The sequence below is a fragment of the Paramisgurnus dabryanus genome, chromosome 6, assembly GCF_030506205.2.
Source record: "Paramisgurnus dabryanus chromosome 6, PD_genome_1.1, whole genome shotgun sequence".
NCBI lineage: Eukaryota > Metazoa > Chordata > Actinopteri > Cypriniformes > Cobitidae > Paramisgurnus > Paramisgurnus dabryanus.
In genome coordinates this window covers 48,338,431-48,399,378 of record NC_133342.1, presented here as the reverse complement: position 1 = coordinate 48,399,378, position 60,948 = coordinate 48,338,431, and the positions used below count along the sequence as shown (strand labels likewise).

The 60,948-nt window shown below is 41.8% G+C and overlaps 1 protein-coding gene across 2 annotated transcripts; it reads right to left on the bottom strand.

Annotated features, from left to right (window-relative positions):
* Positions 1-760: 760 nt before the first annotated feature.
* On the bottom strand, positions 761-54,646 carry LOC135758081 (dynamin-3). 2 transcript variants are annotated; one of them, XM_065272928.2, is made up of 21 exons: positions 54,513-54,646; positions 53,712-53,927; positions 52,119-52,192; positions 50,421-50,570; positions 49,975-50,178; positions 49,658-49,756; positions 48,925-49,085; positions 31,929-32,071; positions 27,037-27,172; positions 26,890-26,957; positions 16,455-16,593; positions 15,884-15,970; positions 15,564-15,634; positions 15,394-15,445; positions 6,582-6,695; positions 3,505-3,614; positions 2,966-3,077; positions 2,370-2,534; positions 1,848-2,086; positions 1,489-1,662; positions 761-1,144 (listed from the first exon to the last, which is right to left on the bottom strand). In XM_065272928.2, the coding sequence occupies exons 2-21, from the start codon at positions 53,870-53,872 to the stop codon at positions 1,102-1,104; spliced, it is 2,502 nt and encodes an 833-aa protein (XP_065129000.1). In that variant the 5' UTR covers positions 53,873-53,927; positions 54,513-54,646; the 3' UTR covers positions 761-1,101. The 2 variants fall into 2 exon arrangements, with proteins under 2 accessions (XP_065129000.1, XP_065128999.1); XM_065272927.2 differs by lacking the exon at positions 54,513-54,646 and adding an exon at positions 54,280-54,490.
* Positions 54,647-60,948: the final 6,302 nt, after the last annotated feature.

Below are 60,948 nucleotides of genomic sequence, written 5' to 3'. Positions count from 1 at the left end.
ACTTACAGATGTTACACCACCTAATGCAAACTCACTCACACACACTTAACTTACTATTTAACATACCAGACATCTGGTTTAAGATGTGGATTAACTGTCATGAACTAGTATTACTAGGCAGTTAGCACATTTACATGTCCTGTAGTGTTTACAGATAACAGCAGCTAAAGGTTTACGGTATATTCATGTTTACTGAATGAGAAGTGTTTATATCCTGTGTTTACTGTAAATCACACATGCAAAACAACGCTTATTATTTAATATTCACAACAAGTCAAATAAATAAAGAACTGTAAAAGAATACAAACATTATTTACCTCGCATTAAAAACACTGAGTGCTATAAGAGAAACACTTACCACATAATAATATTCATCTTTTTTAATTACATTTACCTTTTATTTTAGCCATACGCACGCACGCACGCACGCACGCACGCACGCACGCACGCACACACACACACACACACACACACACACACACACACCCACACACACACACACACACACACACACACACACACACACACATTCTGGTTTCCATGTTTTGTGGGGACATTCCATAGACGTAATGCATTTTATACCATACAAACTGTATATTCTATTCCCCTTACCTGCCCCATTCCCTAACCTCAACCATCACAAAAAACTTTCTTGTACCTTAGATTTTCAATAAACATCATCTTGTTTGATTTATAAGCTTGTTTCCTCATGGGGACATCAAAATTGGTCCCCACAACGTGATAATTACCAGGTACACACACACACACACACACACACACACACACACACACACACACACACACACACACACACACACACACACACACACACACACAGCACTATAGTATCATGTGGACACACAAGTATAAAGACTCAGTAAACACATGCATCACTGCAGTACTGCCACACAAAGCACAACATCAGCACGGCCTGCAGACTGTGACACAGACAAAAGCAACACAAAACAAACACACAACACAATAAAGTAAGAATACATCATCTAACAAATACAGAAGATATGAGTAGGACAGGTGAGGACATGCAGGAGCTTAACTTTGAACTTTGGTACAGGACAGATGTTTAGTTTATTAGAGAAGAGTTTAGGGAGGGACTTGTCTGGTTGGAGAAGGTGGAGGTCGACGGCTACATTTAAAAAATACAAGTGTGGTTAATGACATCAGATGTGTTGAAGAGAAAGAGTTGGAACGGGGTAAGAGACAAAAAAGACAAAATTAGTAATTAGCTAACAGTAAAATACATTTGTGAGCTTTATCTTCGTTTGTTCATGCACATCTTAGTGACACATTATTTCTACATCATTTAGAATAAATAAATGAATGATTTGACTTCATCATCTTCATCATCATCATATTAGAGTCTGTTACAGCACATGCACATGCAACCGGACTGAATGATTCATGCATGTGTGAACCTGTCTTAAAAACCATAGAGTATATAAAAGACAATAGTGTTAGGTAAGAGCTCACCTGGGTATGTTAGGAGGCGCCCTGTTGGGTCGATTGGGTATCTGTGGACTGTCAGCGGTGTTATTTAAGGGTCCTAACGGTCCAGGACGAGATGGAGGTGGAGGAGCTCCTCTTCCGGCCGGCCTTTGGCCTGCAGACATCCTTCGAGGGGCAGTGGGACTGGGTGGAGGAGATCTGGCAGGACAAGAAGAAATGAGGAATAGAGAGAGAGAGGACAGATCATCTATGGTTTTTAACCTTAAACAATCTGCTTGATGTCAATAAATCACAGACCATCCTGTCATCTGTTCCAGAAATCCCACAGCCAGTATCAATGAACCCAGTGTTTCTGTCCTATTGTCGGTTGAAGTGTGAGTTACCTGCGAGATCCACCCTGTCCAGCCTGAAGCCACGAGCTATCTACAGGAGGTGGAAGTGGAGTGGAGATGGTAGTGGTGGAGATATCTCCAATGATAGCCAGAGCTTCCTTCAGGGCGTGATGCGTACGTAACACTTCTTCTCTGCGCTGGACCTGCTCCTGAGATTCATCCATCAGAGCGTTCTGATCTCCAGCCGAATACAACTGAGCCAGAAGCTCTGCGTTAATGAAGTCCTTCACCTTTAAAAGAGATCATCCACACGTCATCAGGTATCGTACAACGCTGAGCTGAACATGAGAACCTATTGAAACGTTTGGCTGGACACTAAAGAAAAGCAATTCACCAACGTTCACTGCCGTCGCTGAAGACAAAGTAAAGTCTCCACACACAGGACAGGGATTGCATGTCATTACAATATTATAAATATAATATGAACAGCCTGTACATTTACTGAATTAATGCCTAATCGCTGTCCATGCAATTCTTAACCAACTAACATAGACATGTCTTTAAAAAACTTACATTATTAATCATGAGGTGCATAATGGTTTTGGGCATGAGGTCACGGATGCATTTGCTGACAATGGCCATGTAGGAGTCCACCAGGTTACGGATGGTCTCCACTTTTCTCTCCAGCTGAGGATCCATTGAGAAGTTCTCAGATGGACCTGAACTTTCACTCTCCACCTGACCAAACACAGAGATGAACAGATCAGAAGTGTGACGACGAGTATAATGTAAATGGAAGAAAAACTCTTATCATGTCAATTAACTTAACAGTTTAACTCTCTACACTAGTGTTCACATCTGTTGCTAAGTAACTAGGTGCTCACGTCACGTGAGCTTTAAACTACAGGTTCAGAAACATTAAGAAAGCATTGTCATTGCTGTATCCCTTCTAGACACAATCCCAGAACCTGCGGCGTTCATTCACACAGCCCAAACCAACAGCGCTCTGATGATCTGAGGAGAATTGGGTGTAAAACATCCTCAATAACCTGCTGCTTTATAACTAGAGTTGACTCATATACAGTAACATCACACACCTGTACGTATAATATTGGTTTGTCATATAAATTTCTTCTAAATGATATTTAGGAACAGTGTCATTTACTCACAGCGGCCCTTTCTGGATAGACGCCTGCACGTAAGAGTGATGCTCTCCAGCTCTCCACCTCCTCCAGACTGTCACACGCCAGCTCCAAAAAACGATTGTCCTTAAAAACATTTCTGGAAGGAAGATAAAACATTAAAGGCGGGGTGCATGATTTTTGAAAAACGCTTCGGGAAAGGGAGTCGGGCTGAGTACCAAAACACACTTGTAGCCAATCGGGGCGTGTCTACTAAACAACATCGTTTCCTGGGCTTGTGTATGTGTGATGCGGGTCTATCAAAAGAAGGTCCAGATTCTATTGGGGTAGGGGCGTGTTTGTTTAAGTGATTTCAAATGTCAACATTGCCTTTCAGAGAGTACATTGGCACCCTGCCTTTAACAATAACATCTCATCTGTGTGTACACCAACCTGTAACACTCTAGTTAATAAACATTTGAAATACTGACGATTGAATAAATCCATTTTTATGTATGTGTGTATTTATTTATGAACTATAACATAGTTATAATAGTGCGTCACATATATTACATCTCCATGCTTACCGCTGCTCTGTGTTGAAAATGGCAAACATGTGTTTGCTGGACATAAAGCTTTTCTCCACATCTCTCACTTTTAGGTTGTCCAACGGCAACATGTACTTCTTCTCTTTCTCCTGTATGATTCAGAAGACAAACAAGACTACAGTAAATAATTGAGGTGAATAATTCAATTTCAGTGCAGCATTTTGAGGAATGCAAGATACATTTGTGAGGTTGAGGGAAATTAGAAATTAGAAAACAAAATGCATATTACGAAAAAAGAAAACATGTAAGAATAGGCAGAAGAGAGTTGGGCTGAGCCAGCAGCTGCTTCTGGACATGACGTAATGCTCAGATCTCATTGGTCGAGCTGTTTATTCATTGGCCGAAAGAGGGTAAATTCGACAAAGTGGTTAAAAAAAACCCTTCGCTTCATTTGTAGCACAAATAACCGGCGACAATGTAAAAATTTGAGCGTGTTAAAATGTGAAACCTTTGTAATAAACATATGCCGTCATTGTGAAAAGAGCTAAAGGAAACAAGATGAGGTTAAATGAACATTTTTGAAATGAAGGGACACATTTTTAACTCATTCCCCGCCAGCCATTTTTTGGAAAAGTAACAAAAGTTTCAAAAAATGCCTTCCAGGAAAATTTTCTTCTAAAAATAAATAAACAAACAAATATATAAAATGAAAGAACAGATCCTCTGCTTTCAAACAAACAACAACCAACCAACAAAAAAAAAAAACGTTTCATCCGATCTATATTTTTCTCTGCTTATAAACTCTTAAATATGGGTATTTTTCTTCAAAAAATGAAGGAATTTGTTAGAGATCAGATTCAGAATGATTAAAAATTAGTAATTAATGTTTTTTAATAAATTGGGTATCTAGTGGATAATTGCGGTATTGCAGATTAACATAAAAATTCATCAGGAACACTTTTTTATGCAATGTTTTCTCTTAAATGTCCCATTCTTTCTGTGTTTTTGAAGCTTTGATTGTGTTTAAAGAGCACAATATAATGTGTTCACACAAAAACTCGGTATTTTTCACACAATTTACTTATCTCTATAGCACTGTTTTCACTGTCGTCAAAATGGGCTGATGTCTTCCTTAAGATGCTGGTGGCTTTGCTAAAGGATGGGACATTGATGAGAAAATATCACTTAAAACTTGTCTTTACCTTCTATCCTAATCAAACTATTTATCCTAGTTATATAAATAGATTGTTTAGCTTGCTCAACCCAAAAAAAATACAGCTGATTTTCATCCTCTGATTCATACTATACTTAGAACCAAGAATAAATGTTTCAGAAGAAAAAATCTCCCCAAAATGTACACAAAGAAAACTCAAACCTTACACAAAAAAGGTCTCTTATTTTACAAAAAAGGCACTCCTTAAAGGCGCTCTAAGCGAATTCACACGTTTTAGGCCATAAAACATTTTTTGTTACATAGAACAAACATCTCCTCACTATCTGCTAGCTGCCTGTCCACTGAACACACTGCTTTTTATTTTTTAGGGTTAATGACATTTACAAAGGCAGTAAATATCACCTGAATGTTTCATCAGTAGACTTGGAAAGGGATCCATGTTGTTAGGTTTGGCTTTGCCACTGTAATAATTATTCAATAAATGATTCTCTTCTTCAGTTAATCTTTGTTTTTAAAAACCAAGCACTCTTTCAAGCTGCTGTACAGACTAAAATGTTAGCCCATTGACTGAGCATCATTTAAACCAGAAACAGCAACTTTCAACATATTATGCAGCTTCGATGTTTTAGTGAAAAACAGACACTGAAACAAACACAGTCAGGTCAAACCTTGCTCCATGAACAAGGGGCTCCTCTAGGAGTCACTATAATGAAGATGTCAACAAGGAGAAGCCACCTGGTAATTTGGAAAAGCTTATGGAAAAATAACTTTCTATAAGCTATAGCCTTACTTTAACCAGTTAACCTTGACAGAGAACAGGGGCTAAAATGATCAATAGTGTCTTTTAAAACATCAACATATTTTTGCATAACTCTTTCCCGTTATGAGAAAACATTTTTCTGCTAATGACTCTTTCCGGATGAGTTTTTATGGTAATCTGTAATTGTGGTGTTATCCACCGGTGTTACCAAATTTATAAAAAACTAAAGCAAAAACTAATTTTACCAATTTTAAACTCCTTGTATGTTTTGATTATCGTTCTGAATCTGATATGTAACAAAATTATTTTACAAAAATGCAATTATTTCAGCTTTTTTCTCAAAATATGGTATTTTTGAAGAAACCGACCCATATTTAGAAAGAAAAAGTTTATATGGCTTAATAAACAAAAGAACTACAAGGAACTACAAACATGAAAGACTACATGCTACAGTGTTTGTATTCTGATATTCTGGTCTTTAGACATACTGCATAGCAATAACAGTTTTTTTAATAAATGTCTGAATATCTTCCCTAACCAGTGGTGATACAGAGATCATGTTTTACACATATGAGTTCCTATTTCGTTAGACATATATCTACAAAAGTGAAATGGGTTGTGAAAATGAAGTTAAATTGGCAAAAAGGTGCACTGAACAAACTAAGGTCTTTCAGGCAGGGCCGGCGCTACCTTTAGGCAGAGTAGGCAAATGCCTAGGGCCTCATGCTTGGAAGAGGGGCTTCCATAACTGCTAAGTCCATGTGCGCTGGTTTGACAATCACTACTGACAGCAATAAATAAAGTTTTAAGGTGAGCTCAACTTTATGTGGCGTTAACTGTTTTTAATAAATTTGACTGCCTTAAAATATTTAACACATGTGGTTTTACATAATTTCTAATTAAATTTTAGCATAAAGTTAATCAATTTGTTGATCAAACTTAATAAAATGGAAAAGTAATGGGGAAAAACATGTTTAATAACTGTAGTGCTTATATGATTTCTTACGCAGTAGAACAACACGTTCTAACATTCTGAAAATTAGAGGGCTGTGAGGGGCCTCCAACATAAATTTTGCCTAGGGCCTCCAAATATCTAGAACCGGCCTTGCTTTCAGGTTTTGTAAAGGTTATTTTTAAAGGATTGTCTTTTCCAGAACAAACATCTCTGTCAAACAGTCTCACCTCATCATCTTTGAACCAGGACAAGCTCTCAGCGCTCAGCACAAACCAGTACTCCTTTGCTCCACCTTTCATGATACTGATGTTGTTGATGGTTAACCAGCCCTTTCGAATCACCTAAAGAACCAAAATACAACACATCACATGACCAAAACAAACAGAGACCTGATCTGCTTGAATTTGATTATAAATTATTGGATTAGCTAAAGTTAAGTCTGGTGATTACCAATTCTTAATTTATAATGATACGGTATAAAGTTTAGTGTGAAGAATGATAGACTTCATGCTTTAAGCTTTTAAATATAAAAACATGCCAATTTTACAGAAACACTCCTAATTACATTCTTATTTACATTTATTACACTGCCCTCAAAATGCTTGATTCTGATTGGCCAGTTATGACATTTGCAGATTTGTTATTCCCAGATAACAACCACTGAAAATTAATAACACACGGCTGCAAACCGGTACAGTTTAATTTTTCAAAAAATGAAATATTAATATGTGTTTCAATAACATATATGACCAAATAGTGTGTTCATGACATTTGAATGTCTCGTCTTATATTTAAACCAAAAGTAAACAAGTTTTCCTTGCAGAAGGTCTGTATTATTTTTTAAAGTGACAATTTGTAGTTCCCTTTCAGTCGGTCACTACGACGTCACGTCAGTTTCTGCTACTGAGAAGCTACTTTATGCTATGGTTTGACCGCAACACCCGAGGGTGGGGCCCCTCTTTCCGAGAGTTTGACCCGGAGATGGTGGCCATGCTCGCTCGAGCGGCGGAGACCGTAGGGTTAGAGTGGGTTAACCCCCCTCAGCCAGAGCCGTCCCGCCTGGATGATTGGTTCTTCGGAGCTGCCCGGGCTTCACAGCCCTCTCCACCAGTACCTTTCTTCCCCGAGGTGCACGAGGAGCTGTCACGGACTTGGAAGTCGCCGTACTCTACCCAGTTACGGCCGATTCAGCCCTCCCCCCTCACCTCCCTCACCAACGGAGCCGCTAAGGGTTACACGGGGATCCTTCCTGTGGAACGGGGGGTCGCGATGTAGCTGTGTTCGGCCACCGCTGCCTCTTGGAAGGACCGCCCAACCCTTCCCTCTCGGGCTTGTAGACAGTCGTCCGGTTTAACGGGCGCTGCCCATCAGGCTTGTGGAGAGGCGGCTTCGGCTCTGCATGCAATGGCTTTTCTGCAGGTCCATCAAGCGAAGGCCTTACGGGATCTGCACGAGGGAGGACACGACTCACCCGTCCTCTCGGAGCTCCGGGCTGCCACTGATTTGGCTCTCCGCGCAACGAAGGTGACGGCGCAGGCGATTGGTTGTGCGATGTCTACACTCGTGGTCCAAGAACGCCACCTATGGTTGTGTCTGGCTGACATGGCGGAAGCGGACAAGAAGTTCCTGGACGCTCCAGTGTCACAGACCGGCCTATTCGGCGAGTCGGTGGAGTCATTTGCTCAGCAGTTCACCGCCGCTCAGAAGCAGACTGAAGCGATCTCCAAGATCATGCCCCGGCGCAAGAGGCCTGCCTCTCGTCCACCAGCACCGGCTTCCCAGTCTTCTCCTCGCCGTGGGCGCCCTGCGGCAGCTGCCTCTGCCCCCCCCAGGACGTCATCAAGGCATCGGAGGGGGAACAGCCGTCTGGGCAGCCTGCCCGCTCGACCCGCTTCCCGTGGCAAACGGGGATCTAAGCGGCCCTGAGACGGGCGACCTGGAATCGGATGGGATCACTCTTCGGGAGACGGTGAACGCACCGCTCCTTTCCCCGGAGGAGGGCTGGGTGGAAAATCTTTGGTTTCGTTTTGTTTCTGTTCCGCCGGCTTCTCAGCCGGCAACCACAAAACCACAAAGAGGCTACATCCTTCGCGCCCTCCCTCTATTCCTCCTTGGGACCTGTCCATGGTGCTGCAAGCCCTGCAGGGACCTCTGTTCGAGCGTTTGCAGTCTGTGAGTCTGAAGTTTTTATCAATGAAAACTCTGACCCCTGCTAGCATTGGCCTCTGTTAAGAGGGTAGGTGACCTTCATGCATTCTCCATCGACGATTCGTGCCTTCAGTTTGGTCCTGATGTCTCGAGCGTAACACTGAGACCCAGACCAGGCTACGTGCCCAAAGTTCCTTCAGAGAGGAAGACCCAACCATGGCTTTATTATGTCCCGTACGCGCACTGCGCCTCTACGTGGATCGCACGCAAAGCCTTAGGACCTCAGATCAGCTCTTTGTTTGTTTCGGTGGTCAGCAGAGAGGGAAAGCTGTCACTAAGCAGGGGATGTCTCATTGGATAGTTGATACTATCGCCCTTGCTTATAATCTGCAGGGCATTCCTTGTCCATTTAAATTGAGAGCTCACTCTACTAGAAGTGTTGCCTCATCTTGGGCACTCGCTCGTGGTTTCTCGCTAACAGACATCTGCAGAGCTGCTGGTTGGGCGACACCTAATATGTTCATTAGATTTTAGTGTTCGTGTCGAGCCTGTCTCCTCTAGTGCCCTTTCCTCGTTAGGGGAAGCACAGAGAACAGGCTCGCAGGTCGGCTTGCAGCCTCCTACTGACGCTACACAATAACTGTCAGTATGGAAGGCCATCAGGACAAAAATGTGTAATGATTTGATTTGTTTTCCTCCGCTGCCTTGGCAGCCTGATGTTGCGGAGCATCCGCTGCCAGCCTTTCACCAGCTGCATCCTCGCGAACCTATGTGTTTGGCTCGGGCTTCCACAATGCGTCCCACCGGGTTCCTTTGTGAGTATTTTTCCGTGGGGTTAATCCTACTAGCCCACGTTTCCCTCAGCAGAGCACTGCTTTGCTTACACAGCCACGGCTGTCATTTATACCTCAACTACCGTTGACTTTCGCCCACCAATAGCCCTTAACGGAGCGGTGGCTTCCGCAGCATTCCTATACCGCTCAAATAGGGCACTTCCCAGTCACTGGCACTACTGTGGGGTTAAAGGAACATCTAGTGCCCGGCCTTCTGCCTTAAAACCTAATTCTCCTTATCCTTAAGTGGAACCGGAGGGCTTTACGCAGACACTGGAAGAGGTCAGCCCTCAGTGGCGTTTTGGTAGGGACGTCGTAGTGACAGACTGAAAGGGAATGTCTCGGTTACGTATGTAACCCTCGTTCCCTGAAGGAAGGGAACGGAGACGTCACGTGCCCGTCGCCACAGGGCTGCTCCCTGCTGTTTATCGGCCGGTCACACTTTCCGGCTTTCTCAGCGAAAAAGAAGCTAATTTCCATATTTGCACCTGCTGCTTATATACGCACCTGGCGGGGCGGCGCCAGCATTATGCAAATATCAATGCCAAGTTCATTGATGTTTTAGTAGTATTCGAAGCAGATTGGTCCCTCTAAGCGAGTTCCCAATTCGTCGGTCACGACGTGACGTCTCCGTTCCCTTCCTTCAGGGAACGAGGGTTACATACGTAACAGAGACGTTTTTCAACCTTCATAATATATTTTCAAGACCCTTGTGATGGTACATCAACTTAAAATAGGTTGAATGACATGTCCACCATAGCCTGACAGGGTCTGTATCGCTTTTACTCGTACTTTTAAACTTGGGGATTCGGGTAGTAACCCAAGCACAAAACAAAAAACTACAAAAATCTGCTTTACGGCATACGTCACTTCCTCCACTTCCTCAAATTCAGACGTGAGAGCGCAACTATTTATTTTCCTGATGTTTTTATCATGGCCGAAGCAGCAACTAAGAAAAAGAAACCCAAAGTTTTGTTGGAGGAGACCAGAAAGAGAAAATGGGAGAGTGACAGAATAAAAGAGAAGCCCCTGTCTGCAGCCTGCAGATTTGCGCGGGTATGCACCTGGGACGGGGCTGCACCTGGGACGGGGCTGCACGTGCAGGCCCTTCCACACTGTCATGGCGTCGATTTTAGCAAGTTTTAATTTCCAATGTTTATCGCTGCATGGTGAGTACAAGCTACTTTAGTTTAGTCTGATGTTAAAATGAAGTGGCGTACAAATAAGATCGTGTCACATGATATCACACAAATAACTAGGACTGCGTGCACGTGTGTGCAATTTGGTGGGATTATGGTTAAAACAAGGCAAAACTGAACCAAAAGAAGAAATATAGGATTTAAGAGTTAATAGTAACATAAAACAAAGTTATATTCTAGGACTTTTTTCTATGAATACATTTTAAAATGTAAACTATTTTGTAAACTTATTATGTTATTGATAAGTATACATTTATTTATTGATCAGGAAACCATTTCAGTGTTCATTGAGCTTTCTGACAGCAGGGGCCTTTGATTTTACAGAGGTAAGTGAAATAGCATATGCAATAGAAACCCCTCATATTATTAAAAGTAAACTAACTCGGTATTCATTTTTTACTTCATGCCTTCCATCAGTGTCTGCTGCTTTTGGAGAATTCCCCCTTTGATGTTTGTTTGTTTGTTTGTTTTCTTCTTTTTCTTAATACATACTGTTCATTGAAGCTTCAATTACCAAATGCTTAAATGTAGCATTTTAAAAAATAAATGTTTTTAACTATAGATAAATTCATTACATGTATCAATCTAAACAAGTGGATTTCAATTATGGTCCTAAGGGATGTCATTAAGAACAAACTGTCTTTATGAGACTTTATATTTTTAACTTTTGAAGGTCAGAGATGCTGAAAGAGCAACTCCAGTAAAAGAGGAGCGTAGAGAGCAGGTATTGGTTCCCATTTCAAATCTTGAACCTAAATAACAGGGGTTTAAAAATGATGCTACTCTTGTTCTTAGTCTCCAATTTAGAGGTGATGAAAACCCCCGGCCTGTTGATTATTTGACCAAGGTAAGTGCATTATGAACTCCTTTCAATCTATCAGTTACACTTTTAATAAGTTGTATGTAAAGTTACATTTTAGACTGACTGTTTGCTACTTTAAACAGATGCCACCTGACCTTACATCCTCTGGCAGATCCTGATGGGATTCGTTACAGAGACGACGATGTGGCTTTATGGTGACTTTCACAAGAATACAAGTGGTACATTTGGGTTTATTAATATGACAACAGGATTCAATGTTAATCTGTGACAATAAATAAGTAAACTTAACCTAATGTTGGGAGACACCTCCCTTAGAGATGTTGACCAATCACCCACTGTATGTATATTAGGTTACACCCCTGGGCTTACAAGAACCAATCAGTATATCATATCACAATGCTTTGTTCTCTGAATATTTAAGAAAAATGTGGCACAGCATCATGTATTTTTATTTTATGTTGAGGAATCTGTAAATAGATCTTCATCTCCTTACCAGGTATGCAATGGATTTTCATTTGATTTTCGTATTTGAATTGGAATGTAAATTGGCTTCTGAATTATGTTTTACCTACCTGGTTAATAAATTGTTACGTTTGCATTCATTCTAATTTGCTCTGTATTATTGACTCTTCTAAGTTACTATTAAGTATTACGATATCCTTTTTTACCATAAATCTTTGATCTGGGTTAATTCATGTTAATTAGATTCTGCCTCTTAACTATGTTGGTGGGCAGTCGCATGGACTATCAGAGTGGTAGTTTTATTATCCATTTTATAATTACTTTATTCTATAGTCGTATGATTTAACTATAGGCAGCTAGAAGGAGCTAAGCTAAACCTTTGGTTATAATTCATTAAGTGGTGTAAGTGACTGTGGGAGCTATATGGATACTATTAAATGAGAGCATGTAAACATGAAGCGGTATCGTTAAATTTCTTTAGCCATAACCTCTAGTTTTTGTATGGTCATAATAATTATTTAACCTTAACTAACTTGTTTTGTAATCGCATTTGGTAATCATAATACATTTTGTTATAATCACGTTGTTAGGTAGTCCTATGATTTAACTATATGCATCTAGAAGGAGCTAGACTGAACCTCGGATTATGGTTTAAGTTTCATATTTAATTGGTGATTTTTGAGAGCTACATGGGGACCTTTTAACAAGAAATTGACTTTGTTAAATTGCTTTAGCTACAACCTCTAGTACGGTCGAGTCTGTGTTCAGTACCCACACAACGGCCGGTGTGGACTGATATGACATTGGTAATCGAATGAATGAGTTCAATGTAAACATGAGTAAATAGAATGATCAAACGTTTATCCAAATTCCATAATTACATCAATTTGATTCATATTACAATATGTCTTTATCTTCTTGGAGTCAGATGAAGCTACCCAAGTTGCGTAACGTTAAAACGTCATTGATAAGCACCGGAAAAGACGATCCTTCTGCCATGATGTTTGGATTCCTCCGTTGGGCCAAACGGATGGATATATATTTTATTTTTCCCCTTACAAGCATGCATACTATGGGATACAGAGATTGACAATGTACTGTATGTAGTTTAACTTCAAACTACTTTATAGGCATAAATGTTTAGTAATAGCCTATATAAAGCACAAAAATAAACAACAACTATTAGAGGAGTGATTAAAATAAGAAATATATAAGGTGCCATTAATGTTTACAGTCATTTTGTAATTTACACAGTGAAGTGCAACATAATGTGAAAAACTTTTAAAATCTACACAGATATCACACAATACTCTGTAATTCCTTATAAGTTCACCTTAGATCAGCCATAGTTGAAACTATGTGCTCTACTCCATTTTTGCTGTGTTCATTATTACTTTATAGTTTTCTTTAATACTGAATCGTTTTATTAAAGGGGACAGAGAATGAAAAACCATTTTTACCTTGTCTTTGTTGAATAATGGTAGTCTACCCGCATTCACGAACATACAAAAAGTGCTAAACATGCTAAACATCTCAGTCTCATAGAAATTCCTCTTTTAGAAATGTCAGCCAGAAAACGGACCAGTCTGAAAAACTAATGCTTATGACATCACAGGCATCTTACTGCCCCTCCACTTTAAAATAATTGGCTACATTTTTTAAGTGGCAGCAAAGTCAGCCAATCAGTAATGAGATTTTAAGTTAAGCCAGTAGGGGGAGCCAAATAGGTGCAAAACCACTTGTTTAAAATCTCCCACCTTAATAGAGCTATCTGAGAGAGGTTTTTAGGAAGCTTCTAAGGCATTACAGACCCAAACAAAAAAAAATTTGTCTACATGCCACATCACAGAAGCAGGGATAAATACCCCGTTCAATCATTCTATGTCACCTTTAAAGTATTATTTCATAACGTCAGCGCGATATGGCGCATGTTTTAAAGATCGCACTGTTTTCAACCGCATTTTCTGTTTACCGTGGCGTCAACGTCATTACTGTGCTACTAACCAATGATACGCTTTATGGGGGGGCTGCGCATTTAGCTCCACCCTAGGGTCATCCATGCCCCGATCTGCAGGCTGCAGTCAGGTGTACTTAGAATAAAAAGAAGGACGAGGATCAATATTGGGCCAGCGATCGTTCGCTGGCGTGAACTAAAGAAGGAGGAGGGGTTTCTGACCGATGCTGACTTGGCCCTCATGCTTTTGTACTAGTAAGTAATGTTATAATGCTTGCATATATAAGTCCTGTCTGGCGTCCAAACACTATGCCACTGTGGCACCGTGGTAACCTCATGGACGTACGACACGGTTGATCCAGGTTTGATTCCCATTTAAGGCAATTTTTTTAAAAATCTAAACTTTAACCAAGCGACAACCATTACAACTGGCTGAAAAAAAATAAAACCCATGAAATTATATTATATGACACATGACATGCTGGAAGGCACACTTTGTGACCTAAAGAGTTGTCTTCTTTTCCTTTGCGACAGTGCTGCGGCGCTTGTGGCCTCTAGGGGCGCTAGACGTGAAAAATACATGTCTAGCACCCCCTAGTGGCCAAAAAGTTCCATTGTGTGCCTTTAATAAGCAATTCAAATATTTCAAATCAATATTTATTATCCTTATTACTTTACCAATGAGGTAAATAATTTAAATGTTGTACCATCAAACCTAACAGAGTGTTCAAATGACCGTGGAAATCTTTTTGGTTTTAACAATGCTGCATACAGTCAAACAATAAAACGCGGCATGAACCCAACCAATCAGTATGTTCAGGGCCCAAGTCCAACCCCCGAACTTCCTGAAATTTAAAAAAGTACTACCAACGCTAACAGGAACTTCCTGAGGGGCATTTTTTACCCAGAACTTTATTTAGATCCTGGTTCCAGAGATTTAATGTCACCAGTGACCAGAATCCTGCAGGGTTATATTATTATACTGCTGCGTCTTATATTGTATCACTTCACCGCTTACGTGTTATAAGAGAATGGGTACTTGGGGAAATGCTTTGCTTTTTCAATCATAAAAGTAAATTTTTACTATGGTAGGTCTGCAACAATGTCAGGTTTTTGTGATATAAAATAAGCAATTGCATCTAAAAACATCGTTTGTTGGAGTATCTGAGTTTGCTGGTTCAAGACCAGCAAGATTTAATGGCTTTAATTGCGCAGCATGAGTCTGGTGTCTCACAAAGTTCAATTTTTTAAGGAAACTTCATCATGTTTATGGGTAATGTCTCCAGCGTGTATGGCAGCAACTGGCACCTGTCAAATCATGCCTGTTAGGGCAAAGTCAGGGGACATACAGTAGCAATGCGCACCACTTAAAACTTGACAAGAATTATTTCACTTCTCACTTCTTTGTCTTAAGGAAGCCTTGTGTGTTTGTCTGGCAAGAAAATTTGTGTTAGTTTGGCCATAATTGAGCAACTTTATGAGTGATATATAACCTAGTTTACTAATGTATTAACTTTGTCAATATTTGTGACCACATTATTTGATTAACATGACAAATTATTAGTGTTGAGTGTGACATATGCATGGAAGACCTGAACCTACAGTTCAGTACTGACTAACCTGGTTACCAGCAGAAGTGTTCTTGTTTGCCTGGCTGCTTCGCTGCTGAGCACTGAGAGAGAGAGAGATATGATCATACCATTTCATTCACTATTCAATCAAAACTTTATAATCTGACTATTTTGTGTAAATGAAATATTCAATGATTTCTTCTCAATTGTTGCACCTACTTTGCAAAGCCAATGAAGTCCTCATGATTGGTGTTGATGTACGCGAGCTGAACATCAATAAGCAGCAAAACCTGCCGAAATGTACAAATGCATCTGTAAGTGGTTGCAATCAATTTATTTAAGCTACATTTAAACAAAAAAGATTAGTAAAGTAAAATAAAATATCAAACTTAAAATGTAGCTTAAATACATTGATTGCAACCACTTACCTTAAAAAAATTGATTAAATTCAATGAATCATTGTTTTCAGTGTGAATGACTCTATTACATAGCAAGTAACATGTTTTCTGTACGCTGAATAAATCCACTGTATGTCATACCTGATCTTTGGCACGGCTCTCTCTGTCACGGATGTGAGAAGTAACAATTCGCTCTGTTTCCTCTCGCAGTTGTGGGAAAGAATCCAGCTGAGGATAAAAAATCTGATTCATTAGGTTTACACAAATTGTTTGTTTAATTGTTTGAACATAAATTAGGGGAATTGTACATACAAGTAAATATAAAGTTCACTCGACTTATTATGATGAATTTCAATTTCACCTACAAAAAATTAATTCATTTGTGTTGAGCCAACTAATATAACGTTCTTCTGTTTGATTTTTGTATGTGTAATGAACGAATGGTGGTGTCAGGAATCGGCAGTGAGTTTACTGCATCTGCATGAACATTTGCACATGATTGACTCGTCGAGTGAAGCTGCATACATGATAAAAAGGTAAGAAGACACTAAATCTGAACCTACGTGAAACACTCTCACTTCACCACTGTGGTCAGAAACAAAAAAAATTACTGAATGGTGTATTAAGGTCTAAGACACAACTTGAAAGATTTATGACATCAAATCAGCCTGAAATCTATCAGTGTAAACAGATGGCACAGGTTTAACTTTACCTTATTAGAGCACTGACGGACGGTGTTGATCAGCTCTTGAACCACCAGGTCAATACATTTAATACATGGCTCCTTCAACTTTACAACCTGTTTCTTCACTATCGCCTCAAAGGCCATGTCTGGAGTAAATAAACCTGTCCTGCAAAACAGATGAAAACAGATTCAGAGTGTTTTTAGAGCGTTTTCATATCACTCAACCACACATACAATCAGATTTGGCTTTCTACATGACTTGGCAAACTACTTGAACAATTGAAGACACCTTGGTTATCACTATAACCACTGTTCCCTGACTGAGGGAACAAGATGTTGTTTCAATGACGAGACGCTTTGGGTTTACCCTACAGAATCAATCATCTCTGATCTTTAGAAAAAGCTGAAGAAAATGTATGTCTGGGCATAAAAGAGGGATGGTGCGAAACACTTTTTCAGATTTAAGCTGTAGAGCCAAACTGAGTTTCAACCCCATCAGCGGTTGGTTCAGCACTGTGGCAAGAGGGACACAACATCTTATTTCCTCCATCAAAGAACAGACATTAAAGTCATAACAGAGACATTTTCTATCCTGATTGTTTTTACTTATTACTCTTTCTTACACTCACTCGATGTTGTGTCGATGAAGTGATACTATTGGTCCCTATACTAAACGCCACATCTCTGTGGATCTTCCTCACGGGAAGAACACCAGCTTCTGTAAAAATGCCACTTCAGCACATACAACCGTCTAGTAGTGGTTGTCCTGGCCAGAGTAATGGATATTCCCACAAAGGGTAACAGTCCAGCAAGGTTTGATTGTGCCCTGCCCCTGAATGAGAAAGTCTTGGCTCAGGGGAAACCAGGTCTGGTTGGGTCAATATGGGGCAACTAAATGGACATACTCCTGCTCCTCCTTGACCTTGCACAGTATCTGTGTGATGAGGCTCACTATGTGTGGCCTGCAAAGATCTCATTGTCTGCTGACTCCAAAGAAGGAGGCAATGAGCAAGTTCACCTTAGCAATCTAGAGTACCACATGCTTTCCCTGAATCAACTGTAAGCATGACTGTCAGAAACTTAAGGCAACTGATATGTCAACACTGATGGGACCAGAGATTTTGTGCCCATGGACTGAATGTGCGATGCCCGCCTCAAGACCCCGCCCTGTAGCCAGGGTTGAAGTGCCTCATATGCATCAATCCAAAGAAAACCCCTGCTGCCGAGGATGCCATATGCCTCAGGAGTCTTTAAAACGGTTGAGTTATTTTTAGTCATTGCAAATGGCTTACTTCCTGAGTGGAGTCAAAGTGGCCTCCATGGCCTTCGTGAAGATGTGGGGCGTGTCATGGAAAATTTTATATTTACTTATTTCTACTGTTTTATGATTTAAGCAATTATCAATGTTTATTAAGAGTTTTATGGTATAATCTGCATAAGTTAACTAAGCTACATTTTTTTTCTTTCTTGACCTTAGTTTTAGTTAGCTACGTGACATTGTGATGGAAATCTTACGCGTTTGACTTAATCTTAGGTACAGAGTGTACAGACTGTGAATAAAACATGATGTGAAAATGTCTAGCAGCTAAGTATAAAGTTTGAGTGCAGAGTTGGAAGTGCCTCTTTCAAGGTATTAAAATTATCAGTGTTCTAGTACTTGAGACTCGGTCTTGGACTCGGTCTCTAGAGACCATATTTTATTGGTCTTGGTCTTGTCATGGACTCGTGAGCATTTTGACTTGGTCTCGACTCATACTCAAATACATTTGGAATCGGACTTATTCTCGAGTCCACACGAGTCCCTTTTAAAATATATATTACTGTTTATTTAAACTGATGTAAGATTGACAAAAACAGTGGTTTGACTTTGATTTTTACCTCAGGGCAGTGCAATAAAACGCACCCGTCTAGTGAGATTTAAGCATTAGATAAGCCGCTGGTACCCAAACTGACGGTGGCACTAGAACATAGAGCGGAACTATACATAATTCAGTAAACGAGTCAGCACAATATTGTTAATTTAGCCTACATATATTTCTGTATTATATATATTTTATTCTTATATCTTAGAAGAGAAATTATTATGTGGTTGGTGATAATCATTTACACAATACCATAATAACATTTATTTACATTTTCAAACATACAGTAAAGTCTTAGGCTACCATGCCACAGTTAGATTTGTTGTTTTTGCAATGTTATAATGATCATATATAATTGTTTCTCAGTCCCTTTAATAGAATACATCCAGAAAATACAGGAAATGTGTATATAGTAATTAAAAACTGTATAAAAATAAAAAAACGAAGTGTCAAAAAACTGCAGGATCTCTTAAACGTAAATAAAATTAAATCCTAATTTCTAATTTTAAAGATATTAGTCTTTTTACTTCATTCTGCTCAAAATTGCTCAAGATGTGTTTCGTGCCAAAAGAGGTCACACTAAACACAGACCATGCCTAAAGAAGACATTTAGTCCTCAAAATTAAAAAAAAATTGTACATATTTCCTGTATTTTCTGTTTGTATCTTAATAAAATAAATTGAAAAATAAATATGGATGGACATTAAAACTTCTAAAACAACAAGTCTGGTGTTGGTGGCGTAAGACTTTTGCACAGTACTGTCAATTATCTGTGCAATTATCTTTATTTAACTAAAATATTATTTTGTTTCACAAATAATACATTTATTTTGTAAATTGGTATAATGTGGTTTGTGTTACAATGGATCTATGTATATTGTAGGGATATATCTATGTATAGAGATGCTCTATAGAGATGCACGATTTTTGGGGCCGATCACTGATTACCGATCACCAGGATCATGATCTGCCGATCAGTGCCGATCACAGAATGGTACTGTATACTGTAGCTTTAAGACGTGGGAGAGATCATTCTCTTCACGTGCACTGATGACTGGCTGCTGTTTATGCGTGCGGCGGGTGTCCGCAAACAAGAGCAGCTGTGAGGAAAATGGAAGTTTAAACCTTCAAAACTTTAAAACGAATGCAAGTAATAAACTTTCGGCACGAGGATGCAATTGTCCGCGATAGATATGTGTTGTATACGCTGTTCATTTGTAGCAGAGATGTGTGTGTTGCGTGTCCTCATAGAAAATACGCATATCTATGTAAAGGCAGAGAGGGAAATCCAAATCTGCACGTCACACATGAGCAATGGGTTACAAAATGCTCGCACTGTGTAAAATGGTCTCTAATTGCAGCCGCATCAGGAACGCTATGATAACAAAAGTAAACAGAAAAATCGGCTCATGAGATCGGCAAATTTAGCGAGTGCCGATCGCGTCATTTAATGCCGTTATCGGCCGATTACGATCACTATCTATGTATATTGAGTGGATTTTAAAATCTCAAACCCAACTTTATGTGGTCTCAGTCTTGACTTGGACTCAACCCTCTCTGGACTCTGTCTTGACTCGGACTCGAATGAGCTGGTCTCGAATACATCATTGAAAATTATTCAAACTGTATTGGGTTCTGACTATAACTATTTATGTTTTCAACAAGGTAAAAATTCCACAACAGGCCAAGACCAAAGGGGAGGAACTTTAACTGGTACACTCGTCCCTCGAAAGCAAACCTGAGAAACGGCCTGTGTCAATGGAGGATAGACACATGAAAGTATGCCTCCTTCATAGGGATGGGTACCGACCTCGGTACTTTTATAGGCACCGACCGAATTGCGTCGGTACTACCCAGTATCGATTCACATAAAATCAATTGGTGCTCAATTTCGGTACCTGAGAGAACATGTCAGCGTGTGGTACGAAGCGAAAGCGTGTGCGCGCGAGAGAGAGAGATCGTGTGGGAAGTGACACCCCTTTGCAACATGCTTAATGGCTAACAGACAGCGATCTAACGTGTGGTTAAATTTCACAAAGGATGATGCAGACAACGCTACCTGTAATATTTGTAACAGTAAGTGCAAGGCAGGCAGTGGTAATACATCCAACCTGAGGAAGCACTTATTTAAACACAGTGGCCCTCATTTATCAAAAGTGCGTACACCAAATTTCCAGCGTACACCTGGCGTACACCCAAAACCACGGTGACTTTGAGATTTATCAATATGGACGTTGGCGTACGGCACGCTCAAATCCTACGCCTGCTCAGGAGGTGGTGTACGCACATTTTGAGTTAGTGCAGAAATGCGCAAACAATTCCTAACACCACAAAACGCACTGACAAACTAAAATATATGATATATTATGATGACCCACTGTAAAAAAACAAAAACATAGTAATTATAAACTTCAGTGTTTATTTTTATGCAACATGTACTTCAATGTTTAATTTGCAAAAGCATTTGATTTGTATGCATATGTATTCCTTCAGTTGAGAGCCTGGGCGCTTTACCTGACGTTTCAGGGCAAAGCATGTGGGCGGAGCGGAGCGGAGCCTTGAGCGGTGCGGTAATATTACCATCATCAAAGCGCCTCTCTAAAAACTCAGCTCGCTCAGCACCGCTCGTTGAACCCAGAATGCCCTTTGATAATTTGCTAGTTCGAGAATCTGTAAAACGTCTAGCAATAAGTTATGGAGGTCAGGCCTTATACATAAATGTAAAGTAAAAATCAAAGTTAAGATTGGACAGGAAGAAAACATTGAAAGGAAGTGCAGAGAGACTGTAAAAGTCAGCAAATATTCATCCTGGAATCTGAAGCGGCACATTGCAAGAAAGCACAAGGATGTACTACGAAAACATGGTAATAATGCATCAAAAGGTAAGCTAGTTACATACCATTCGATGATAAATAAATGCTACACATGAATAGGTAAGGTAAAATGCTTATGTTGAATGGAGCCATAAATCCGATCATGATGACATGCGGACAAAATCATGGCCACGAATTATCTTTTATGCTACATTATGGACACTTCTTTTTCTTATTTAGTCTAAAGTATGGCCATAAATATAAAATTAGTTCCCAATATTCAACAGTTTGTTCCTTGGAATTAATTATTATAATATTTCGTAATTACTATTACAATTATTATTACTTCAAATTATGAATTAGCTTAGTAAAACATGTGGATGTCGTGGAAGCAAATTGTTAATTTGAATTATATCCGGAGCTCCGTATCAAACTGGATCTTAGCTAACAAACAACTGTATGTAAATACAGAAAAACACACTACAAAAGTTACTACATCATTTTAAAATATTATTTTAAAAAAACTTAACCGAACCATTAAGCAAACATATAATTTATATGTAGGCAACAGTAAATAATAATAATAATAATAATAATAAATAATTATTCTTCTAAATATCAATTAAGCGTCATTAATAATAAAAATAATAATACAAATATTACAAAACTTCATGCAATTATTAATGTGTCTTTAATCCCGCTCTTTAAACTCCCAAATAAAACAATTTTGTTTCTTTCCACTTCCCTGTTTTCTCTTCTTTTAACGTTTTCCATGTGTCAATGTCGTAAAATGAGGGCGTTGGGGAGGTGGAGACTTGAATTTGTATGGGCGTGTTATTCTAATGACGATCGTTTTCAGCCGCGGCATTTATGAAGGGCAGGTATTGCTTACACCTGAATATCAAAGGTATGCACAGCTTCATAAATCAGGCGGTGAGAGGAGTGTAAGCATAATCTTACGCCAACATATGCGCCCGTTTCTACACAAGAATGATAAATGAGGGCCAGTGTGTATTTAAAAGCACAGGAGTGCTTTCGTCGATCGGATCACAAGTGGACGAGAGAGACAAATTCTGTTTACACCTTGTATTTAGCAACACCAGTCCGTCTCTTATGCCCACTTTCGACTGCTTCTGTCCTGATTACTTTGAATGGTGGTCCTTGGAGACTGCGGGGAAGTCCCTCTGCTTTCATTTTAATGCGAGCTGGAGTAATGACGGGTTTAAATGGACGCGAACTAATATGGCGCTGCTTGTGTTTTAAGTAAACATGCTGCACAGTGTTTTGTACATGAATAATAGGAGCTTTCTCGGTTTTTTCAGCGCAATTAATGAAATAAGATCGCACAACTTTCCAGCGCTCGCAAAATGAAACTGCGGAGATCAGCCGCTTTTAGTTTTATCAATGAAATTCTAAAGACTGTGTGTTCTACGCTAAAAGTCAGAAATGACGTAAATCTTTGTGCTCAGTACCTCAGATTAGATAAATGGGCGGAGAGGAGGCGGTCCGTGTGGCTGTTCGAACACATTCAACCACATGCGGACCAAACATAGGCAGTATATACGTAGACACCTCATGACGTGCTGGAATGCATCAAGCGTCGGCGCCATATTGGATGGGTCTCCTCACTGTACGCTAGCACCAGAGTCAATGGGAGTTAACGGAAAGAAAGCAACTATGCCCGTATTTTGTGCAGCTTACTGTTGCAATTACCTGCGCAGTATTGATTCCAGATCACATGGGATTACATTTCACAAGTAAGATTGAACAATCATTTTGGTTATTTTACGTTATTATTTATAATATTATGTCAATGTTCAGCAGGAACTGGTACTCTCTCTCATGATCTCTCGGTGTTTTTTCTTCACATTTGAAGGTTTCCCAGTGTTACAGGCGTGAGGAGGCAATGGGAAGTTGCTATAAAACAAGAGGGTTTTGTTGTGACAGAGTCGTCAAAGCTCTGTAACAAAGAGTATAGAAGAACAAGAGGGGAAACTCTGATTCGTTTTTAGCAACAGCCACTAGATGGCGCTTCAGTAGCGCGACCGCCATAGGAATGAAAATTCTCACAGCCAATTCATTCTCAATTAATTCATATTAAAATTAATTTAATTTATACCATGGTCTCTTTAAATACTTGATTCTGATTGGCTGGAAGGTGTGCATCAAAACCGTTTAATGCACAGGTAGTTCCAGTCAGTTTGATTACAGTTAGAAATTAATCCGCTACTATAAACATTGGTAACCATAGTAACACAGTTATACTTGCAGAGAGAGCGAGAGAGAGAGAGCGAGCGAGCGAGCGAGAGAGAGAGAGACGTAAGTGCGTCTCTCTTTAAAGTGCGCCGGTTTTATTTCACACTTTACATAAATAAATAAATGACATGATTAGTTCAAATAAAGATTGCCTTGTCACTGTCAGTGTTGCCTGTCATTCATAAATTATTTTAATAAATCAATTAAAGAATAATTGAGTTAGCTATATGCTTAAGCAGAGGCGTATCCAGCATTGAAGGACATTCGGGGCTTATGCTGCGTTCCAGGCAACCTGTAACCCGTAACTCACGACTTCAAAACCACGACTCACGACTTTGAACTGGGAGTACATCGATCTAGTACGAGTTCACGGGTGGGAAGTCACGGGTTTGACTGCCGTTCCAGAGCACTTTCACCGGTAGAAGGTTGTGAAAACACGAGTTACAGGCTGCCTGGAACGCATAAGGTCGTGAGTCGTGGTTTTGAAGTCGTAACTCACGGGTTTAAAAACCTGCCTGGAACGCACCATTAGCCCAGACCATATTAAATACAGGGATCACTCAAAGAGTGTATAAAGTGTATAATAAGAATATTAACGTGATCTGCAGCATATAAAAGTGTACTCACCTAATTGCGGCGGGTCGCAGGAGTATTATTTCATAAGAACTTTTCTCTCAAGTAGATTTTTGCACGTGAGTTTTACTCAGACATGACCTGAATGAGCTGATGTCACAGAACCGCCAAAATTAGATTATTAAACTGCTGCGCCGAAGGAATAACGTTCAAGTGATGAATAAACCTACAATACTGTTTACCTACTGTATAACCATCTTATTTATGCACCATACAGAACGTCTAAAACTAAATATAAACGTATTGCTGCTGGAGACTTGCCATTGGCTGTTGTAATTGAATAAATAATGAGTTCAGTGTAAGAAAAGATTACAGGGGCTATTTTGGGGATGTTTTTATAAATATTATTTTGTTTCATGGTATTATGTTTTATATTATTACGTTTAATGTAATAATGCGTTAAATTATCTGATTTAAATATTAAAGATACTTTTTTTAAGTTACCGTTTTGTAGATCAGTGGTTCCATTCCGGTAGCTAAATAGTGCTTTCGTTAGCTCCTCCCCTACCTGTTGCATATTCAAAAGAGTGGCAGAAACGGAGTAGCCCATAGGCTACCGACAGCAAAGGCTAGATTTTTTTAAGACCTAGCCCTATGTCTATTTCTGACAGACTGTATGCAGTAAAGCCAAAGCACAATGAAAAAATACAACATGATTTAAAAGGTTTACATAGGCCATTGTCCGGTTTCATATTTGTCAATCACCTTTTCAAAATACATTCGGGGCTCAAGCCCCGGGAAAATTCCCTGGCTGGGGGATAGACAGCCACAGGTAACTCGCTCACGCATCTCTCTCTCTCTCTCTCTCTCTCTCTCTCTCTCTCCCTCGGGTCCTTTCAGTTCTCTCGGTCTCGCTCTTTTAATAATGAATTTAAATAAATGTGATAATTCATTAAAATAAAAGCAATACAATGGCACTACTTTATTTTAAGCGGACGGAGTGCGAGCCTTAACTTAAGAAAATGACCGTCATTTTTACCCGTCTGTTAAAAAATTACAATGTAAACATTAATTACAGCTTTAACTTGGCAAATAACCAAGGTATAAGCGGGATAATCCACGGCTAGCCATGCATTATGCACTTCGCAGAGGCAACCACCCTCCGCTACGCGTCGGGTGGTTCTTCGCCTCTACGTCGTGCATTAAAACCCTTTAATGCATGGCTAGCCGTGGATTATCCCTTACACATAATTACATAAAATACCTAATTACGTAAAAATTACATAAAAATTGTGTACTTTTACTTCTCTTGAGTAAAAGTACTAAAGTACTTTTTAAGTAAAAGTAAAAAAAGTAGATGTTTAATGTGCTTAAATATTGAATATAAACCAAAAACTTGAAATTATGAAATGTAGTGGAGTAAAAATAATGATAATATGCTTTGGAATATAAGTTTACCAAAGAAAAACACTGATAAAATACAGATACATGAAAATTTACTTTTATGTAGAAAGTAAAATACTTAAGTAGTGTCTGCCTCTGTCCATATGCCATACTTAAAGAGCATAATACAAAGTATTTTAGGATGAAAACAGTATTTTTCAATGTGTGGCAGCGTCCTGTATCATAACTAAATCTCTGCCGCTTATAACAACTCAAACCGTGTGAAAATCCGGTAAAATTTAGAGGAGTTATGATTATTCCTCATTAGAAATGAATGCAAGGGAGCGCACTGGAGACCCATCCAAGATGGCGGCCGTGCGATACGTCAGCTCCAATAGGCAGCTCAGTCTACAAGGTGTCTAAGTATATAATGTCTATGGGACCAAATGCCAATGCTGGCCAGCTTGGCAAAAAAGTATCTCTGTGTCCAGTCCTCTTCTACATCCTCAGAGCGAGTGTTCTCTACAACAGGGGACACAGTGAGAACACTCGCTCTGGCATGGCTTTTACCTGAGAAAGTTGACATGCTGATTTTTCTAAAAAACAACTGCTAGTATTGTTTTCTACATAAAAGTTTACTTTTATGTTGCGTTTGGGCTGCTAATTTTTTAGTTGGAAGGGAAGTGCAGCATCGTCCCAGATCAATTGATTTTGTAGCCACCCAGGTATTGTGCCGTCCTATGGACGAGGGAGGCAAAGACGCTGCATGCTGGTAAGACCCAGGAAGAGTGAAAACTGCTCTTCTATTGGGGTGATGGGTATACAGGCAGGTAGGACCCCAATTCACCCCCCAAAATGTTATCAGCAGGTCTTTCCCTGGTAATTTGGAATGCGCCGCATTGCACTGCAAATCCCAGCAGGCACTGCGGAAGTGCTGTGCGCTTAACATCAAGTAACTTCCTCGTCTCGAGACAGCTGTGGTCCTTCCCACTGTCAGGATCAGCATCTTGTTAGCTAGCTAGTGACCAGTCAGCGGGAAAATTGTAAAAAAAAGGAAAGTGTGACATGAAATCAGGGCATTCATGTCAGAGTTTCTATGGTTCATAAGTGTATGTTGTTGACAGTATACAGGGCGATTTAACCTAATGGCTGTTTCCAAGCACATTTAGGCTGAAATAAAGCCTGTTTTCATTTACATTACAATGACTAGGATGTCTATTAATGGTCGTGGGTGCGGGCTACAAAAATAGATACAGTGGTGTGGGGTGGGCCAAATAATTTCATAAAAGCAGGACCCTGGTTTTTTACAACCCGCGAATCACTAATCAGCACTGATGGAGGTAAATAGACAGCGACTTTTGTAGCAACCTGAACGGTTTAATATAGCTCCTCAACTTGGTCCATCTTTGTTTTTCCTACCAGTGGTTATGGTCTGTGTAGAATAGACGAATTGTAATATTTTGATAGAGTTGCGTTCCAGGCTACACAAAGCCAAGGCCAAAGGTCCTACGCTGAAATATACGTGACACATCATAAATGTCTTTCTCATAGACAATCATATTCAAACACTCTTACCTGATACCATGGATGTTCTTGATGGCATAGCTGATTTCACGACGCATTTCTTTCTCATCACACTCCATCTGTGAGGTAGAGATGTTTAAGACCAACTAGTTTATAATAAAATATCTACAGGTTTAATCTGATTCTTCTGCTGCTTGCCTTGACCAGCTCAAAGGGAAAACGCTCATGAAATATGCGGTTGATCTTGGCTCCACCAGACAGCTCAATAGTGTCTACTTGATCACCGGAACCTTCGATACGCTTCTCAAAATCCACAGAAAACTGCTGGACCATCCTGACAGATAAAACACAGACAATGACTTCATAAACTTTCTGAAGATGGATGTAAAACGGATGGATTTTCAGCACTCGACAGTCTCTAGATGAAAGGCAGTGCCCTCCACATTGACATCCTTGGTAAATATGAGCAAGGAAGAGATGAAAAACATGTCTTTATTGTTTAACGCTTTTTTCCTCAAAAGAAAAACAACAACAGTTGCAAACACAACACAGTTTTATAGAAAAACAATCTTTGTTATATGAATGCGTGCCACAATTATTGGCACCCCTTTGAATTCACAGTATAGTGCCGGGGTCACCAATCCTGGTCCTGGAGTGCCTGTGTCTCTGCAGAGTTTCGCTCCAACCCTTATTAAGGTGCTTCAGGTGTGTTTGATTAGGGCTGGAGCAAAACTCTGCAGAGACACCGGCACTCCAGGAACAGGCTTGGTGACCCCAGTGTATATGAAGTATATTCCCATTGTTTTTTAGTACACCCAGGAGGAAAATTGGTCACCCATGATTTCCTGTTTCACAGAGGTATACATATGAGGTTACATCAGACACTGCCTGAACTTTAAATTGGGCTTAATGGTCAGATGAAACCAAAACAAAGCTTTTTGGCAATAAACACGCACACAGGGTATATACAGCAATCCTTAAGTTAAATTTACTACTTTTTAATACCTTTTTTACTACCTTCAGAATATTTTTTAAAACCATCACGACACTGAATTGCAAGGGTTTGATCAGCGACGTTTCTATTATTTACACGGATTTTGACATATATAACATACAAAAAAGAATAGACATGGATTAAAGTGAAAAAAAATCTTCTGACTGAAATATTTTTCAGGCCAAGTCATATTCCTTTACCTAAGACTTTATGTAGGCGAGACCAATAGCATTTTAAGGAGAATTTTTTTGCCATAAATTCCATATTAAAGTCTCCTGTGTTATATATAGGTAGCTGTAGTTTGCAGGGCATTTTAGATGAAGGCAAAACAGCTAAATAACTCACTATATACAAAGAAAACATGAATATCACCACCTTTAATGAATCTTTTATTAATTATTTATTAATTGTAAATGTATTTATTTTAGCATTTACTAATATTTTTTTAATCAAAGTTGAAACTGTTAACATTAGTGAATGCACCATGAACTACCGTCAATTACTGTTATGACATAAACAAGAATTAATTAATGATTATATACTCTATATTTTTCATTGTTTGTTCATGTTAATGCATTTACTAATGTGAACAAATACAACTTTTTCATATCATATTATTCAGTACACACAAACGAATAATCCAGGGTCTGTTCTGTTCACACAACAGCTTACAGTCACAGCTCTAATACAGTAACGTTATGTCTGAATATAAACCCTGAACGAGCAACTCGAGTCAAACTCGTGTACAATTCGCACAGGATGTCTGTAACCATAGTTGTAAAGTGACAGATGTAAATTAAATGACTGTACCTTTATCAACAAAATATTATGTTACAATAGAGGCAGCGCTGATGTGCTATTTTAAGCGCAATGTTTCTGCTGTTTACTTTTCTCCTAAGACCTAAATGATCGTGTTTATATGAGGAGATTTGCAAAGATGGGATTTTTGAGGCATATGTGTTATTTAAGGCCAATAAAGCGGCAAAAATACTCACAAGCTCAATGAGAAACGCATGCGCGGCTTGCGTGCTCATCTGACACAAAAACAGCGGACGCATTTAGCACTGTTGTTTGTGTTTGAATGGCTTAAAATTAGGGCTGCACGATGTGAGGAAAAGTTGCGATGTGCGATGACGATGTGAGTTGCGATAAATTTTTTTTATTTTTCATGTTTTAGGGGCCATTCACATGTCGCGCCTAAAAACGCGTGGAAAACGCTAGACACGTAGGTTATTGTCACATGACCTGCACGCTGCGCTTGTGTCATTCTGAAAAGACCGCGGCACTTCCAGAGCGCAGATACATTTGAAACAATGAACTTGAGCGGGCAATAGACGCAATATGTGAATCACCGCTTCCACGGTACCTGTGTTTGCGCCGTCATCTCTCCTAAATCCAAAATAATTCCATGATATAGCTGAAGTGCTGTTCCTTTTCACCACAAGGTCTTCGTCTGACAACACATTTTCCTCACTCTTCTCTCCTTCCTCCGCCATCGTTTTTGCTAACAGGCACAGCGTCGCAACTGACACCTCACAAATCAATCTGAGCGTAGCTGACTTGGGGGTTCCCCTGATTGGCCTGATAGCATGAACGCGCAAACCATGTCTTCAGGACTAAACGTGATAGGTCAAACGTTTATTACGTGCGCTTCCCGTTTTCCCTTCATTCATCGCGTCAAGGCTGTCTGTTGCGATGTGTTCATCGCGTGAGTTCATATCGCGATGACGATGAAAAATCGATGTATCGTTCAGCCCTACTTAAAATCACTTGTTTTTAAACTGCTGTGCTTAAATATATGTACAAATGTTACGTTTTTGTGACCACATGCAAATGCAACTGCAAGAACCGACAGGTGAATGACATCAAAGTCCCGCGAGAGCATTTCGGAAGCAGTCTCCTCTTATGATTCTTCGTCAATCACTCTCACGGGATTTGGATGTCATCTGCCTCTTGGTTCTTGTGGCACCACATGAAGTTTACCCACGAGTTTAACAAACCCGTTGTATCAGCCACTGGCTAGATCAGCATAGCATTAAAAAACGTGACGCGGATGATCGCGTACGTGAGAAATCATTTACCCCCAAAATACAGGACCCCTAAAGTTAGTCATATTGTGCAAAGACACGCAAGTTACCTGGCTGTTTGATTTTCTTAGCCCACGAACTGAAAGGCTTGCCAATCTTCAACATTTCGCTAAGCCAAGTCAATCTCCACTGGTCTTTTACTCCTTTATCGATCTTCAAAACATCGGAGCCTTCCTGCATTATAAGTTTGACCATGCTAGCTGAAATAAAGTTTTACCTCAACGTGATATAGTCAGAAAACCCGGAGTGGATCCGGTGCGTAGTGATTACAGAACGCTTACAGTGGAGAGAGGAACGTGATTTGGCTCCACTACAGGTTTTGATCACATCACAGAGACGAAAGATCTTTGATTATGTGCCCAGATATGCTAAAGCCCATATTTAAACAAACTAACGCGAACGCAGTTAGAATTTCAATCAGAATAGGACACCTGATAGTCTGAAAAAATAATACCTATTTTGGAAAAAAATAATACCTCTGAGACCAAATTTAACACTTTTAATGGCCCTAAATTTGACAATTTTGATTTATCACTTTTTAATACTTTTTAAAACCCCGTGGACACCGTGGCACATGAAGAGGAACCCATATGGGGAAGTACCTCATGGCCACAGTTAAATATGGTGGTGGGTCTTGTTTTGGGGCTTGTTAAGCATACACGGCATCATGGACTTTATCAAAAATCAATCGTGGAAATCATGTTTTAAATGTTGTTTATATGTCTAGGTGGTGTTTTATGCTTATGCTTTAAGACAAGCCATGTGCAAATTCATCATCTGAGTTATAGAAAATATGTATGAATGCACCATAGACTGGGTGCTGAAACGATTGTGTGAGTGCTGTAATGTGTTAACATCAGTGCTTAAACATTAGTGCTGCAAACGCTAAGTTCACTTATGCAAACTCATCAATGAAACTGACAAATGACGCATCTATTTACATATATATCTATGGTCCGAGGTGGTGCAAAGACTGGAGACAGGGACTATTTCGCAGAGTCATATGTATGGTCTGGGTTGTGCGATTGAGTAGAAGCAAAGACTAATTTGCATATTGTTAGGTCCTAGTTAGTGCTGGGCCTGTGTTTTTTCTGCATCTTTTGTTAAATATATTATTTTGTTAAATAAAACTTTTCTTTTTCTACTTATCCGCCTCTGTTGCCTATCGTTAATGTTGCAACTATGAACAATATGCATAGTAAAAATTTCAAGGGTGTAGAGTTAGATTTAAGCTGTTTTAAAGCATGAAGGAAATACTGCAACAGGTAAAACGTTTAATGCTCAAAGATGAGTTTTCACTGAGAAAATTCTTGACTACAGGGAGACTATAAATGAACATCTTATTGCCTCTGCCAAAAAGTTAAAAAAAAAGCCATGGTTGAATCTTCCAACAGGCAATGATCCAAAACATACAAATTCAAAATCAACCCAAAAATTGTCTTGCCCTGGCCATCCCAGTGTTAAAATCCCAATCCCAAAGAAAACCAGTGGGGTGAACTGAAAAGGGGAGAGTCCACCAGCCTGGACCTGGAAATCTAAAGGATCTGAAGAGATTCTGTATGGAAGAATGATCTCAGATCCCTTGCCAACCTCATCAGCCATTATAGGAGAAGACTCAGAGCTGTTTATCTTGGCAAAGGGAGACAACACAAAGTATTGACTAAAAGGGGGCCAATAACTGTGGTCCTCTTTTGTATTATTAATAATATATTTAACAAAGATCAAAAGGTTAAACGATAAAGACATTTTTTTTCAAATTTATTAAGGGTGTCAATATTAGTGAAGGGGACTGTACAGTATATTTCACATGAATCACACACTTGATCTAGTAAGAGTTCAGTACATAATGTATATGAGGAGCTCACATGCAAAACCCTCTAAGTGCGTCTGACATGTTTTCTTGTAAATGGTCTATTGGTTGGGTTATAATTGTTTAAATGTAAGGTTTGTATTTGACTGTGTGAGATTAAAACAGAACAGGACAGTATAATATCAAGTGAATAACTAACTGAAGCAAAGCTTTGGTCTTGCGTGAGGGATCATCGGGTCGGTAGTGCCGATATTCCTCAGCCTCTTTGTCCAGGGAAAGCAGTTGTGATTGGAGTTTACTGCGGAATGCTGGTAGAGTATCCCGGATGTGATTGGTCAGTTGCTATAGAAACACAAACACATAGATGTCTATTACATCCATACTTAAGTAAAGACACGTTGTAAACGCATTTGCAAATGCTAGATAAAACTGTTATAATTTAAAATAGACAGAATTCTGAGGCTTTTTTCCCAAACACAACATTATTGTTGACTTTACTTCTCATTAACATGAAAGATTTTTTTTAACATATATTAAATTTACTGCAAAAAAACTGCCATAGCATAAAAAATGATATAAAACTGATGTACTACAGGTGGTAATGTACTGCAGGCGGTGGTGTACAAAAGGCAGTGGTGTACTAAAGGCAGTGATGTACTACAGGAGGAGATGTACTACAGGCAGTGATGTACTAAAGGCAGTGGTGTACTAAAGGCAGTGATGTACTACAGGAGGAGATGTACTACAGGCAGTGATGTACTAAAGGCAGTGGTGTACTACAGGCAGTGATGTACTACAGGCAGTGATGTACTACAGGCAGTGATGTACTACAGGCGGTAATGTACTGCAGGCGGTGATGTACTACAGGCGGTGATGTACTGCAGGCGGTGATGTACTGCAGGCGGTGATGTACTACAGGCAGTGATGTACTGCAGGCGGTGATGTACTACAGGCGTGATGTACTGCAGGCGTGATGTACTACAGGCTGTAATGTACTGCAGGCGGTGATGTACTACAGGCGTGATGTACTGCACGCGGTGATGTACTACAGGAGGAGATGTACTACAGGTGGTAATGTACTGCAGGCGGTGATGTACTGCAGGCGGTGATGTACTACAGGCGGTAATGTACTGCAGGCGGTGATGTACTACAGGCAGTGATGTACTACAGGCGTGATGTACTACAGGCAGTGATGTACTGCAGGCGTGATGTACTACAGGCTGTAATGTACTGCAGGCGGTGATATACTACAGGCGTGATGTACTGCAGGCGGTGATGTACTACAGGCAGTGATGTACTGCAGGCGTGATGTAGTACAGGCTGTAATGTACTGCAGGCGGTGATGTACTACAGGCGTGATGTACTGCAGGCGGTGATGTACTACAGGCAGTAATGTACTGCAGGCGGTGATGTACTACAGGCAGTGATGTACTACAGGCAGTGATGTACTACAGGCAGTGATGTACTACAGGTGGTAATGTACTGCAGGCGGTGATGTACTACAGGTGGTAATGTACTGCAGGCGGTGATGTACTACAGGTGGTAATGTACTGCAAGCGGTGATGTACTACAGGCGGTGATGTACTGCAGGCGGTGATGTACTACAGGCGGTAATGTACTGCAGGCGGTGATGTACTACAGGTGGTAATGTACTGCAGGCGGTGATGTACTACAGGCAGTGATGTACTACAGGCAGTGATGTACTACAGGTGGTAATGTACTGCAGGCGGTGATGTACTGCAGGCGGTGATGTACTACAGGCGGTGATGTACTGCAGGGGGTGATGTACTACAGGCGGTGATGTACTGCAGGCGGTGATGTACTACAGGTGGTAATGTACTGCAGGCGGTGATGTACTACAGGCGGTGATGTACTGCAGGCGGTGATGTACTACAGGTGGTAATGTACTGCAAGCGGTGATGTACTACAGGCGTGATGTACTGCAGGCGGTGATGTACAACAGGCGGTGATGTACTACAGGTGGTAATGTACTGCAGGCGGTGATGTACTACAGGCAGTGATGTACTACAGGTGGTAATGTACTGCAGGCGGTGATGTAGTACTACAGGTGTGACGTACTACAGGCAGTGATGTACTACAGGCTGTAATGTACTGCAGGCGGTGATGTACTACAGGCGTGATGTACTGCAGGCGGTGATGTACTACAGGCGGTGATGTACTGCAGGCGGTGATGTACTACAGGTGGTAATGTACTGCAGGCGGTGATGTATTACAGGCGGTGATGTACTGCAGGCGGTGATGTACTACAGGTGGTAATGTACTGCAGGCGGTGATGTACTGCAGGCGGTGATGTACTACAGGCGGTGATGTACTACAGGCGGTGATGTACTGCAGGCGGTGATGTACTACAGGTGGTAATGTACTGCAGGCAGTGATGTACTACAGGTGGTAATGTACTGCAGGCGGTGATGTACTACAGGCAGTGATGTACTACAGGCGGTAATGTACTGCAGGCAGTGATGTACTACAGGCGTGATGTACTGCAGGCGGTGATGTACTACAGGCGGTGATGTACTGCAGGCGGTGATGTACTACAGGCGTGATGTACTGCAGGCGGTGATGTACTACAGGCAGTGATGTACTGCAGGCGTGATGTAGTACAGGCTGTAATGTACTGCAGGCGGTGATGTACTACAGGCGTGATGTACTGCAGGCGGTGATGTACTACAGGCAGTGATGTACTAAAGGCAGTGGTGTACTAAAGGCAGTGATGTACTACAGGAGGAGATGTACTACAGGCAGTGATGTACTACAGGCAGTGATGTACTACAGGCAGTGATGTACTACAGGCGTGATGTACTGCAGGCGGTGATGTACTACAGGCAGTGATGTACTGCAGGCGTGATGTACTACAGGCTGTAATGTACTGCAGGCGGTGATGTACTACAGGCGTGATGTACTGCAGGCGGTGATGTACTACAGGCAGTGATGTACTGCAGGCGTGATGTAGTACAGGCTGTAATGTACTGCAGGCGGTGATGTACTACAGGCGTGATGTACTGCAGGCGGTGATGTACTACAGGCAGTGATGTACTACAGGCAGTGATGTACTACAGGCAGTGATGTACTACAGGTGGTAATGTACTGCAGGCGGTGATGTACTACAGGTGGTAATGTACTGCAGGCGGTGATGTACTACAGGTGGTAATGTACTGCAAGCGGTGATGTACTACAGGCGGTGATGTACTGCAGGCGGTGATGTACTACAGGCGGTAATGTACTGCAGGCGGTGATGTACTACAGGTGGTAATGTACTGCAGGCGGTGATCTACTACAGGCAGTGATGTACTACAGGCAGTGATGTACTACAGGTGGTAATGTACTGCAGGCGGTGATGTACTACAGGTGGTAATGTACTGCAGGCGGTGATGTACTACAGGTGGTAATGTACTGCAGGCGGTGATCTACTACAGGCAGTGATGTACTACAGGCAGTGATGTACTACAGGTGGTAATGTACTGCAGGCGGTGATGTACTACAGGCGGTGATGTACTGCAGGCGGTGATGTACTACAGGCGGTGATGTACTGCAGGCGGTGATGTACTACAGGTGGTAATGTACTGCAGGCGGTGATGTACTACAGGCGGTGATGTACTGCAGGCGGTGATGTACTACAGGTGGTAATGTACTGCAAGCGGTGATGTACTACAGGCGTGATGTACTGCAGGCGGTGATGTACAACAGGCGGTGATGTACTACAGGTGGTAATGTACTGCAGGCGGTGATGTACTACAGGCAGTGATGTACTACAGGTGGTAATGTACTGCAGGCGGTGATGTAGTACTACAGGTGTGACGTACTACAGGCAGTGATGTACTACAGGCTGTAATGTACTGCAGGCGGTGATGTACTACAGGCGTGATGTACTGCAGGCGGTGATGTACTACAGGCGGTGATGTACTGCAGGCGGTGATGTACTACAGGTGGTAATGTACTGCAGGCGGTGATGTACTACAGTTGGTAATGTACTGCAGGCGGTGATGTACTACAGGTGGTAATGTACTGCAGGCGGTGATGTACTAAAGGCGGTGATGTACTACAGGCGGTGATGTACTGCAGGCGGTGATGTACTACAGGTGGTAATGTACTGCAGGCAGTGATGTACTACAGGTGGTAATGTACTGCAGGCGGTGATGTTCTGCAGGCGTGATGTACTACAGGTGGTGATGTACTGCAGGCGGTGATGTACTACAGGCGGTGACGTACTACAGGCGGTGACGCACTGCAGGCGGTGATGTACTACAGGCGGTGATGTACTACAGGCGGTGATGTACTACAGGCATTGATCTACTGCAGGCGCAATGTACTACAGGCAGTGATGTACTACAAGCGGTAATGTACTGCAGGCGGTGATGTACTACTACAGGCGGTGATGTACTAAAGGCAGTGATGTACTACAGGAGGAGATGTACTACAGGAAGTGATGTACTACAGGAGGAGATGTACTACAGGCAGTGATGTACTACAGGCGGTAATGTACTGCAGGCGGTGATGTACTACAGGCGTGATGTACTGCAGGCGGTGATGTACTACTACAGGCGGTGATGTACTAAAGGCAGTGATGTACTACAGGAGGAGAAGTACTACAGGCAGTGATGTACTACAGGAGGAGATGTACTACAGGCAGTGATGTACTACAGGCGGTAATGTACTGCAGGCGGTGATGTACTACTACAGGCAGTGATGTACTACAGAAGGAGATGTACTACAGGCAGTGATGTACTACAGGCGGCAATGTACTGCTGGCGGTGATGTAGTACTACAGGTGTGATGTACTGCAGGCGTGATGTACTACAGGCAGTGATGTACTGCAGGCGGTGATGTTCTGCAGGCGTGATGTTCTACAGGCGGTGATGTTCTGCAGGCGTGATGTACTACAGGTGGTGATGTACTGCAGGCGGTGATGTACTACAGGCGTTGACGTACTGCAGGTGGTGATGTACTACAGGCATTGATCTACTGCAGGCGCAATGTACTACAGGCAGTGATGTACTACTGGCGGTAATGTACTGGAGGCGGTGATGTACTACTACAGCCGGTGATGTACTACAGGCGGTGATGTACTACTACAGGCAGTGATGTACTACAGGCAGTGATGTACTACAGGCGGTGGTGTACTAAAGGCAGTGGTATACCAAAGGCAGTGATGTACTACAGGAGGAGATGTACTACAGGCAGTGATATACTGCAGGCGGTGATGTACTACAGGTGGTAATGTACTACAGGCAGTGATGTACTACAGGCAGTGATGTACTAAAGGCAGTGATGTACTACAGGAGGAGATGTACTACAGGCAGTGATGTACTGCAGGCGGTGATGTACTACAGGTGGTAATGTACTACAGGCGGTGGTGTACTAAAGGCAGTGGTGTACTACAGGAGGAGATGTACTACAGGCAGTGATGTACTACAGGCGGTAATGTACTACAGGCAGTGATGTACTACAGGTGGTAATGTACTGCAGGCGGTGATGTACTACAGGCGGTAATGTACTGCAGGCGGTGATGTACTACAGGTGGTAATGTACTGCAGGCGGTGATGTACTACAGGCAGTGATGTACTACAGGCGGTAATGTACTGCAGGCGGTGATGTAGTACTACAGGTGTGACGTACTACAGGCAGTGATGTACTACGGGCTGTAATGTACTGCAGGCGGTGATGTACTACAGGTGGTAATGTACTACAGGCAGTGATGTACTAAAGGCAGTGATGTACTACAGGAGGAGATGTACTACAGGCAGTGATGTACTAAAGGCAGTGGTGTACTAAAGGCAGTGATGTACTACGGGAGGAGATGTACTACAGGCAGTGATGTACTACAGGCAGTGATGTACTACAGGCAGTGATGTACTACAGGCAGTGATGTACTACAGGAGGAGATGTACTACAGGCAGTGATGTACTAAAGGCAGTGGTGTACTAAAGGCAGTGATGTACTACAGGAGGAGATGTACTACAGGCAGTGATGTACTAAAGGCAGTGGTGTACTAAAGGCAGTGATGTACTACAGGAGGAGATGTACTACAGGCAGTGATGTACTACAGGCAGTGATGTACTACAGGCAGTGATGTACTACAGGCAGTGATGTACTACAGGCAGTGATGTACTACAGGCGTGATGTACTGCAGGCGGTGATGTACTACAGGCAGTGATGTACTGCAGGCGTGATTTACTACAGGCTGTAATGTACTGCAGGCGGTGATGTACTACAGGCGTGATGTACTGCAGGCGGTGATGTACTACAGGCAGTGATGTACTGCAGGCGTGATGTAGTACAGGCTGTAATGTACTGCAGGCGGTGATGTACTACAGGCGTGATGTACTGCAGGCGGTGATGTACTACAGGCAGTGATGTACTACAGGCAGTGATGTACTACAGGCAGTGATGTACTACAGGTGGTAATGTACTGCAGGCGGTGATGTACTACAGGTGGTAATGTACTGCAGGCGGTGATGTACTACAGGTGGTAATGTACTGCAGGCGGTGATGTACTACAGGTGGTAATGTACTGCAGGCGGTGATGTACTACAGGTGGTAATGTACTGCAAGCGGTGATGTACTACAGGCGGTGATGTACTGCAGGCGGTGATGTACTACAGGCGGTAATGTACTGCAGGCGGTGATGTACTACAGGTGGTAATGTACTGCAGGCGGTGATGTACTGCAGGCGGTGATGTACTACAGGTGGTAATTTACTGCAGGCGGTGATGTACTACAGGCAGTGATGTACTACAGGCAGTGATGTACTACAGGTGGTAATGTACTGCAGGCGGTGATGTACTACAGGCGGTGATGTACTGCAGGCGGTGATGTACTACAGGCGGTGATGTACTGCAGGCGGTGATGTACTACAGGTGGTAATGTACTGCAGGCAGTGATGTACTACAGGCGGTGATGTACTGCAGGCGGTGATGTACTACAGGTGGTAATTTACTGCAGGCGGTGATGTACTACAGGCGTGATGTACTGCAGGCGGTGATGTACTACAGGCGGTGATGTACTACAGGTGGTAATGTACTGCAGGCGGTGATGTAGTACTACAGGTGTGACGTACTACAGGCAGTGATGTACTACAGGCTGTAATGTACTGCAGGCGGTGATGTACTACAGGCGTGATGTACTGCAGGCGGTGATGTACTACAGGCGGTGATGTACTGCAGGCGGTGATGTACTACAGGTGGTAATGTACTGCAGGCGGTGATGTACTACAGGCAGTGATGTACTACAGGCAGTGATGTACTACAGGTGGTAATGTACTGCAGGCGGTGATGTACTGCAGGCGGTGATGTACTGCAGGCGTTGATGTACTACAGGCGGTGATGTACTGCAGGCGGTGATGTACTACAGGTGGTAATGTACTGCAGGCGGTGAAGTACTACAGGCGGTGATGTACTGCAGGCGGTGATGTACTACAGGTGGTAATTTACTGCAGGCGGTGATGTACTACAGGCGTGATGTACTGCAGGCGGTGATGTACTGCAGGCGGTGATGTACTACAGGTGGTAATGTACTGCAGGCGGTGATGTACTACAGGCAGTGATGTACTACAGGCGGTAATGTACTGCAGGCGGTGATGTAGTACTACAGGTGTGACGTACTACAGGCAGTGATGTACTACAGGCTGTAATGTACTGCAGGCGGTGATGTACTACAGGCGTGATGTACTGCAGGCGGTGATGTACTACAGGCGGTGATGTACTACAGGTGGTAATGTACTGCAGGCGGTGATGTACTACAGGTGGTGATGTACTGCAGGCGGTGATGTACTACAGGTGGTAATGTACTGCAGGCGGTGATGTACTACAGGCGGTGATGTACTAAAGGCGGTGATGTACTGCAGGCGGTGATGTACTACAGGTGGTAATGTACTGCAGGCAGTGATGTACTACAGGTGGTAATGTACTGCAGGCGGTGATGTACTACAGGCATTGATCTACTGCAGGCGCAATGTACTACAGGCAGTGATGTACTACAAGCGGTAATGTACTGCAGGCGGTGATGTACTAAAGGCAGTGATGTACTACAGGAGGAGATGTACTACAGGCAGTGATGTACTACAGGAGGAGATGTACTACAGGCAGTGATGTACTACAGGCAGTAATGTACTGCAGGCGGTGATGTACTACAGGCGTGATGTACTGCAGGCGGTGATGTACTACTACAGGCGGTGATGTACTAAAGGCAGTGATGTACTACAGGAGGAGATGTACTACAGGCAGTGATGTACTACAGGCGGTAATGTACTGCAGGCGGTGATGTACTACTACAGGCAGTGATGTACTTAAGGCAGTGATGTACTACAGAAGGAGATGTACTACAGGCAGTGATGTACTACAAGCGGTAATGTACTAATGTACTATTACAGGCGGTGACGCACTACAGGCAGTGATGTACTACAGGCGGCAATGTACTGCTGGTGGTGATGTAGTACTACAGGTGTGATGTACTGCAGGCGTGATGTACTACAGGCAGTGATGTACTGCAGGCGGTGATGTTCTGCAGGCGTGATGTACTACAGGCGGTGATGTTCTGCAGGCGTGATGTACTACAGGTGGTGATGTACTGCAGGCGGTGATGTACTACAGGCGGTGACGTACTGCAGGTGGTGATGTACTACAGGCGGTGATGTACTACAGGGGTTGATCTACTGCAGGCGCAATGTACTACAGGCAGTGATGTACTACTGGCGGTAATGTACTGCAGGCGGTGATGTACTACTACAGGCGGTGATGTACTACAGGAGGAGATGTACTACAGGCAGTGATGTACTGCAGGCGGTGATGTACTACAGGTGGTAATGTACTACAGGCAGTGATGTACTACAGGCAGTGATGTACTAAAGGCAATGATGTACTACAGGAGGAGATGTACTACAGGCAGTGATGTACTGCAGGCGGTGATGTACTACAGGTGGTAATGTACTACAGGCGGTGGTGTACTAAAGGCAGTGGTGTACTAAATGCAGTGATGTACTACAGGAGGAGATGTACTACAGGCAGTGATGTACTACAGGCAGTGATGTACTACAGGCGGTAATGTACTACAGGCAGTGATGTACTACAGGTGGTAATTTACTGCAGGCGGTGATGTACTACAGGCGGTAATGTACTGCAGGCGGTGATGTACTACAGGTGGTAATGTACTGCAGGCGGTGATGTACTACAGGCAGTGATGTACTACAGGCAGTGATGTACTACAGGTGGTAATGTACTGCAGGCGGTGATGTACTGCAGGCGGTGATGTACTGCAGGCGTTGATGTACTACAGGCGGTGATGTACTGCAGGCGGTGATGTACTACAGGTGGTAATGTACTGCAGGCGGTGAAGTACTACAGGCGGTGATGTACTGCAGGCGGTGATGTACTACAGGTGGTAATTTACTGCAGGCGGTGATGTACTACAGGCGTGATGTACTGCAGGCGGTGATGTACTGCAGGCGGTGATGTACTACAGGTGGTAATGTACTGCAGGCGGTGATGTACTACAGGCAGTGATGTACTACAGGCGGTAATGTACTGCAGGCGGTGATGTAGTACTACAGGTGTGACGTACTACAGGCAGTGATGTACTACAGGCTGTAATGTACTGCAGGCGGTGATGTACTACAGGCGTGATGTACTGCAGGCGGTGATGTACTACAGGCGGTGATGTACTACAGGTGGTAATGTACTGCAGGCGGTGATGTACTACAGGTGGTGATGTACTGCAGGCGGTGATGTACTACAGGTGGTAATGTACTGCAGGCGGTGATGTACTACAGGCGGTGATGTACTAAAGGCGGTGATGTACTGCAGGCGGTGATGTACTACAGGTGGTAATGTACTGCAGGCAGTGATGTACTACAGGTGGTAATGTACTGCAGGCGGTGATGTACTACAGGCATTGATCTACTGCAGGCGCAATGTACTACAGGCAGTGATGTACTACAAGCGGTAATGTACTGCAGGCGGTGATGTACTAAAGGCAGTGATGTACTACAGGAGGAGATGTACTACAGGCAGTGATGTACTACAGGAGGAGATGTACTACAGGCAGTGATGTACTACAGGAGGAGATGTACTACAGGCAGTGATGTACTACAGGCAGTAATGTACTGCAGGCGGTGATGTACTACAGGCGTGATGTACTGCAGGCGGTGATGTACTACTACAGGCGGTGATGTACTAAAGGCAGTGATGTACTACAGGAGGAGATGTACTACAGGCAGTGATGTACTACAGGCGGTAATGTACTGCAGGCGGTGATGTACTACTACAGGCAGTGATGTACTTAAGGCAGTGATGTACTACAGAAGGAGATGTACTACAGGCAGTGATGTACTACAAGCGGTAATGTACTAATGTACTATTACAGGCGGTGACGCACTACAGGCAGTGATGTACTACAGGCGGCAATGTACTGCTGGTGGTGATGTAGTACTACAGGTGTGATGTACTGCAGGCGTGATGTACTACAGGCAGTGATGTACTGCAGGCGGTGATGTTCTGCAGGCGTGATGTACTACAGGCGGTGATGTTCTGCAGGCGTGATGTACTACAGGTGGTGATGTACTGCAGGCGGTGATGTACTACAGGCGGTGACGTACTGCAGGTGGTGATGTACTACAGGCGGTGATGTACTACAGGGGTTGATCTACTGCAGGCGCAATGTACTACAGGCAGTGATGTACTACTGGCGGTAATGTACTGCAGGCGGTGATGTACTACTACAGGCGGTGATGTACTACAGGAGGAGATGTACTACAGGCAGTGATGTACTGCAGGCGGTGATGTACTACAGGTGGTAATGTACTACAGGCAGTGATGTACTACAGGCAGTGATGTACTAAAGGCAATGATGTACTACAGGAGGAGATGTACTACAGGCAGTGATGTACTGCAGGCGGTGATGTACTACAGGTGGTAATGTACTACAGGCGGTGGTGTACTAAAGGCAGTGGTGTACTAAATGCAGTGATGTACTACAGGAGGAGATGTACTACAGGCAGTGATGTACTACAGGCAGTGATGTACTACAGGCGGTAATGTACTACAGGCAGTGATGTACTACAGGTGGTAATGTACTGCAGGCGGTGATGTACTACAGGCGGTAATGTACTGCAGGCGGTGATGTACTACAGGTGGTAATGTACTGCAGGCGGTGATGTACTACAGGCAGTGATGTACTACAGGCGGTAATGTACTGCAGGCGGTGATGTAGTACTACAGGTGTGACGTACTACAGGCAGTGATGTACTACAGGCTGTTATGTACTGCAGGCGGTGATGTACTACAGGCGTGATGTACTGCAGGCGTGATGTACTACAGGCGGTGATGTACTGCAGGCGGTGATGTATTACAGGCGGTGATGTTCTGCAGGCGTGATGTACTACAGGTGGTGATGTACTGCAGGCGGTGATGTACTACAGGCGGTGATGTACTGCAGGCGTGATGTACTACAGGCAGTGATGTACTGCAGGCGGTGATGTACTAGAGGCGGTGATGTACTACAGGCGGTGATGTACTACAGGCGGTGATGTACTACAGGCAGTGATGTACTACAGGCGGTAATGTACTGCAGGCGGTGATGTACTACAGGCGGTGACGTACTACTACAAGAAGTGATGTGCTAAAGGCAGTGATGTACTACAGGAGGAGATGTACTACAGACGGTAATGTACTGCAGGCGGTGATGTACTACAGGTGGTAATGTACTACAGGCAGTGATGTACTACAGGCAGTGATGTACTAAAGGCAGTGATGTACTACAGGAGAAGATGTACTACAGGCAGTGATGTACTGCAGGCGGTGATGTACTACAGGTGGTAATGTACTACAGGCGGTGGTGTACTAAAGGCAGTGGTGTACTAAAGGCAGTGATGTACTACAGGCAGTGATGTACTACAGGCGGTAATGTACTACAGGCAGTGATGTACTACAGGTGGTAATGTACTGCAGGCGGTGATGTACTACAGGCGGTAATGTACTGCAGGCGGTGATGTACTACAGGTGGTAATGTACTGCAGGCGGTTATGTACTACAGGCAGTGATGTACTACAGGCGGTAATGTACTGCAGGCGGTGATGTAGTACTACAGGTGTGACGTACTACAGGCAGTGATGTACTACAGGCTGTAATGTACTGCAGGCGGTGATGTACTACAGGCAGTAATGTACTGCAGGCGGTGATGTAGTACTACTGGTGTGACGTACTACAGGCAGTGATGTACTACAGGCTGAAATGTACTGCAGGCGGTGATGTACTACAGGCGTGATGTACTGCAGGCGTGATGTACTACAGGCGGTGATGTACTGCAGGCGGTGATGTATTACAGGCGGTGATGTTCTGCAGGCGGTGATGTACTACAGGCGGTGATGTACTGCAGGCGTGATGTACTACAGGCAGTGATGTACTGCAGGTGGTGATGTACTACAGGCGGTGATGTACTACAGGCGGTGATGTACTACAGGCGGTGATGTACTACAGGCGGTGATGTACTACAGGCGATGATGTACTACAGGCAGTGATGTACTACAGGCGGTAATGTACTGCAGGCGGTAATGTACTGCAGGTGGTGATGTACTACTACAGGCGGTGACATACTACAGGCAGTGATCTACTACAAGCAGTGATCTACTAGAAGCGGTAATGTACTGCAGGCGGTGATGTACTACTAAAGGCAGTGATGTACTACAGAAGGAGATGTACTTCAGGCAGTGATGTACTACAAGCGGTAATGTACTGCAGGCGGTGATGTACTACAGGCGTGATGTACTACAGGCAGTGATGTACTACAGGAGGTGGTGTACTAAAGGCAGTGGTGTACTACAGGCGTGATGTACTGCAGGCGTTGATGTACTACAGGCGTGATGTACTACAGGTGGTGATGTACTGCAGGCAGTGATGTACTACAGGCGGTGATGTACTGCATGCGGTGATGTACTACAGGCGGTGATGTACTGCAGGCGGTGATGTTCTGCAGGCGTGATGTACTTCAGGTGGTGATGTACACGGCGGTGATGTACTACAGGTGGTGATGTACTACAGGCGGTGATGTACTACAGGCGGTGATTTATTACAGGCGTTGATCTACTGCAGGCGCACTGTACTACAGGCAGTGATGTACTACAGGTGGTAAAGTACTGCAGGCGGTGATGTACTACTACAGGCGGTGATGAACTAAGGGCAGTGATTTACTACAGGCAGTGATGTACTACAGGAGGAGATGTACTACAGGCAGTGATATACTACAGGAGGAGATGTACTACAGGCAGTGATGTACTACAGGCAGAAATGTACTGCAGGCGGTGATGTACTACTACAGGTGGTGATGTACTACTACAGGTGGTGACGTACTACAGGCAGTGATGTACTACAGGCAGTAATGTACTGCAGGCGGTGATGTATTACTACATGCGGTGATGTACTACAGGCAGTGATGTACTACAGGCAGTGATGTACTACAGGCAGTGATGTACTACAGGCAGTGATGTACTACAGGCGGTGATGTATTACTACAGGCGGAGATGTATTACTACAGGCGGTGATGTACTACAGGCAGTGATGTACTACAGGCAGTGATGTACTACAGGTGGTAATGTACTACTACAGGAGGTGATGTACTACAGGCGGTGATGTACTACAGGCGGTAATGTACTATAGGCGGTTATGTACTGCAGGCGCTGATGTACTACTACAGGCAGTGATGTACTACAGGCGGTGATGTACTACAGGCGGTAATGTACTGCAGGCAGTGATGTACTACAGGCGGTGATGTACTACAGGCGTGATGTACTACAGGCGGTGATGTTCTGCAGGCGTGATGTACTACAGGTGGTGATGTACTGCAGGCAGTGATGTACTACAGGCAGTGATGTACTACAAGCGGTAATGTACTAATGTACTACTACAGGCGGTGACGCACTACAGGCAGTGATGTACTACAGGCGGCAATGTACTGCAGGCGGTGATGTAGTACTACAGGTGTGACGTACTACAGGCAGTGATGTACTACAGGCTGTAATGTACTGCAGGCGTTGATGTACTACAGGCGTGATGTACTGCAGGCGTGATGTACTACAGGTGGTTATGTACTGCAGGCGTTGATGTACTACAGGCGGTGATGTACTGCAGGCGGTGATGTACTACAGGCGGTGGTGTACTAAAGGCAGTGGTGTACTACAGGCGTGATGTACTGCAGGCGTGATGTACTACAGGTGGTGATGTACTGCAGGCGGTGATGTACTACAGGCGTGATGTACTACAGGCAGTGATGTACTACAGGCGGTGGTGTACTAAAGGCAGTGGTGTACTACAGGCGTGATGTACTGCAGGCGGTGATGTACTACAGGCGTGATGTACTACAGGTGGTGACGTACTACAGGCAGTGATGTACTGCAGGCGGTGATGTAATACTACATGCGGTGATGTACTACAGGCAGTGATGTACTACAGGCAGTGATGTACTGCAGGCGGTGATGTATTACTACAGGCGGTGATGGTCTACAGGCAGTGATGTACTGCAGGCGGTGATGTATTACTACAAGCGGTAATGTACTAATGTACTACTACAGGCGGTGACGCACTACAGGCAGTGATGTACTACAGGCGGCAATGTACTGCAGGCGGTGATGTAGTACTACAGGTGTGACGTACTACAGGCAGTGATGTACTACAGGCTGTAATGTACTGCAGGCTTTGATGTACTACAGGCATGATGTACTGCAGGCGTGATGTACTACAGGTGGTTATGTACTGCAGGCGTTGATGTACTACAGGCGGTGATGTACTGCAGGCGGTGATGTACTACAGGCGGTGGTGTACTAAAGGCAGTGGTGTACTACAGGCGTGATGTACTGCAGGCGTGATGTACTACAGGTGGTGATGTACTGCAGGCGGTGATGTACTACAGGCGTGATGTACTACAGGCGGTGATGTACTACAGGCGGTGGTGTACTAAAGGCAGTGGTGTACTACAGGCGTGATGTACTGCAGGCGGTGATGTACTACAGGCGTGATGTACTACAGGTGGTGACGTACTACAGGCAGTGATGTACTGCAGGCGGTGATGTAATACTACATGCGGTGATGTACTACAGGCAGTGATGTACTACAGGCAGTGATGTACTGCAGGCGGTGATGTACTACAGGCAGTGATGTACTACAGGCAGTGAAGTACTACAGGCAGTGATGTACTACAGGTGGTGATGTACTACAGGCAGTGATGTGCTACTGCAGGCGGTGATGTACTACTCTCTATATGCTATAGCATTTTACAGTTGTAGGTTACAGTTTGACAAGAGTTTACAGTTTGACAAAAGCACAATGTTTTGTTTTATTGCGACTGTACACAAATATAAGCAAACACTTTGCAGTTTGAATGATGTATGAACAAAATTACGGCGTATGTATTGTTTTATGTTTCCACTGTTCAATCCTGCCCGCACCTCTCTCTCTTTCTCTCTCTCTCTCTCTCTCTCTCTCTCTCTCACACACACACACACACACACACAAACACAGGCACACACTCACATCATGTCTCTCTCTAAGTCGTTCCTCATTACATAAATTGTCACGCGAGTTTAATTATTTTTATATCAAGTATTTTATGATAATGTGTCCTGCTACTACTGGCACTTACCCTGCTGCCAGGACCTCTCTCTGGTGTACTACTGGCACTTACCAGGACCTCTCTCTGGTGTAAATTTAACTCTGTCTGTCCCTCATCATGACCAGGCTACGGATGCTCAGGCCTGCGAATTCCGGGAATCCGGGGACCAATCACGGCTAGTTGGCCGACTCTTATTCCTCGTTTTTTTTTACACGTAGCAGCATATAAGTAATCATATTAGTGCCCCTGCTGTTGGCTGTCCCTATTGTGTTATTAGACCTTTTTTTGCCCACGGCCGGGTGACGGCCCTTGGTTGAATGGCTGTTCTGGACTTTTCCAGAACGCACAGATAGTCTGTCCCTGGTCCTACTTGTTTTACTGAAATTAGACAGCCTTGATGATGTATGCAGCCTTCGGATGTGACCTCCGGAGGATACAGCCTTTAAATTGAGTAAGGGTGAGGTGTGTAGTTTTAAACAGTCCTGACAAGTGTGTTAATGTGACAGAGGTGTTGATAAGCTGTGGTTTTGATCAGTACTGAAGGATCCTGGGAAATGCAGTTCATAGGTAACAGACAGTAATGTAAGATGAATGGCATATCCATTGCACCACTGACACAGACAACTTATTACATAGCTGGTTTAGTTTGATGTTTCTCTTGTGTTTTGGTTGTTTGGTCACTCTCTGACTCTACCCTCTTGTTAACGTCTCAGATATATCTTTATTTTCCCCTCTCTTCATCAGTTAAGGCCAATTAATTTCCCTCTTATGTGCAGTCCTGTGCCAGATTGTTGTTTTGTGTCATGCCTACAGCACTCAAGCATCACTTCTCTTGTCTGGCATCTATGAAGAAGGTGGTCCTTGGTGCCAATCTGAAACAATCCTTTACTGCTGACTTGGGCCTTTTCTCAATATGTGATCTTATGTGATTTTGTGTCTTCGTGTCCTCGCTCTACATCATCATCAGCCGTCAAAGTCTGGTTCCAATACTCGGGAACACAAGAACAGAGAACGCATGGAAGTAGCTGGATGTGTTCTTGATATCGAGTATGAAACTAATGCAGACTTGCACAAACCTAACCCACTTAAAGTCCCATAAGACATTGCAGCAAAACAATAAGTGAGGAAGTAGTTTCTACTCATAACTATATTATTAACATGTTCTTAATGACAGCAGCCTAAATATGCATCTTTAAAGAAACGCCAATGAAGCAGAAAACCTGCATAATATTAATAATATTACTGTTTATGGTAGTTGTGTATGATGTCAAAATAAAATTATTTTGGGTATTTCTGATGAGCATATTTTGGTCTTATGAATGTGTTATTTGTGTCTATTATTCACATATAATCTTTTATTTGTTGCTATAGTTTTAGCTGTTTTATTTCTATTTTTATTTACACTTTTAAAAATGACAAAATGCAGCAATATATGCAATAAAACATGTTGTTAAATATTGTAAATTATGATGTTATCATGGTCACATTCAGCCCTGTCTCTTGTCTATATCAGGCTGAATTTGTTAAAGTTTCATCTTGCACTAGTAAGTCCTTGTTGTGTTTTGTGGTGTACTATACTGTGGTACCTGATTGAGGGCTTTCTGCAGATGCGGGGTGCCCATCCTGTCAGCCATGTGTCTGTAGGCCGGATGAGAGAAAAAAAATTTCCTTTCGGCTTCCAGAGCGGCTTTAATGTCCTTCTTCCCGTCTATGTCCTTTTGACTGCGGTTCACCACCCCAATATATCCTAAATGATGGACAGAGAGAGTTCATTTGAGGAAAAACTCACTGGTCAAAACGCATGCAGGACTACAGCGCTTTCATGACTATATAATTGAATTTATAGGTGCCCTTTATAAATCTAACATAGCACATGTGTACTAATATTTAAAAATATTCATACTCATTTATGACCCCTCTCCAATTCCGGATCATGATTAACTGTACATGTTTATAATAATGTTTAATATTTTCTTTTATTGTATGGTCATTCAATGCACTAACACTACTGTTCAAAGGTTTTAAATCACTCAGTCTTTACATTTTTACTCATACTGTAACTTATACTCTAGCTATTGAAATAGCTATTAAGGCCAAAAGCACTGTATTGTATTACTGTATATCGTTTGTAAGACTTTAGAAAAGAGTTTGGATCACTGTTAAAGGAATATGTGAAAAAACATCTGTGGACGTGACTTAAGTTTTCAGGAAATATAAAGATTATGGAAAATAATACAAATACACACAAAAACAATCTATAATAGCTGAAGTCAACAGGACTAATTCAAGGAGAGACATGAGGAAGGAAGGATTTCTCACCTCTCCGGAGTGGAAGAAGTTTGTTGTCTAAAACCTCTCGAGCATCTGTACCTTCATCCATGAGATCAAGTTTAGTGATCACACCAATTGTCCTCAGGCCTAAGATGATGAACATCATATAAGTGAAGTAATGCCTCTAGAGCACTGATGCCAAGAAACTTCTCATCAAAATACCACTTTATAAGGAGGATTAAAAATGTTTAAATGTCCATGGGTCCTTTATAAGATGATATGACATGAGAGATGATTGTCTGATCTATTTCAGGATATTTAGAAGAGGTTTGGAGGGATTTATATTTGATTTAAAGGACACTGACCCTGTGGATCCACGTCTTTGGCCAGTTTAAGAGCATCAGAGTTTGCCAGGTCTGTATTGGCAGGAGTTACAGCCAGGATGAGACAGCTCTCTCGACAGATGAACTGCATGATCATTTCACGTATCTGCTGTTCAATGTCGGCTGGCTGATCACCCACTGGCACTTTAGTGATGCCGGGCAGGTCGATGAGCGTCAGATTCAACACTGCACAAATGCAAGGTGACAGATGATAAAGATTACTTACCAGTAACAACATAGCCTACTGTATGTTAAATAAGATATCAGTATCGATCTGTATAACCTGTATGCTTTCTTAGATTAAGGATAATGTAACTTAAGCTTTAGCCATATGATGTGTACATGCAGGATGCTTGATAAGTATCTGTCTTGAACATTGGGTTTGTAAATAAAATAAAACAGTGCTAAGTTAATGATGAGATCCGTACCATGAGGGGAAAACACCCTTAAATTGATGGGAACGGGAGAAATGCCCTTATTTGCCCCAGTGATACGATCTGTCTCGGCCTCAATCTCCTGACGGACTTCATCAAAATCAGTGAACTTCTTCCCTTTGCAGTGCAGAAACTCAGCCCATTCTGTAGAGTCAAGAAGACACAGAAACAAATCCATACAGGATGCAGTAATATGACAAGAATGCAAACCTTTTCAAATCTGAAATATAAGCAACACATACAGTATAATCTATTTTAACTAATAAAACACAAATGTTAGATTTGTTCATGAATATATCATTCAAATACTCCCACTCACTTTCACTTTTACATTGAAATGCCAACAAAGAATATTACATTATAAAATGTAGTGCTGTTTTTCTGAGGTGTAATTACACTGAATTTATGTATTTTATGTCCACCTGGCAACATCTCATGCCCCCCAGTTTAAGACCCACTGCCCTAGAGCGACATCTTAAAAGTTTAAGAGATCATTGTAACTGGTTGTCCACACTGTTAGCTCACATTTCCTATTTAAATATGCAATCACAATTTACTTCAATGATTTCATTTTCATTGCATTACTATAAACTATAAATGCAGTATATTCTAGTAATGTGTAGACATAATTGAATAACTAAAATGGTTAATATGTGTGAAATCCAGACTAGTCTCATAATGTAATGATGAGATGAAGAGCTTCAGAGTTTCATCTTTGACATGATCTTACTCAGTCAATATTAAAGATATCGAGACGATATTTTCTATATATTATGTATTTCTACTGTACTTTAAATATCATGTACATTCTATGAAGTTTATAATAAAATATATTTGTTTATATCTGTACATGGTAAAGTCTTTTTTTTGTAGTATATATGTCTATATTTTTGTATGCTTTTATTCAGCTACCCATGCGAACCAATTTCCCCACATAAGATTAATAAAGGACTTGTATCTTACCTAATATGTATTTATGTATGTGTCTGTCTATCTTGTCTATCTGTTCACCTAATAACAAGGTTCACATGAAGCTGTGGAAAAAAGTTTTGAGAATTTATTTTCACAAAGTCTGCTCCTTCAGTGTTTTGATATTATGGTAAACTGAAGTATCATAACAAGCGTTGTATAAGTGTCAAAGGTTTTTATTGACAACTACATTAAGTTCATACACATGGTCAATTTTTGCAGTGTTGTTGACCCCTTTTCTTTGCCTTCTCTGCAATTCACCCCTGGCATGCAGCTGTCAATCAACTGCTGACTGATGGCAGCTCATTCTTGCATAATCAGAGCTTGGAGAGAGAAATTGTGGGGGTTTGTTTGAGGATTGAGCACAAGTTCTCAATGGGATTAAGGTCTCAGGGGTTTGGCCATGGACCCAAAATTTCAAAATTTTGCCTAGGGCCTCCAAATCTCCATCAAGAACCAGACCTGGTTCCCTGATCACTTTGCCTGATGGCACGATGCTCCATCATGCTGAAAAAGGCATTGCTCATCACCAAACTGTGCTTGTATGGTTGAGAGAAGTTGCTCGCGGAGGATGTTTTTGTACCATTATTTATTAAATGGCTCATTCAGCTGTGGGCACCACCAGTGTAGATCAAGCTTGCGCAAGAATTACTTTTTGTGCTTCTTCACATACATGGTTATAGGTAAAAAGGCAAGTAGGTATAGTACGTAATATGAGTTTACCTGTGTTAGCACTAATCAGCTGCAAAACAAGAGGTCTCCGGGTGACAATGCCAGACCCACGAGGCAGAAAATCCCTGAAACACAAATCACCATTGCTTATTCATTACAATGCCTCAAAACGGCAACATACAACAGCAATGTCTACACATGTTGTTAAAGACAACTGCGTGTGCTTATGTTCCTCCAAATACCTTTGCTTGAACCTTATCAAAATATCCCTGTATCTGTAATCTGTGATATTCTGTCTGCTATGCTGGGCAGGCCAATGAATTAAACAGCATTTGTTCTTCTCTTCTGATGAACTAAAGTGTGTCCGCTCCGATGTTAATCAACAGTCTTCTCAAAGCATAATAAACACAAGCTTATAAAAAAAAGTGAAATCTTGGGCTATGAGCCAGTAGAATGTATTGAGAATGTTCAAGTATCTTTTTGTAAAAAACTTCTGTGTATTAGTTCAAGTGTAAGCAATGTAGCTGTTTTGGGTGACTTAGGAAGATTTGCATTGTCCACATGTTATATGAAAAGGTGTATTATGTATTGGGTAAAATTAGTGTCTCTGCTTGATTATCGTTATCCCAAAAATTTTTACAATATGCTATTGGAATTGGATAAAGTAGGCAGAAAAACTTGGGTTATTAAAGTATTATTGAATTTTTATGGTTTTTCTGCTGCTTGGGAGGCCCAAAGTGTAGGTGATATAAGAATATTTACGGCAGTTTTGAATCAAAGATTGAAAGAAAAAGCACATGAGGCGTGGTATGCAGCAGTTTTAGAAAATAACAAACTAAACATGTACTCACAATGCAAGTCTTTGTTAATACAAGAGAGCTACATTACATCTGTGTGTAACGTGCAACTGGTACAGTCATTGCTCCTGTTTAGATGCTCAGGTCATCAGCTAGCTATAGAAACGGGCAGATGGAGTAATACACCAGTTGCAGAAAGAATCTGTCATTATTGTAATTTAACAAAAATTTCTGTGATAGAAGATGAGAAGCACTTTTTGTATGTTTGTCCTTTGTACATAGATCTACGTGAGAAATATTTAAGTGAATTTACTCTTGTAGGTGATGTCCACAAAGATGTCTCAAGTATGTGTGATTCTGTGTATGCATGGCGATTGGCACTGTATATATATCAAGGAATGAAAAAGAGATTGTCCGCCATGGTATGATATTTGTGGAATTTTGGGCCGAGAGGCCATATATTCCTGAAAATAAACCGAACCGAACACAAGCTTACAGTATCGAGTTAATTTTCAGGGAATATAATAATTAATTTCCTTTTTTTTCTACATTTGGTCTAATCACTGTAATGAAGTTTTTACTTAATTGAATAACATGACTGTGACAGGAGTGAATTTTTAATGAAATGACATTTTAGCAATGCTGTTTTGCTTTTAATGAACGATATTATATTGCATAGTACACAGTAGTGTTACATTGGCCATCAGCTGGAAACGAATATTATTTTAACATTGAGTTATTATCATAACAGTTTTACATTTAAAATAAATCAGGTCTGTAAAACAAATCAAGTCATTCATTGGTTGATGTTTATCTTCATGTTCATGAATGAACGCACTTCACTCACTTGCCCACAAAGTTCTCGAGCACGGAGCTTTTACCGGCGCTCTGTCCGCCCACCACTGCGATCTGCGGCAGGTCCAGGTTACAGCTCTGTCCGATGGAGCTGAAGGCGTCCTGCAGCCGGTTCACCAGCGGGATGAGATCCTCCATGCCCCTGTTCCCCATGATGGTGCTGATGCTGAGGAGTCTGCGCTATAGAGGGCGAAATACGCGCATCCACCTACAGTATACAGACACAAACATTGCGCGATGGTTGTGTCCGCAAGCACAGATTGTCAAGGACATTGCTGAATAACGGGTCACATTACTTACTTTTATTATTGGTACTGTTGCTAAAATGCATTTGAGGTCGTATGTTTTTAAGGATGCATTCAAGGTACATACGAATTATATTATGGATGTAAACGTCTTGGATCTAAGGAACGTGGTGAGATTTATTCAGGCCGATGTAAAAGATCAGGATGAAGGTTATTTATTATAAGAGATGTAGATGCATACGCGCTATATTCTATCGCCTCGGCCCGCCGCGCGCGTTGGCCTGTCGTTTATTGACATTATTCATAAAGACTTACCGTTATCCTGCTTCACCTGAGCTGGGAACAGCCGCCTTACAACTTAATGTCTTAATCCTGTTGTTAATGCTAAAAACCTTGCTATTGACAAACACATCTGCAAGTCAAGCGATTTTAACCTGGAGAAGTCTTGCTCTCCAAGGCAAGCGCGCATTAATCGCTCCGCAGCGCACCCGCACTCATTTCCCTGCGAGGCTGAAAAGCGACCAATGAATGAAGGACGGGCGCCTTACCTCGCTCTTTACCAACTCTACTATGGTAAATGCTTAGCTCGTGAAGATGAGTTGAGTCCTACTGGTGAGCACTAGAGCGTCCAGTCACGACACCTTATTAAAATACATCAGCCACGACTTTAACACTAGCGGGTTCTCTGATTGGCCAGCTGTCTAGCGCCCACATACATCACTCATCCGTTCTACCAATCAGATAGCGCTACAGGGTAAACGTCAAGTCACGTAATTAATATTAATGAGCAAATCCTCCGCTGTAGTAGGACTCGAGCGACCCAAGCACCAGGGGCAGAAGCGTGACTAGGCTACATCAAATCAGAGACAGTCAGACGAGGCTCTTTAGGATTTCCAGTAGCCTACCAGTCAAAAAATCCAATGGTTACAGAATATGAGCCACTATCAAAAATATGGGAGAGAAGAATTTTGATTCATTTTGGTCCTCACTGAAATAAAATTGCAATTTAAAACTATTCTACTTAATAACTCGGGATATAACTTATGTGTGAACAAAGACTTAAATATCTTGTCCTCTCTAACTTGTTGGAGAGGATAGAAAAGTGCACCTATTTCATTTCTAAAAACATCATTATTTTCTTTATTTGGTATATGTGTTTGGATGGTTTATGACCTGCAGGGGTGTCAAACATGCGGCCCGTGGGCCGGATACGGCCCGCAAAGGTGTCCAATCCGGCCCGCGTGATGATTTATACAGTATTATTAAATATTAAATACATATTTTAAAAACCCTTTTAGGCGGATGTCTAGTTCGTTTTTAATATGAGAGACTTGCGGAAAGCAGCAAAACGCGGAACATAGACTAAACACGGTGCCCAAAAATCCTGCCGTTTTATTGTTACCGCTCCGCTAAAGATCCACTGATTCCGGTGATCCACTTCGTGTTTTCTCGCCCGCTCCGCAGCATCTCTGTGTCCACTCTCTGCCTGGAGAGCGAAGACGACAGTTTCCGAAGTTCGTTGCATTAACAGGTAGATTCATTACATTATATCAGTTGTTAAACCGCATAATTAGTAATTTGTAAGTATGTTTATGTATTTCTTCCGGTAATGATTTGCTGTCAGTGTTCTAAAAGTGCTAACAACTTAGCAAGCTAACAAAAACAAAATATCCACATTCTTATTAACGTTAAAATGCTTGTCTAATCGATTTAATGTTCCCGATCAGATCTAAGTTAATATAAACACTAAATTTGCTGTTGTTGGCACACTTTGTAGACAAAAAATACAAAAAACCCTTCACAAAATAACGACAGAGAACGGAAAGAGAGGCTTTTAGCAGCAGTTCAACATTGCAAACATGGATTCAAAGCTCCATCAAGCCAGCAGGTAAATCATATTGAATATTTAGCAGATTGTCACACTTTAATTCTTATTATATTTCCCATTATAATCACTTGTCTAAGTTGATGCTAGTAATATAACACATAATATTTATAATACTTTATTAAAACCATAATAATAGTACCACCCCCCATAGTGCCATTTTTGGTTTGGGCCACTGCCCCATCTAGCATTTTCTAAATGACTGTTCTCATTACAAATATATTCCAAAGAAAAGTGAATGGTTTATAAATAATTTTGGCATTAAGGCAAAAGAAGTTAAATTAAAGCTTTTCAACCTATAAGGCCAGTGGGTTTTGTTCAGATGTAAATTTGTGTGTATAATATACAGTATGAGTGTGACCTTATGAAATCTAGTTTTCACAGAGCTGTGTGTTTCTCTTGTTTTCTTGCTAAACAAACTAATTAATTGGTTTGTTTAGTTAATTTTTACACAATTATCAGCACACTAAGGTTTAAAAAAATTATCCGGCCCGCACTTCATGGCGTTATTTACCATCCGGCCCTCAGCCTAAAATGAGTTTGACATCCCTGGTTTATGGTTAAAAAACACATTGTTTTCCACATAACGCCTGATTTTGAACAAAACTCATCAATCTGAAAAGCGCCGTGTCCCTGATTGGCCAGCTAATCTGTATGTTTTATGTTATGATAATGTCGGTCTTGTCCACGTCAACAGGCCTGGGAAGTAAACTTTTGCCTACAATCCATGTGTTTGTTGTAGTCCAAAAATAGAGATTTACGTCGGAAACTCGCAAACTCGCGTCATCGTTTACTTTGGGGCATGTACCTTTTGCATGGCCAACATGTACTAATACACACTCCAGAGGTGGGGGACTCGAGTCACATGACTTGATTCGAGTCTGACTTGAGTCACAATTTTCAAGACTTGTGACTTGCTTGATTAAAGTATGAAAATGACTTGACTTGACTCTGACTTAAAGCTCCACTGTGTACTTTTTTGAGTTAATTCTTAGCAAAAACCCATGTTTTCTTTCAAAGTATGTGCTCATTCATGTGTAATTACTTCCACCCCATTAATAAAAGTATTCTCGTAAGTGTAGAATCTGTTATTTAAAATGCATACCGTCGAATCGCTCTCTGGCTGAATCCATGTTGTGCCTCCATCTTTGAAATACATTCGCCGACGAGGGACATTCCTGAAATTCAAGCTCCGCCTTTCACGCTTTCACTCTACACTCACGCTGCCCGATAGCTGAAGCCTCCAGAGGTTGCATGTGTAGGCGGTATACGTCATCAAGACAGTCTTATTTCAGAATATTAACAATTATAAAGCTGACAATTATTCTTAGTTAATTGTAAATTGATATAATATGCTTATGACTTGCGAATGTAATGCTCAGTTAATTTAAATAAACCAGGCTTGATGATGTATGCAGCCTGTGACCTGCGTAGCTGAATCCTTCAGAACCGCACACCGTGATGAACCTGCGATCTAATGCTTTGATTTGAAAGCCTGTTGAAGACATATTCTCGAGGACATTAAAACAAGTCGCCAAGGAAGCGAAACAGGGATTTTAAACGACAACGCGACAGGAAAAACATCAAGACCAAAGTCAATATTGCGGTTAGTTTTCCAAGATGGGGCTCAAGGGACACTGAAGTTGCTACTTTCTATCTTCTCCACAGGTAATTCAGCATATTCGTTTACATCGATACAGTCTATGTTGTAAACTTGAAGTTTTATAGTTCCTTGGCTAACTATAGCATGGTTATGCAGTTAGTGTAAACACGCATGTGGTTTAATGTGTTCGAACAGCCACACGCCGTCTCTCCGCCCATTTATGTAATCTGAGGTACTGAGATAAATGTTTTTCATCTTTTCTGACCTCTAGCACAAACACACGGTGACAGCGCTATTTTTAGCCTTTCATTGATAAAACGCCGCTGATCTGCGCGTCTTTCGTTTTATTTTACAAGCGTGTGAAAGTTGAGCAATCTTTTTTCACCAATATGAGAGAAAGCTCTTACATATACACGGACATGTAACATGTTTACTTAAAACATAAGCATTGGACTCTGACATAATATTAGTTTGTGTCCATTTAAACCCGTCATTACTCCCGCTCATGTTTAAATGACAGAGAGGGACTCGTCCACAGACCATCCCCTCAGTATTCTGGAGAGAAGCGGTCGAAAATGGACAAAAAGAGACGGATTTAAACACCAAGTATAAAAGTAATGTGTCTCTCTCGTCCACTTGTGATCTGATCGACGAAAACACATATTTAATACCAAGTTTAACAGCCCCTGTGATATTTTTCCTCGCGTCGATAAAAAAGGAGTGTCTAAGCTACGTTTATGGTTGCTTTTTGTATGTGATTTTAAGCAGACATATCATGACAATCAGACTTTTTCCATGTTAAACATAAATCTGTGTGGTTTGATGGATCACAGGCAAAGCACATTGCAAATTGTTAATTTTTTTTCATTGCTTTTGCTTTGTAGCTACTGGAAGCCATGTTAACCTTGGCATGACACGGCCGGGCCACCGTACGAGTTAAAACGCATTCCAAATGGGGGGGGGGGCTAGAAAGTAATATTCAGTTGGTTGTCATATAGACTTTCACCGCTAGATGGTAGTAGATCTTACACAGTGGAGCTTTAAATCGCAAATAAGGGATAACATGATTTAATAAGTATCTGTGTAATGAAGCCTAAATCTAAAAAAAACCCTTTACTTTTTGTCAATGAGGGGACAGACCAGGGGCGGAGTGGCAATCGGGAGAGTCAGGACTTTTCCCGGTGGGCCGGTAGTGTTTTAAGGCCGCGAAGGCCGGTCTGATAATAGCCGTGCTTTCAGTCTTTAGTCGTGCACTCCGGCCACACTAAAAAGTATTTATCATATATTTAATATGCTTCAGCGCTCAAAATGTATCTGGCCGCACCGCTCTCTCTATCAAGCCCGTCTCCCCTGGAGTTCTATCAGCCAATCAAAAAAAAGAAAAGAAAGAGGCTTCACAATAGCCAATCAGTCAGAAAATAGCACTGTTGTATCTGGGTAAGATTTAACCTAACAACCAATAAAAAAGCATAGCCTCGCACACCCATCGAGGAATGGAGCTCCGAGCATCACTTTGAGCAGCACAGAGTAGCCTACGTCTGATCTCCTGTTTTAATGTTACAACAAATGCACAACTTTGACACAAACAATGACAACTTGACTGCTGTTAGAGAATGTTTCCCAGATAATCAGCATCAGTTTTTCACGAGTGTATGTAACTTAGCCAACAGTTTACAGCCTGTTCACTGACAACACCTGCTCAGAACATGTAAGTTGCGTTATATTTTCGTTATCACACGATGACTGACATTTTTTCACATAAAATATCTCTCTCCAAACAGGCTTAATAATTTTATAAGCAACTGCTTTGCAACCATAGTAAGCTTAATCTTACCTAAAACTAGGGAACTGTTGTTGACTTTAAGATCTTTTAAATAATAGTTATTACACTTGGTATTTCATGTTGTTGTGCAGTCATTTTATTGTAATTTTAGATTTCAGCATTTGCTTATTTTTTTTTGACCATGGAGGGCTGGTGGTCTATGAAATTTCCCGGTAGATTTTTGGGTCCCACTCCGCCCCTGGGACAGAGTTAACATCAAGGCTTTAGTAACAACCAGAGACACCATAGACCCCATGCAAACACACCACATGCACACACCTCCCAAAGACACGGGCGCATAAACACGCACACACATAAACAGACAGGTTCGCACACACAGACACAAGCGAGACTCGCTGCGGCTCATGTGACATTTGATATAAACTTCCTCATACACACCTAAATGTTTAATTCTGAAGAACCTTTGGATGTTAAAAACAAAAATTAAGATCGAATAGCATTTGTCATAAAACACACATGGGCGCTTCATTTTAAAAACCCGACATGTTTAAATCAGGCGTTCTGAAACTAAAATGCGGACAGAATTGCGTTTGTTGTATAATACACACTTAGAGATTAGGATCCACAGTGGATACAAAACCAGAAATGGGGTCAAAATGTCTTAAACTTTAAAAAGTTTATTTTTAAAACCATAGATATGTGAGTGCATGTGCTTATTGCTCCATGCAATAACGTGTTTTAATCATTACCTTGTGAGGGTGGCATAATGATACACCTAAAATAAACATTTATATAGTCAGAGCGCATAGAATTACATTTATTGCGTAATAAACACATATTCACAGTTGGGTTTAAGGTGTCATTAAATAAAAAACCAGAAAATGAGATAAAATGTTTCTCTTAAAATGACAGATATGTGCACTCATCCGTGTATGTTCTCTATTGTAACCGCCGGAGCCCAAACTTTAATATCGTGAACAGAATACTGTTCATGAAATGTTTCAACATTTATTTAGTTTAAAATAAATAGACTTTAGTCTAAAGATCGACCTCCGGTGGTTTTGGTACAATTCATTGCTTAAATATACACGTACTGAATATTTCATTAAATAAATTTGTGATGTTACAAACTTTTAGATCCTGCAGTGTTTGCCATAAAATAGGCTCTGGTGCTCTACCTAAAATCTAAAATAATCCTTTTACTTTTTGTCAATGGGGGCTGAATTACATTTATTTTACCAACACAGAGTTTTAGAAACAGTACGGTCCGCTGAACACTACCGTTGTTCAGACACACTAGGGCCGTTGGGTGATAACGTATGGTGAGAAGGAGAGACTCTCATAAAAACTGTCCGTCCAGAAACCAAACGCCCAAAACAACAAACTTTTTTTTTTTTACATCAATAAATATGACGAGCACTCGCAAGACAAAAAACACGCACTGGAATACCATGTTCAAGAACCCTTTTATTTTGACAATGCGTACCGTGTTACATTTATCGTATATACACATGTACACACGTGGATATTAGATGACATTAATGAATTCAAACGTGAAGAGGGGCTGAAATGTCTTAAAACGTTTAAAAGTTTCTTAACGCCAGATATAAGAGCGCCTCAGCGTACGTTCTCTGGCAACGGTGGTGCGCTCATTCACTTGTTTTAATCAGGAACTTGATTAAAGAAATCCCTAAATCTAAAATAAACCTTTTA

Excerpts from the sequence above, each read along its gene's own strand:
- LOC135758081 (XM_065272928.2), bottom strand. The coding sequence starts at position 53,872 with ATGGGGAACAGGGGCATGGAGGATCTCATCCCGCTGGTGAACCGGCTG. Across the intron at positions 52,193-53,711 it reads CTCGAGAACTTTGTGGGCAA|GGATTTTCTGCCTCGTGGGT; the intron begins GTGAGTGAAGTG and ends TTTGTGTTTCAG. Across the intron at positions 2,535-2,965 it reads TCTATCCAGAAAGGGCCGCT|GTGGAGAGTGAAAGTTCAGG; the intron begins GTGAGTAAATGA and ends GTGTTTGGTCAG.